This window comes from Gavia stellata, chromosome 6 (assembly GCF_030936135.1).
Source record: "Gavia stellata isolate bGavSte3 chromosome 6, bGavSte3.hap2, whole genome shotgun sequence".
Classification (NCBI taxonomy): Eukaryota; Metazoa; Chordata; class Aves; order Gaviiformes; family Gaviidae; genus Gavia; species Gavia stellata.
This window is the reverse complement of record NC_082599.1, coordinates 62993600-63061117: the sequence shown is the minus strand read 5'-3', so window position 1 is coordinate 63061117 and position 67518 is coordinate 62993600. Positions and strand designations below refer to the sequence as shown.

Here is a 67518-nt window from a genome sequence, read left to right as displayed (position 1 = left end):
CTGCCCTTTAGGCATCTTGTGCTGAGCTTTATTTAATTAACTCCTTGGTGCTGGCTGGGGACAGGTATCGTGCAGAGACTCCTCTAGCACCTGCTTCACTCGCGGGTCCTTGTTGTGCTGCAGTCCCAAGAGAGCTGGAAGGACACAGGCAGTGCTGTGGGGACCTGGTCCTGGCCAGGCGCTCCCCTGTCTGCTCCGCTCCAGGGATCTTCCCACAAAAACAGACGTCCCAAGGAGCCGGATCTCACTAAAACCCTCTGAACCCTTCCTTCCCCACCCCCTGCCTTACCTCAGCAAAGAAGGCTGTAGCTGTCACCCGCAGCTTAACTGAGCAGGAATCCAGCCATGGGAAGAGGGTCTGCTTCAGACAGGGTGACAGAAGCCCAGCATGGACCAGGACGCTGCGCAAGGGAGCACAAGCGAGGGACACACAGTTACCCAGGAAGGCCAGGTTGCCAAAATTCATGTACACCGATGCAGATACTATTCTTCAGCTCAGGACGGCTTCCCAGGCATGCTGGAAGGGTCCTGCAGGCATTTCCCTGGGCACAGCCCCGCAGGAGGCAGCCACGTGCATCCCTGGGGCTCTTACCTGGTCAGGAGACGCACCCCATCAGAATGGGTCAGGGGGTCTTCAAGGAGAGCCCACGCTGCCCGATTCATGAGCAGCCGCATCCACTTCTCTGCCATGCATTTGCCTAGCACCAACTCTAAAGCCATAAGGAAAACCCTGGCAAAAGAAACAAAACACAAACCCAGTCAAAACACAGGCAAACAAAACAAGAAAAAATCAAAACAGCAGCAACACCACAAAACCAAAGAAAGATCAAATCACTGCAGTTTAGGGGAAGATTTCTCTTTAGCAGAGCTAAATACCCCGGGAATGATGCTTCGTAGACTGCAGCTAACGACACTGGCATTTTCATCATGCCCCAAACCCACTGAAGCAGAAGAAACTCCACGCCCCTGGACTGACTCCATGCTAGAGAACAAGGCAACACCTAATACCTCTTCCCACCAGCATTTTGTGAAGAATGATGCCATTGCCCACAAGAGTCACGCTCCCCCCCCCCGGTGGGGGTCCGCTGAGGGAGTGCAAAGCTATTGTGCATGCAAGGGTATGCAGAAGGCAAGATGACAGCTGTCCACAGCACGAGCTGCCTCAGACCTTCCTGCCTGGGAGCTGGAGTTTCCCCATGAAGGAGCAGAAGTAAACCCAACCACGACGAGCAGTTTGCTCATCTAGGAAGCGGGGCAGGCAAAGCCCTCCCTCAACCCCACAAAGGCACGTGCCTTGGCGAGGGGAACCGAAGCCAGCCCCTCCATCTGCCCCTTCGGCTCCTTACCTGCACGGCTTCTCCTCAAGCACCTGGCCCTTGAGGAACAGTTGTCTTTCGCCTTCTCCCAGGGGGGAAAGCAGCCGCTCCTCGCCCAGGGTTTCGCTGGCCCACCTCAGGAGGCTGGGAAGGAGGTGGGGAAGCAGCTGCCTGAGCTCCTCTGTGCTCCTCAGGGCAAGCACCACTTCAGAGATGGCATGGGTGATCTGCAGAGAAACGTGACCAAGAAGCCCCTCTTCAGGCAAGGCCTTTTCCCACCAGCCTGGTTCCCCTGCCTGCCTGGGGCAGGGGGGCTACTGTCCGCAATTGTCACTTCTGCGACAGCCTTGTGGCTCAGGAGCACAACACTGTCCCAGCTCCCCACACTGCTTGAGGCTGGCCCAGCACAGCGCCCTGGGAGTCTCCAGGGGCATCTGCAAAGGGCACCTGACTCCCCCTTTTCCGAAGCAGGAGTTACAAAGCAGATGCAAAGCTACAGAAACGTGTCTGCCATTGAACGTACCATCAAAGTCTCCAGAGCAGTCTCATGGTTGTGCCACTCACAAGCGGAGGAGTTGGTCCCCAGGCAGTTGTTTCGTGCTCTGTTTAGTTTCTCCACTAAGCACCTCAGGACCTGAATCCCAATGGTGCTTCTCCCCAGGCTCCTCCACAGCTCCACCATGTCACTGCAAGGGAACAGATGTTCACCCCTGAGCCCGTATCTTCGCAGTCCTGCAGTGCCCTCAAACCTTCTCCTCCTCTGCAATGGGGCTTACAACGCCCCAGTCACGGCAGAGACACAAGCACACAGTCTTGCAACACTCAAGACAGCTCCGGCAGAAAAAAGACCTGCTTCTTAACTGGACCACCCCAGTGCACGCAAGCTGTGGGGTCTCTGTTTGACTACAGTGGGGAAGTGGCTGGTGCACGTACCTGTCCATGGGCAGACCTTTCCGGAGGAGACTGCTGACGACGGGCTCCTGGTGAAAGTGGGCGAGGAGAAACACGGCCCAGAGCAGGAAGGGCCTGTGGGTGCTCTGCCGCATGTAGGTGCAAAGGGTCTTCAGGATTTTTGGCACCTGAATGGAAATGGAGGAGAAAGAAGGGCTCGGTGCATCCTTTACCCTCTCCTGCGGGGCCCAGACACAGTCATTCAGCACAGGAGCAGTGCCTGCTCCCGTGACACAGAGTCCAGACCTAGCTTGAAACCTCACCCCTTCCACCCTGCCTGGCCCTGGCTCACGTCTGGAGCTGGGTGTGCTCTTGGCAACTGTGCACACGTACGCACACATGCACGCGCTCACATGCACAGACTCAGTCACTGCATGTGCCTGGGCCCAACCGTATGAGCAGCTGCATGCCCTTGTGCACACAGAGGACACGGGCACGTTTCACACCCAACGCTTGAAGAACTCTCCCCACATGTGTGTAGCGATGCAAGAGCAAAACCAAACACGCTCTTTGAGACCCTGAAGTCGCCTTGCAGGGCCTCTGCAAGGGCACCTGACTCCTTCAGCAGCCCCTTGGCTCGACACACAGGTGGCATTTCTTGAGCCTGTGCCAACTGCACAGGGTGTCGTTAAACAGCCAACAGGAGCAAAGACAAAGTCAAATGGGAAAAAGGTCGCCTTTACCTCCTGGACTATTTCCTTCCTGCATTCCACCAGGAAGATGAACACCCACTTCCATAGTGGCTTCACACACGTGGGTGTGACGTGCAGCAAGCTGGGCAGGACCGCAGTCAGAAAGTCCGTAGCCTGCGCTGGAGGGATGCACTTGCAAACAGCCTGGAGAGAAGTCAGGAACAAGAGAGACCACGTCACAGCTCTGCTCCAGCAATTCAGAATGGAAAGGAAACTTGACAGAACTGTTAGTTCGGCAGTCGTGCAGGGGGCAATCACTTTTTCCTCCTGCTATGCATACAGTGCTGTTTACATCTGATGCAGCTACCCGATTGGGAAGTGTCGCCCCCCATGTTGTTTGCTTATTATGTACCAAATTTGTATTCTGACAAGAGCAATCACACACGCACACATATACGGTATATACTCCAGCATGCCTAAAGGACAGTCTTGTCTCAAAGCCTCCTGCTACTTGCTAACAACAGCCATCCTGGACAGCTTGCTCTGGAGACAGCGAGGGACGCTGGAGGGGAGCAGGGAGATGTGCAGGAGCCCAGGAGCTGGGCCCCCACCCTGCTCTTTTGGGGCCAGTTACCTTTGCTATTTTGGCGCAGGTCTGCACGGCGTCTGGGCTGTTCAGCTCCTCACCAAGGCACCTGATCTCATCTGCCTGAGGCACCACCTCCATGGTCCTGGCTGGAACAAACACCAGGAGAAAAGGGGAGTCACGCCCACAGAAACCCAACCTCTGGCCCTAGATACTGCTAAAGGAGAACGCAGGGGGTGGCAGTGAAAGCCACAGGGAAACCCAGGGCCCTCCTGAACTCCGTGCAGCAGGATTTCCCGAGCCCGATAAATGGCTGACAAATCCCGGGCTGGAAAGAGCCCTCTTCCTCCTTGAACCATTTGTTGGGGCTTCAGGGTTTCAGCAGCTACTGGCCTCTGATCCCAGCAGCTGTGTCCCCTGTTCCCACACAGGCCACCATCGTCTCTGGGGGGCAGGAAACCTCCCCGTGACTGCCTCAGCACAGGCAGACCCTGCTGCCTGAAGAGGAAACGGTCCAAACACAACCCTTTGCGGCACGCCCCGGGCCTGCAGTTCAGATCCCTCTTCCCTGCCCAGTTTGCTCTGGGCAGCAAATTGGTTTCCTCTCTTGTGCTCAGCAGGAGAGTTCTTCCCTGGCGGCGATGAGTTTGGATAGTTTGCCTGGGGAGCTGCCTGTCTCTCCAGGCTCAAGGCAGGGAGCAAGGGGGAAGGCACCCTCTGGAATGTCAGGGGCTTCATCCGAGCGAGTTGTCTGACCACCCTCTGTCTCTCCTGGAACATGGAGGGGGGCAGACATGGAGGGGGACAGTCCCCAGCATTGGTGGCAATGTCTTGCTCTCAGACAGCAGTGGGGGATGGCCCTGACCAACCGCACACATGCGCTGCGGAGGTGGGACTCAGCGACCCTCTCCCAGGGATCCTTCCTGACATGTCCAGGGAGGCAGAGGGCTAACAGGGTGGGGGCACAAAACCAGCCAAGCACGTTGCCTCCCGCTTCCCTCCTGGGGACAGGGCCTGGCCCTGCAGGATCCCAGTGGTGCCAGGCCGGGAAGGGAGGGAGGATCAGGCTGAGCAATGCTGGGAAGCGCCCGCTCTCCTTACCTTGCATTTGGAGAAGGTAGCCAAGGCAGACCCATGCCCTCTGGCGGGACGTGGCCAGGCAGTCGCTGGTCAGAGTCGCCAGCAATCCCACCAGGGAGCCGAACCGCTTGCAAGGACGTCCTCTCTGCAGGGGAGAGCAGCAGGAAAAGGGTCGCAGGCAGCCCCAGCACCCGCTCGCCTCTATCGCCCATCCTGCTCCCTGAGCAGCGGGGCAGGCAGAAGGGCTGCCCCGTAATCCCAAACCCCAAAACCCAGCACCCAGTTGGGCAGGGCTCCCTTCTGGGGCCATGAATGATGGGAAAAGGGCGCCAGGGCACGCGGGGGCGCTCTACTCACCATGAGCTCGAATCGCTCCTTGCACACTCCCAGCACGTGGGTGCAAACCTGCAGGGCTCTCTCCCGCTCCCATTCTTTGGCTGAGGTGAGCCAGCCCTTCAGGACCTGAGGCAGGGTGCATCTCTCTCACAACAGGCATCTTTCCCTCCTTCTCTGGCCCCTTCCCAGTGCCCCACCAAGCACTGGCACTGCTGCCTCCACTGCCTCGCTCCCTCCAGCCGCCTCTGCCCTGAGCCTGCTGTTGCTACCCTGCCAGCATCTCCCCACTCCAGCCTTCCTCCAGGCTGCTCTCAGCCAGCTCAGGGCTGGCTCTGGGCTTTCCCTCCAACAGGGCCCACTGCTCTGCCTGGCCTGAGGATGCAGTGGCCGGGCGCTCCCGTCCCCCAGCTCAGCCCCTGGCCCCGGCCAGACGCACAGCCTCAGAGCAAGGAGCCAAAGCCCCACGTTCCCGCAGGAAAGGTATCCACCTCCTAACACCCTCTAAGGCCTCCACTCTCTGCCCCTGCAACACTTTCCCTCTTGCCGCACGGCTACTCACATGGACCACGTCATCAAAGCAGGCAGAGGTCACCTCTGCCTCCAGAAAGGTTTCTAGGAGATGGCCTAGATCTTCCACGCATCTCCTGTGCAGAAGCTGAAAGCAGGAAAGCAGAGCTGAGGTTCTGCATCATGGGGGCTGCCGGGGCGCACTGAGGGGGGATCCTGACCCAGGGGTGGGCAGGCACTGGCCGGTGGGTACCTGCATGTTCACAGCTGCCCTCACTGTCTTCCTGCCCTTTTTCATCCGCTCCTTGGAAGGACAGGACAAGACAGTCTGGCAGCACACTGCCAGCAGCTTGTGATTTTCCTCCCACCTCAGAGGTGGCCTCAGCTTGCTGGCCAGATGAAAAAGGAAGAGAAAACACAAAGGAGATTTACTGTCTCCAGAGTGGCTCAAACCACACCTGGGTTCCTCCTAATCGAGGGCCCCAAATCCAACACCCCCGCCCATGCCAGCGAGCACTGCCTTCAGCGCCAGCAATTCCTGCCTCCTCCCAGGCAGCAGGCAAACCCCTGCCCCCAGGTTAAGGAACCCCGGGGGCTCCCTTCCTGTGGGAGACACCCGACATGGGGGACACCCTCCCACTCCACAGCCCCAGCAGCTCCCGGCCCCATGCTCAAGGCCACTGGGGCTGCCCCAGCCAGCTGGGATGGGGCACACTGGGAGTCCCCACAGCCCGGGGAACAGACCTCACCTCAACTCCTCCAGGGCCTGGAACACTCCATACACCAGGGAGTCCCAGGGCTCCCCCTTGATCCAGTCCTGCAAGTCCCAGAGAGAGAAGCACAGAGTTGGCAGGGGCACGGGACAGCCCTCCCGCCTCCCCTGGGGACACGTTCTGCTGCCAGGCCTGGGCAGACACTGCCCCGGCACCCCCACGCATCCCCAAAGGCACCACAGGAGGGCCCCTGCTCCCCAACCACAGCCACCCAGCACCAGCACTCAAGAGCCCCACCAGCTCCGGACACAGCTCCAGGAGCTCACGTGAAGCCCAGAGACCATCGTGCCTCTGGAGTAACGAGTCCGATGGCACAGCCCAAAACTCCCCCGTGCGACCGCCCCGGCTACAGGCACTCACCAGCAAGGTCCACGTTGCCTCCTGCTTTAAGGACAGCTCAAAGCTGCCGCAGTTGCCCACAGCCTGGATGGCACAGCTGACCTCGGTGATGCTCTGCACCAGGGCGAGCTTGAGCTGCAAGTCCTGAGGTCAAAGACAGCAAAGCACCCCTTCAACTCTTTGAAGGGCTGAGAGGTGGAAGAAGAGCATGGGCAGGGGAAACCCATGGGGGGCTGGATCTGGATGTTGAGGACAAACCCTTCCTTGGGAGATCTTTAGAAAGAGACTGACCATCTCGGTACACCCCAGCCCCAAGGGGCTGGAGCTGGGACACCCAGGCATCCCTGCCCTGTGTGCCCCATGCTCCTACCCTCTGTTTAGCTCTGGAGAGCCGCAGGATGTTGCCCACGATTTCTTTATCCACGCGGGTGAGCAGCTGCTCCTTGGGGGCACGCAGTGCAATGCCGCTGTAGGTGCGCATCAGAGCAGCACGAATGGCCTGGGCGCTCTCCATCTTCTGCCACCGCTGGACCTGTGTCAACAGAGATGCCCTGAGAGGTCAGCCCCGGGACTCTGGCAGGCTCCTGCGGCAGGCCCTGCCCTGCACCCTCACCAGCTCCTTGTTTCCCTGGGCACCTCCCAGCAGCTCCCCAAGCCACTCCTCGAGCTGCGAGTTCCAAGGCCAGAAGTTGTTCCCATCCCACAGCTTGGGATCTCGCATGGGGATGGGGATGAGGGGCAGCCAGCATCGCACACACTGCTGGCTCTTTTACCACTGATTTGAGAGGTCGAGGAGCTGCCTGGAACCTTTCTGTGGAAAGGTATCTGACATAGCCTGTCACGGTCCTGCGCAGACACGCAGCCCGTGCTCGTCAGGGGTGCAGATGAGCCCACTCTGCTCACCTCCCCAGGCCAGGCTGCACCGCTCTCTCTGTAGGGCCCTGCCCTGCCCTGAAAGGCTTCCCCACAGCCCCCAGGTGGGGAGCAGAGCCAGCGAGACTTCACCAGGCTCCTGCTCTTGGCCCTCAGCTTTGGGGAAGGGTCAGAGTGCCACACCGTGCCCACCCCCTTGTCGCCAGCTCCTGCTGAAGTTAAGTCAGGGGCAAGGTGGCTGCAAGCAAGCAACCGCTGCAGCTGCCCCAGCTGGGTGGCTCTGATCCACCCGGTGTCAAACCCCCTCCTCTCCAAAGACACCTCAGGGGCCCCAATGCCAGGACGTCCCCTCTGAAACAGAGGTCTCGGCTAGCTCTTACACGAATGCTTATCTAAAGGCAGCTGCCACAACTTGGCTGCTGCAGGTGTAGAAGTGAAAGAAGGCCATAAAAGGAAAGCCAAACAGGGAAACCCTGGCTCCTTTACCTTCCAGCCCATGGAAGTCTGATAAAACCAGCCTCTGGTGAAAGCGGTGGAGAACATGTTCACCGTGTCCAAGACCAGATGGAAGTGGCTCTCAGCCGTGTGGGACACAACAGAAATCATTCCCTGCAACCACAGAGAAACAGGGAGTTGGCTCCAGCCCAGGCACTCGGCCATGGCCAGCAACAACGGCCAGGCAGGACATTGCGGCAAGGGGGAAATGGCAGCATGGAGGAAATCAAGGTCTGGAGCAGCCCTGCCTCTCCCCCAGGAACAGGCAGGGGATACGCAGGACATGAACATCACCTCACCTGGGCTTCAGACAGCTGCACAGGGTTTGTCTCCTGCAGGAACCTCAGCACCTGCCCTTGGACGTGTCTGAGATCCTGACAAGCTGCCAGCACTGTCCCAAGGGCCTTGTACAGGAAAAGCTGCAAGAGAAGAGGCCACGTCCGAGACGTGGTCACGGCCCGACCTGTCAGGAAAGGTCTGGCCCCAGACAGACCCGACCACCCCTGGTGGTAGCCAGCCACTGGAGTAGCCCAGGGAGGCGCATTTTGGGGGCAAGAGAAGGGGAAGCAATGAAAACCGCCTGCGTGGGCAGAGCCCCAGCCCTGGCGCGGGGCAGGAGACACACCTTCTCCCAGGAGCCAGGGGCAGAGCTGCCCAGCTGCTGGCTCAGCTCCTGGCTCAGGCCCATGGTCCAGGCCCTGTCCTCGATGGGCTCCAGTGACGCTCGCAGGAACTGTGGGGAACAGAGAGGAAGCGAGTGTTCCCCTGCCCTTGGCCAGGATGCTTTCTACGCTCGCATGTCCCGGGACACTGCTGGGGGGAGCTACTGGGAACGGCAGACTCTTCCCCTGCCCCACCCAGCCCTCTTTTCACCAGCCTCCCTCTTCCCCTAACACCTCAGGCGAGACCCTCCCGGCATGCCAGACATAGAGGAGGAGGCAGTGCTAAGGCGTGTGCCACAGCGATAGAGGGCATTAGCCATCAGCCGTGGCACGTGCGCAGACAGCAGCTCCTCTGAGCGGGCAGGCACCTACTGCGGGGGGAGGCACAGGGCACTCAGGAGGTGCCCCCACCTCCTGCTGCCTACACAGGCAGCCCCGAGCTTCCTCCCACAACTTTGTCTGTTCCCTCTTCTCCCCCTCTATTTGTGACACCCCCCAAGGATGCTGTACCTTGAGCACACAATGCTCCCACTCTGCAGAGTCCAGGGACCTCTTGGTTTTCCCTAGAACGCAAGAGGAAGCAAAAGCCCTCGCTGCTATTTAAGCTCACACCAAAGACGAGCCCTGTGGTCTCCTCTGCGGTCAGACCTCCCAACATTCCCAGGCCATCAGGCTAGAAAGGGCCTACAAGCACCTACACCAAAGCCCTTGTGAGGCCAAAGACACAGGAGGGATCCCAGGAACATTTGTCAGGGCCACTGATTTGCAGCTCTTCTCCCAGGCTATTGCCAAGGACAGCTGCTGCAAACCTGGCCTGGCCTGGCAACTTGGTTCTCCAAAGCCAGGGGCTGCACCCCCTCCAGGAGCACCAGTCCTGTCCCTCCCCCAAACACCGTCCCGGCCAGGACATGGGGGTGCCGCCAAGACCTGCCCTCCAAAAGGACATCAACAGCCCCATCCATCCCCTGGGCCAAATCGACACTGGGGGACGGCTGCCCCCAGCCTCAGCTTTGGCTCCCTGGAAGGGGAAAGGCTGCAGAGCAAGTGCTGGGGAACTGGGGACAATTCTCCTCCGTCACGCTGGGAAGCTGCATTTTCCTGACCCCCTTCCCTCCCCCCAGCCTCTCCCTCCCCACCCGCACTTTACCTTCCAAGTACTGCAGCAGGAGGGGGATCTCGGTAGTCCACACCACCCCCAAGGCTCGGTGTATCCTGCCATGCAGGGCCTGCAGCAGCTGCAAGGCAGCGACGGCACGTTCGCCGCTCTTGTGAGGAGCTGCTGCCACCACCTAGGCGAGGGCAGGAGAGAAGGGTCACTCCTGCCACCAGAGCTGCAGTTTTTCCCGGGAGGGAGGGAGGGAGCTCGATGCCGCTCCTGCACCCGGGGTGCTGCTAGCCCCAAGAAAGGAGTGGGATACCGGACAGGCCCAGGCAGTCTCAGGCACACTGCCTCCTCCTTGGGGGATCCCGGCACGGGCCTCAACAGCATCTCTGCCCTGGGCTCCCCCACCACCCCTGGCCAGAAAAGCTCTTTCCCCCGGGCCCCACTACTCACCAGCAATCGAGCCAGCAGGGCCGGGGGAGCCGGCAGCCGGGCTGTGGGGAGGAAGAAAGGCTGGGTGAGCCAACAAGCCCCCTCCGTGCCCTGCCCATCGTGCCTCCGATGCCCCACACAGGGCTGAGGGCTGAGAGCAGCTGTGCTGCCACAGCGCTGACCCGGGAGAAATCCCCAGGGCTGCCCAGCACGGGACGAAGGCAGCTCCAGCATGGCCAGGAATGGGCCCCGGCTCGCCAGGAGAGTGCTGCGAGCAGGAGAGGCAGGCCTCTGCGCTGGGCAAGGGGCAATGCAGGGCAGAGCCCCTCGTGCCCAGCAGCAGAGCCTGGCTCCGCTCTTTGGTTCTCCCAGGCTTCTGCTGAGGGCTGGCAGGGTGCATGTAGACACAGACTGGCCAAGCCCCTGGCTGAACCCATTAGCTTCTACCTCGCTCCTGGGAGTCCACGGCGTCAGGCTCCTCCTCGTCTTCTTCACACCCTGCGCTCTCCCGTCTCTCAACTAGGGCTCGGAGACAGCGGGAGAGCGGGATCAGCATGCCGCTGTACTGGGCTGGCACTACGTACTGCAGCAACCTCGGCCACAGGAGCTGCAGAGAAGAACCAGGCAATTCACCACATCAGCATTTCTATTCAGCTCAAAGACAAAAGTGACAGTCTGCGGTTCCCTGAGCCTTGTGTGCTTCAGCACATGTGAGGGGAGAGGTTCACAGCATGGGGAAGCATGAAGAAAAATGTCCTGAAGGCAAGAAGTGGCCACAGCAGCAGGGCACAGGGTGACTTACTTTGGTCATCCCTCTCAGAGAGACGTCCAGCGAGCCCAGGATATCCACACACAGGGCTCGAAGAGCTCCTTCCTCCGGTGTTACCCAGGCAAAAAGGCCTCCTGCCACCTGTAAGACAGAGTTGGCAAAACCCCTGTTACTCTCAGCTCCCGACCGACAAGGCTCAGGCATGGCCTCACCAGTGCTCCTGCGCCAACCTCCCAGGAGCACTGACCTCCAGGAGGAGGACAAGAATGGCCAGACCCAGCTCAGGAACCACTTCCCAGACCCTGGGAAGGACTAGGAAGCCTGGGAGCAGAAAGAGACACTGCTTGTCTGCACGGTCCCCCAGGGCCCAAATGCTGCTGTCGTGCCATGGTGAGGAACGTGCCCTTCAGCAGGGCTGTGCTCGATGCCAGCCCTGGCAGCAGCACGCCCAGCCCGACAGATGTGGAGGAGAAGCTGGCTCTTTCCTTTGCCCTGCTCCCAAAGCAGAGCCTCCCCGAGCCCTGGAGCAAAGCAACACCCACAGATCCCCTGGTTGGAGGGAGGCTCTAGCCAGAGGGAAGATCCTCAGCAAGTCAGCAAAAGGCTCAGCCATGCCCATCCTTCATCTCCTGGGCACCCAGCTGGAAACACTCACCAAAGGGACTGCCAGACGGCCTGTCCCCTTGCCAGAAGGGATGCGGGTCCCCAGACTGCTATTGGATGGGCAGGGCATGCTTTGGAGGGCCAGAGTATGAGAACACCACAGAAAGATCCTCTAGCCAGGCCCATCTGGCTGCAGTGGCTGTGTTTTGCTGATTGTCTGTGAGCACTTAAGGATGGAGGATGTCCTGTCCCTAGAAGACCCCTCCCTTTGCAAGGCAGCTTTGCTGAAGGTGTCTGTGGGCACAGCTCAGCCTGTGGGGTGCGCAGGCAGACCCACAGTCCCAGGTGGCACGCCTGGGTGCAAACCCTCATCATTCATGGACGTCTCCACCAACATCAGCACACACACACAGGAGGAACAGCCATTTGCAGGTCATTCCAATGGCAGCGCCGGCGCTGATGGCCCTGCAGCGTGGAGCTCTCCATGCTCAAGGATGCCTGCAGAAGCTCTCAGCACAGGCCAGGCACCGCTGGAAGCCCCAGGTGTCCCGCTCTGCCCTTACCAGTCTGCCTGAGGTCCGGCTGAACTCACTGAAGATGTGCCCCACCACATCCCATGCCCAGCAGCTCTGGGAGCCGGAGCTGAGCAGCTCCCGGATGAACTCCAGAACTGCCCTCCGCACCTGCCAGGGGAGAGCGTGGTTACGGTCCTCCTGTTCAAAACCCAAAGGGAAGCCGCCTTTGCTTGGGGGCAGCCTCTGTGGCTCGCGGAGAGATGACAAGCTCACGGCAGAAGCTTTCGCTCTGGCCATCAGGGCTGGGCTTTAGCACCAGGCTGGACGGGCATTTGCTCCACAGAGCACAGCGACCTCCCTGCTCCACTCTGCCAGCTCTCCCCGGGGAGGAGCCATCACCCACTGCCTGGGCAATGCGCTGGCACTTCCCCAGGCACCCCAGCTCTGCCCTGAGGGAAAGGCTTCCTCTGCCTCCCCTGGTGGCACTGTCCCTTCCCAAACCAGCTCACCAGGGCACTGGGGTCGTTGCACACTGACCCCATGGCCTCCATCACCTGGGGCAGCTTCTCTCTCACTGCAGGTGCTGGAAGAGATATGCAGAGGTGTGCATTGAGGCAGAGCCCCAATGGCAGAAGCTTCCAAGTTTTTCGCACACCAACGGGACAGAAAAGGGGGGCCTGACTCTGACTTCACAGGAGGCAGCGGCGTAGCCAGAGCGACTCCATTTCTAGAGGCACAGCTGTTTTATAGGGACTGAAAGCTATGGTAATATGGTAACACAGAGCACGTGAGAAATGACTTGGGTACAAGCAGCTCCTGTGCACAGCAGCCCACCCGCCCACCCACCAGCCTGCCCGTGTTACTGAGCTTGGAGCATCATCCCTGGTGTGCCACCATTTCTAACTGCCGGGGGAGAGCTCGAGCCCTGTCGCAGGGCATCACCTCGGCTGGGGGACCCGCTCTTTGCAGCTCCTTTTGGGTGCAGGTGCACCGCTTTCAGCCTGTTCCTGCTCTCAGCCCAGCAGCCCCAACCCCTGCCTTCTGTCCCTGGCCCATGGCACTGACCGTCAGAGTGGGCCAGCGCTCCCAGCAGGCCCAGGGCTGCCACGCGACCGGCCTTGCTCCCACCGCTCTCCGGGGAGTGCAGAAACATGCCCGTCTCCTCAGGGCATATTCGTGCTGCAGGGAAGAAATCGCATTCTGCACTAGCAGGCAGCTGCCTCTGACTGCCGAGGACAGGGAGAGAGCCGCCACAGCACGACGGGGGATCGCCCAGTCTCCTCTCCTTACCCTGCAGCGCGATGCAGCGGGGAAGTTCTGCCTTAGGGGCCAGGCCGGGCCCTTTGGTCACGTCAGGGAGCTGTGGGAACAAGGTCTGTTTTAAAGAAATCTGCATCAGCATTGAGGGGGACTGAAAAGAAAGGGTGCTCTCTGCCCTCCTCTCCCAGAGTCCTGCTGCGACTTGGCTGAGAGGGAAATCACTGTGGGAACAGGGCTGCCCCTCAGGCCCATTCCGAACAGCCAGGATCAGGCCTCCTGAAGCCTTAAGGAACCTACGTGGCACCTGTCTCACAAATCCTGGCGTGTTCCTGGCCTGCAGGAAGGTCTGTGAGACAACGGGGGAGGAAGAGGAGGCTAAAGCTACCTAAAGGCACATCTGGGAGAAGGGGAGTCCCTAACACCAGCTCCCAGGGAAAACCACAAACCCTCCTGGATGGGGCTTCTTGTTTGCCCTCCCCTCAGAGCAGCATCGGCAGGGTCTCTTTCCTCTGAACAGAGCCCGCTGTTGACAACTCCGTTTCCCGGCACTTCCCACTCATCAGACCTCAGCCCTCACTGGACGGGACTGGACACGGCCCTGGGCATTAGGGCAAAGCTCTTCCCACACACAGAGCCCTACAGAGATGGCAATGCCTCCCTTCCTGAGAAGACAAGCCCCGGGGACTCTTGCCTCCCTTCTGGCCCCTCCCCGCATTTCTTTTCTTGCCCAAAGAGTGCGGGGAAGTCTCAGGCCTCCTCTGCTCTCCCCCTCCCTGTTCCTTCTCTAAGGCCTTCCCAGCTCCTCCTGGCACCCCACAGCTCCCCAGTGCCTCGTGGCACTCGCGCAGACCCACCCCAGCAGCCACGCCGGGCCCTGCGCAACACCTCACCTTGTTGACCCGGGAGGTGTCTCGGACCTCCTGAGATTGGTGCAGCAGCCAGAGGAGCTGCTCCCAGGCATGCTCGCGGTGCTGCTCCTCACGCAGCAGGACCTCCATCATGGCAGCCACCGCCCTGAGCACAGCCTGCTTGTCCTGAAGAGGGAAGGGAGAGGCTCTGCTTGGAGGGCTGAAGGTCTGCCTAGCACTCAGCATCGCCTGCACACCAGTCTGCCCTTCCCACTGGGAGGGGTTTCCCTTTCCCTTCTGCCCTGCAGCAGAAGGGCTCACTCCAGAGGAGAGAGAGCAGTTCCCCACGCTCGCACCCCAGCCCTCCCTGCAGAAAGGCCCCAGGACTCGGCTGCTTCCTGCCAGAGAGCCTCCAGCCCCAGGCACAGTGACAGCAGGCTCCCGGCCTGGGATGCTTTCTCATTCAGACCGCTCCCTCCCCTCACCCCTCTGCTCACACCCCACCAGCCACAGACAGACCCACCAACGTGGACATCCCCGCTGTGGCCCCAGGCGTGGAAAGCAGCACTTCTTACCTCTTCTTCCTCGCAGCCCAGCCAATTTACCAGCGCGTAACGGAAGACTGGGTAAATGTCTTCACAGAGCTGCGCTTCCCCGTTGCGAGGGAAGGGGCATTGCTCCCGGCTGCCGAAGTATGTATTGACCCCTTTTGACCATTGCTCCAGAACTGCACCAGGAGAAAGGGAAGGGCAGCACGTGAGAGTCTGCAGCAGGGACGGTACCTTGCACCCTCACCCAAGCCTGCTCTAAGGACGGTCCCAGGCTCGGCAGGGCTCAGCCCAGGACCAGATCTGCATCTGAGGCCAAGCTGTGCCCTTGAGGTGTCTGGTTTCAAACAGCCCACCGTTTCTCTCCTCCTCCCCATCCTTTTCCTCCTCAATGGCCTGTTCCCCTCCAGTATTTCCCAGGGGAAACAGGGGAACAGAAGCCATGGGAAGGCACTCAGGAGTTCCCCTGTGCAGCACCGTCGCGTCCTACCCACAGAAACCTCCGGGGCTTCTCCCGCTCCTTCTGCACACTCACAGCGGTTTGGGATCGCCAAGGCCTGACCTCACTGTGGGCTGACACCTGCCATGTTCCCTCTGAGATCACAGGGAGGCATCAAAGGCCACCCCAGCCCCTGACCCTGGGACCCCAGCTAAGGAGCCGACACTCACCACTGCAGACGGCACGCAGGATCCGGCCACTCCCCACCCGGCTCAGCATGGCACGCAGGGCAAGCAGCGTCATTCCCACGAAGGGGATGCACCGCAGGGCTGCAGAGAAGGCAGGGACAGAGGGACCGAGAGGGTCAGTGAGAGACACGGGAGACCGGGGTCGATCCCTGGCAAGGCTGGGGCTGCTGGGCCATGTGGGACATGCCAGAGGGTGTGGGGAGGGCTGCCTTCCCCAAGGGGGACACAGGAAAGCCCTTTAGGGAAATGGGGAGGACAGTGCGGGGCAGAGACCCTGTGGGTTTGTCTCCAGTGGGTTCCCACCCTCCAGGAACCAGGACTGGGCTAGTAAGGCAGAGCTGCCGGCCAGCCCTGGCACAGAGCAAGGAGGCATGGCGACTTCATAGCCCCCCAGTTCAACACAGAGCCTTCAGGAAGGGGGAGGGTGCTTTCTCCCCGTTATCACAGACCCCTACCCAAACCAAGAGGCCCAGGGTGCCGTACCGTAGCTGCGGGCCATTTTGCCCAAGGTGAGGAGCACGATCTCATCAGGGACCTTCCCCATGGCCTTCAGGTGGCTCTGGAGCTCAGACATGACAAAGTGGAAGCGGGAGCGGGCCAGAGCCACCAGGACGTCGCTAGCAGCCATCTTCACATCATCTGTCACACCCTGAAAAAGTGCCACAAGTTAAACACTCCCGAGAAAAAGGCTGAGGCACTCGGACAGGCTGAACGCCCCTGCCTCACCTGCAAGACCCCACGGGGCAGTTTGCTCAGGCCGGGCGCCTGCTGCCTCTTGTACCCTGGGGTAGGCGAGCAGCTCCCCAGTGAGACGCGGGAGGCTTTTCCCTAGCACAGCCCTGTGCTGCTGCCTTCTCTCCCTCTCTGCAGAGATGCCAGGAACAAACTGTCACAGACTCAAGGACCCCCTGGGGCCTCTCCACGGGGCTGCTGGGTTCCCAGGGCTGTTCCTCAAGTGAGCTTGAACCCAGCTCTCGCTCAGTTAGAAACAGCCCCGCGTCCACCTCTCTGCACTACTCTCTGCATCTCCTCTTCAAATTCCCTATAAGGAGGAGTCCCCTTCGGACCTCCACTGGGTCTGAATAGTTGAGGAACATCTCTGTGCTGCTCTGGATTTCCCCAAAAACCAGGGCCAGAGGCAGGCTGCTTTGGCGGCCTTGAAAGAGAACAAGCTCACCTGGGCTGCTCGCATGTCACTGGACACCTCTGCTATCAGGCGGTTCACGACACCGCTCTGCAAACTGCCATCGTCTCCTTGCAAGAAGCTCTCCAGCTCCCGGTATGTCTCCACTCGGTCACCCTGGGGACAGACCACACATAGGAGTGATGGGACTTGCTTTGCCCTCGTTGCCAGGGACCCACGAGAGAGACCTACTGCCCCCCAAATCATCTCTCTGCCATGGGCACGAGGTACGAGCTGCAGGCATCGGTCAGGACAGCCATGGGGAACGGCAAGATCTTCCACGGCACCTCTGACACTACCAGAGAGCCAGACAGGGAGGTTGATTCCACCAGGGTAAAGGGCCATGCGGGAGCCTACGAAGTCGTTCCTGAGGATGGGGGACGGTGGAGGTCAGACGGACAGTGCCAGGCGAGGAAGGGGAAGATGTGGGAATGAGACCAGTCCCTGAGGAGGGGGAGCCATGAACTCCCTGCACCTTGGGGCACAGTGTCGCTCCCCTCGCACAGGCAGGAGCCCAGGCACTGGGACAGTTCTGGAACCAAAGCTAAGGTGGGGCCTTGAGCACTTGGGCAAAGGTGCTGGAGAGATGCTGGGATTTATGCCAGAGGCTTTGCCTTGTCCAGGAGAGCACTGCAAGCTCCCAGGGAAAGGAGGGAGGGAGCAGTGGCATTAGTCCAGCTGGAGCAGCAGGATCGGCGCTTGGGGATGAAGCGCCTGCAGGAGGGCAGAGGTGCCATCAGGCGAGATCCCCCTCTGCCACGGCACCTGGGGAAGTCAAGGGCTTGGAGGGGAGCCCTCGAGCCCCCTTGTCTCACCTCACGGTCTTGCAGCCGCTTTAGCAGAGAAGCCCCACTAGCCACAAAGGTAGTGACGGCTTCAGGGACAGCCTTCTTTGCCCTGCCTCCATCCTCAGGATGTGCAGGTCTGGACTGAGAACCAAAGCACGGGCAGAGAGCTGGAAGAAAAGAAAGAAATGGTTTTGCTGGCTGCAGGGCTTTGCACCAGGGAGGGGGGAGGATCTTCCCAGCCCCTCCCAGCACTAACAGCCCATGCTGGGCTGTACTGGCAAGAGGGCAGTCACTGGGACAAGGGAAGGGAGTCTTCCCCTCACTGCGGCACTGGGAAGACCGCACTGGGAATACCACACTGGGGGACTGGATCCATTCTGGGCTCCCAGTGACAGAATGGCAGCAATGCGCTAGAGCGAGTCCAGCACGGGGGCCCCGAGCTGGGCGGGACATGGACATGGGGCCCTGCAAGGAGGTGCTGGGAGGGCTGGGGCTGGGCAGCCCCGACAAGAGTTGGCCGGGCCAGGTCGTCTTTGAGCAGTCCCCAGCTGCCCCATGGAGGGCAGGGAGAGGATGGAGCCAGAGCCCCCTCGGAGGTGCCTGGCAGCAGGATGAGAGGTGATGGGGACGCAGGCCCCAGCAGGCAGCAGCCCCCAGCCCCCCACCACCGCCTCACCTCTGAGTGCTCTCATCCTCCTCAGGGCAGCAGGATCCCCCAGATGGACGCACTGCTCTCTCTGGGTCCTCCTCCTGCAAACGCCATGAGAAACTGGGGCAGCACCAGCCCCTTGGGAAGATATAGAGCCTGGCCATTGTGACACCCGTGCGGGGCGCGGCGCCTCACAGAGGGCTGCTGTGACACAGGGACACGTGCTGGGGACACGCTGCGGGGCGGGGACAAGACACGCAGCACCCTGCGGATCCCCACAGGCCCCGAAATGCAGGATTTCCCCATTCTCCATCACTTGAACTCACTCATGGTCCTCGAACAGTTCTAGCAAGGACTTTCTCCCGAGAGCCCTTCCCAGCCCCGTCCCCGATCCACGTCCCCCTCCAGGGACCCGAGGCCACCGGAGCACTTTGTGCCACCGCTCACAGCCGCACAGCGTTACTCAGCCATCTGGAAAGCCTCACTGGCACCCAGGGCCTGAGAGCATCAGGCCACAAGCCTCCAGTAAACACACACGGCAAAGTTTTTCCCCATTTTCCCATTTTCAGCCCAGAACAGCAGCGCTGATGGGGGGCCCCAGCCCAGCCTGTCTGGGCCCTCGGGGCACAGCTGCTCCTGGCCCATCCCGCCCTGCGGGCCGTGCTGGGCCTTCTCAGGGGAAGGCGCGGGCCCTCGCCCTGAGGCCTCGCAGCACGAACAGGCGGAGGGTGCCCAGCCCAGCCCCAGTCGGGCGCCCTCCTGCTCCCTCCCTCAGTGCCAGTGTCACCGAAATCGGGAATGAAACCCCTTCACACTGGTCTATTAAAGAGCAGGCATTACTTCATTCGGCACCGGGTGCGTGGGGGATCTCTCCAGCCAGCATGCACCCCGGGCTGAAATCATGACAGGGATTTAAAACAGGTGACAAAGTTAGTTACGCCTACTGCTCCTACCCCTTAACTAACTATTGGTTAGTACCTTTCTTACTTCATCTTACAGATACAGTTCCAATTCCCTACGCATGCCCAGAGGGGAGGGGGCTTATTTGGGTTGGGGGCGTTTTCTAGCTAGGAGGTGTGGGTTTCACACGACAATGAGGCAGGTCAGCCTTAAAACAGTTTTGGCACTCTATTCTATTTTCCTAGACTTTGCCTTGTGGTAATCCTCACCGTTAGTTAGTGGAGACAGTTTTTAACTGTAATTTTATGTCTACATACCAGGTGCACGCATTACAAAGTATCTTCTTCACATTATTTCCATTCCTTTTACACTACTTTGACCCTGCGTTTCGGGATGTTCTGTAACACCAGCACCAGGCCGAGCCACTGACTGCGGGGGCCTGGGGTTGCGGCCGTCAGCTCCTGCTGAGGCGTAGGAGCCCCCAGGTGCGGGGGGGCCTGGCTCTCAGCCTGCGGAGAAGTGGCCTCACCCTCAGCCTGCGGAGAAGTGGCCTGTGGAGAGGGTCCAGGTCGGGCCGGTGCCCTCCCCTGCCCCAGCCCTACTTTCAGGGGCGCAGCGCGATGCTGTGTGGTTACGCGCGGGTGGGCCGGGAGCGGCGAGGGGCTTCTGCAAGTCGGTTCCCAAGAGCTCGGTTACTGTGTTGCTCCTCTTCCATACTGCCCCTTCTGCCTTCCGTGCAGCGGATCAGCCTGGGGCTGAGTCAGGTGGGGCGAGACCTTGGCTGTCCCAAACAGGTATTCCCCCCTCGGGGCAAGACGTCTTGGTGCCAGGCCTCTGCAAAGGGAGGACAGACTCTGGGTTGGAAAGGGCAGAGCCAGCCATCAGAGGGGTCCCTCTCTCTCCAGCCAGGTCCCCCACAAAAAGACAATTCAGGTGCCCAGCAAGCCCCTCTCCGGCGTCAGGGAGGTACTTACCAGGGCGGCTGCCTCTGCAGCTCTTGCTGCTGCCTGTTGGTCTCAGTGACGTGCTTGAATATGTCCCAGCCTGCTTGATGCGGCTCCAGCCTTTCCAGGACCCGGACCGCTCCTGGAGAAAGGTGGCTGCAACAGCAGGGAAAAGTCATCCCTCAGCTTCTGCTGGAGACCCCTTCTGCCTCCACGCCCGTCCGGCCTCTGCACCCACCCACTCCTCCGTCCACCCGCACTTTCGCCCCGTGGTGAGTTTTAGGCCTTGGCTGTGGGGGGACCCTGGTCATGCCCATGTTAGGAGGAATTAGGTACACTTGCTTACTCTTTTATTACATGAACAACGAATCACACACACACGTAGTCACAGAATCACCAAGGTTGGAAAAGACCTGTAAGATCATGAAGTCCAACCATCAACAAAAAAAACCCCAAACCAACCAAACAAAAAAACCCAACACACATCACACACCGCCATGCCCATTAAGCCATGTCCCGCAATGCCACGTCCACACGTTCCTTGAACACCTCCAGTGAGGGTGACTCCACCACTTCCCTGGGCAGTTTATTCCAGTGTGTCACCACTCTCTCAGTAAAGACATTTTTCCTAATGTAGATGAACAGCAGAAAAGCTTTGGAGAAAAGCACTTCTTCAAATCTGTTATAAAGCTGTTATCTTCGAAAGCTACATACTTATTGGGAAGAGTTGAAGAGATGATTTAAAGGGAATATGTGAAGGAGAAAAAATAGTCTGTAAAGACTTACGCCTCCTGTGCTTTCCAGTATAAACCTCCCCTGGCGCAGCTTGAGGCCATTTCCTCTCATTCTATCGCTGGTTACATGGGAGAAGAGACCAACACCCACCTCCCCACAACCCCCTTTCAGGTAGTTGTAGAGAGCGATGAGGTCTCCCCTCAGCCTCCTCCTCTCCAGGCGAAACAACCCCAGTTCCCTCAGCCGCTCCTCACAAGACTTGTGCTCCAGACCCCTCACCAGCTCTGTCACCCTTCTCTGGACACGCTCCAGCACCTCAATGTCCTTCTTGGAGTGAGGGGCCCAAAACTGAACACAGTATTTGAGGTGCGGCCTCACCAGTGCTGAGTACAGGGGCACGATCACCTCCCTGCTCCTGCTGGCCACACTATTTCTGATACAAGCCAGGATGGCGTTGGCCTTCTTGGCCACCTGGGCACACTGCCGGCTCATATTCAGCCGGCTGTCGACCAACACCCCCAGGTCCTTTTCTGCCGGGCAGCTTTCCAGCCACTCTTCCCCAAGCCTGGAGCGTTGCATGGGGTTGTTACGACCTGAGTGCAGGACCCGGCACTTGGCCTTGTGGAACCTCATACAATTGGCCAGGAGAAAATGCAAGGAAAGGATGAGGAGAAAGAAAAGGAAATGGATGAGGAGAAAATGCAAGAAAAGTTGAAGGAGAAAGAGAAGGAGGAACACAAGAAGGAAGATGAGGATAAGGAGGAGGAAAAAATAGGATGAGGATGAAAAGGAACAGAACGTGGCGGAGGAGGAGAAAAATGAGAAATGAGCAAGCGGAGGAAGACGAGGTGGTGGAGGAGGAACAGGAGGAGAAGAAATAGGAAAAGGAACAGCAATAAGAAGAGGAGGAGAAGGCGAAGGAAGAAAAAGTAGGAGGGGGGATAGGCGGATGAGGGGGAAGAGAAAGAGGAAGAGAGGAGGAGGAATGAGAGGAAGAAAATGAAGAAAAAGAACAGAAGGAACAGGAGGATGAGGGTAAGGAAGAGGAGTGTTAACAGCATAACTGCATAACAGGAAGAGGAGGAAGAAAAACAGAAGGTAATAGAAGCAGGGAGAAGGATGGAGGAGGAGGGAAGAGGAGGAGGAGGAAGAACAGAAGTAAGAGGAATGGGAGGAGGAGGACAATGATGATGACGAAGAACCAGCAGAGGAGGAGGAAAAGGAAGAGGAGGAGGAGGAGGAAGAAACACCTCCACATTCACACTAGAGTGTCAGCACATCAAAATTCTTGGATGGAGCACCTGCTACATCCCTTTGTCCATGGGGATTCACTAAATCCAAGCCTACTGGTGAAGCCATTACACACAGGAGTTGTTCCATGTCGTGGCCATCACTCCTCTTGGGAACAGACGGGAAAGCTTTGAATGACAATGGCTGTCAGGACGCGATCCAGAAACAGAAGACGAGTGCAAGAAGATTCCCATCACCTAATGGCATAGAAATAATTCTAGCTCAATGCAATGATTACTGAAAATGAAACACACAGAACAGCATTCGCCATCAAAATTCTTTCAGTGAGCTGCAGGCTGATGACCTTACCATCACTGTCACAGGACCCCAAAAGAAATAATAACTGGCAAAGAGTAACTCTACCCATAGCCCATACCTATCTAGCCTTCAAAAGTAGAGTAGAATGGCTCAGCCTACAGCTCTGAAGGTATAGACCAGCCTATACTTCTATCTTGTGTCTGCCTATGCGATGATCTGTCCAGAAAGTCAAATCATAATTACCTTTGAAAGAGGGTGGAACTGAAGGGGGGGAAGGGGGGGAGAGAGAAAGAAATTGCTGAAAAAAAGGGAAGTGTAGGCACCCAATTAAAAAAGAAAGGAGCCGAGTGATCCCAAAGACCATCTCAGCCCAACTCACTTTCGCTGGCGAAAAGCTGTGCAGCTTGGAGGGAGAAAACCTGACTTGGTGCTGGGATGCACACAAATGTCTGAGTTCAGATCTGGAACAGCAGAAAAACCTTGACACAGCTCCTTTTCATTGTCCTCATACACGCGTGCATGCTTTGACTTCTTCGTTTCCCTGAAGTCCTCTCAGACTAACAGGGAAGTGGCTTCTGTCCAGTCCGTGTGCCATGAAGAGAAGCAGTTTTGACCACTAAGGGGGCAGCAAATAACTGCATCTGCAGAAGCAAAGGGGCAGCCGCACCTTGGCTTCGGAGATGCCCAAACCTGCCCTGAGCCCCAGGAGCCCCCAGCGCTCCGGCATTTGCTTGGCCCTGAAGTTCTGTGGGGCCTGCCAGCACGGGGGAGCTTCGGGAACAGAAGCGAAGGACAGCGGCCAGTCCCCGCGGGGAGAGCGACGGGGGCTCTGTCCTTCCCTCTGGCCACAGGAGGATGTCCTGGGCCGCGCCAGGACGGGGTGTCTCTCCTCCTCATTGCCCAGAGGAAGGCGAGGCCTGAGGAAGGCCCTGGGCTCAGCGCAGAGCCCTGCCTCCTGCCAGGTGCCGGCCTGGCCGATGCGAGAGGCTCCCATCACGCAGCTCCTCCTGCCCAGGGCTGTGGCTGGCAGCACAGGCACACCTGCTTTTCTGGAGAGACTGACCACGCCAGAGCAGATCCAAGGGAGCGCCCCTCCTGCCCCGCTCCCTCTCCCCTCCCCGAGCAGGCCCAGAGCCCTGAGAGCACTCAGGGACAGGGAGGGCAGAGCTGTGCACGCGCCTCGTGCTGCGGAGCGAACAGCCCCCGGTGCAAGGGCCCTGCTCGAAGGGCCCTGCTCGAAGGGCCCTGCTCGAAGGCCCTCTCCCCCAGGCCCGGCGTCCCGGCCGGCTGAGCACTGCGCTGCAGCACAGCGGGGCAGCAGGCACGGGGCAGCTCGGCGAGGAGCCCGGGCTGCCTGTGCCCACCCAACAACAGCCACGCCATTGGCCGTGGCTGAGCCAATCAGCGGAGCTGGCGGCAGCCTGTCAGCCCCAGGCAGCCTGAGGCGGGGCCGGAGGGGGCAGAGGCTGAGCAGGCTGAGGAGGAGGAGGGGAGGGCGGGGCCCTCGCCAGCCCTGGGCCCGAGTGCTCAGCCCCACAGCCAGGGTCAGAGCGGTTCCTGCTGCTGCCCCGGGGGTCCCCAGCTGGAGCCCGGACAGCTGGAGGTGAGTGTTGCCTGTCGGCAGGCCAGGGGAGGGCAGAGTTGCCTCCTCGCCGAGGGGCGGCTCCAAGCTGTGGAGCAGGCGTGCTCTGGTGGGGACAGACCGGGTGCCTTTGCTGTCCCCAGGCCTTGAAGCGGGTCTCATGCTCATGGACAACCCCATCGCTGTTGACAGCCTTTCATAAAGGGGGCTTTCCAGACGTGGAAGCTGTTTCTCGCTCCTGGTGAGACCATGCACCGGGGCTTTGTTGTCAGAGAACTCGGTGGGGAGCGGCCCTGGTTGGAGGCAGCTCCCTTTGGCAGATGTTGGTGCCTCTCTCTCAGCCCCAGGTTCTGATATGTGCCTTTCCCCCCACCGACGCTGTGCTGCCGGCTTTTGGGAAATGGGGGTACAGAGGGTGGATGGTTTTACTGGAGCCAGGAGAGGCCGTATTAACTGTATGTGCGAAGTGACGGAAACAACTTGAGGGTTTTAAGGAGTCTGTCAGTTGTGATTAAGGCAGCGAGTGAGATACTCCCTGTAGGAGCTTTCTGAGAGGGCCAGAATGGGGCAAGACTGCATGTAAGGCCAGAAAAGGCTGTGGCAGCAGCTGAGCTGATCAAACTCAAATAGGAGATGATTTGGGCAATATCTGGTGGAGTCATCCTCTTGTACGTGTTGCGCAGACTGCGTAAGGCCTGCCTGCGGGCAGGGAAGGGAGTGTGAAAGGAGTGTTGGAGTGCCAAGGAATGGGGATGGGAATGACTCATTTCTCAGTTTTCATTGGGCTGTCTGTGTAGCCCATGTAACTCATCTTGCATTCAGAAAGAAGTGCCATGCTTCTGGTGAAAAGAAAAAAAGAAAAAGGTAATTTGTGACAGAGCTAGAACTTGGAGTGAGATTCCCATGCTTAGTCTTACCATTCTAGAGTGTTAAAAACATTTCCTTGAAACACTTTCCCAAAATCACAAGGCATGACTTTCTGAAAGAGCTGTTTTCCTAGGAGCTGCATCTCAGGTAAGGCAGATTAGAGATTGTTGCTTGCTGTTAGTCACTGGGGCTGATGACAGGTCACCCAGCAGTTCTGGCAAGGACAGAACAAGATAGATACATCTGGTTCCCTGTGCTGACTGTAATTTCTGGAACGTGTCTTGCCTAAGTTGGTCTTCACATTTTGCAGGTTGTAGGTTTGGCAGGATCTATTGTGTCATTAGCAGGATGGTAATAACAAAATCTGGTGCGATGGGGTTGAGAATCAGAAGGGTAAAAGTGAGAAAGAAACTTGTGAGTTGAGATAAAAAGTTTAATAAATAAAAAGAAATTAAAAAAAAAAACAAACCTAAGGAAAAAAACCCCCAAACAACAGAGAGAGGAAAATAAAACCCAAGAAAAACAAGTGATGAAAAGAATTGCTCCCCACCAACTGACCGATGCTCAGCCAGACCCAGAGCAGTGGCCCCCCTGCCACCCTCCCCCCCAGTTTTATTGCTGAGCATGACATCCTATGGTATGGAAAATCCCTTTGGTCAGTTGGGGTCAGCTGTCCCAACCGTGTGTACCCCCCCAGCTTCTTGTGCACCCCCAGCCTACTCGCTGGCGGGGCACTGTGAAATCTGAATTTACTACCTTATGAACAAGTGCATAACTGCCACTGTGAACTGGCACCTATGCGTGTAGCTTTACTGTTCTCCGCATGTTTACTACTTCCTTGCCCTCTTGAAAGCCAGAATAAAGAGAAGGTAAGTACAGTGACGTGGATTTCTTAATCTCTAATACTTGATACTTTCTACAATAGTGGGAAAAAATAGATGAAGGCACGCCAAACCGTAGAAACGGAAGACCTGAACTCTCAGCTGACAAATAGAGAAAGCTTTTCTGAACACACAGCTGCTAATTCAGCATGGCAAATCTGCAAGAAGCAGGATAGTTAGACTTCAGTTTGTGGTTGGAAGTAATAATGTATATGCAAAGAATCAGAATTCTGTTACGTACAGATTATTTATTGTGGGGTTCTTAAAGAGTAAATTGGGCGGGGAGAAAACATAGAAGACTTTAAAATCTCTAATGTGGAAAGCATATGCAATTTTGGTGTGCCATCCAATCGATCATCTCGTTGTGTCCTATCTGAAACATGTTTTAACTTTGAAGCATGTTCAATTTTATCGTACTGTTTTAACTTTTTCAGACTTCCAGCAGCACCTTTGATATTCCTCTCACTTTGTCTGGAGCAGTATTCTATGGGAAAGACTAAATTACGAAGAAAAGACACATTATTTTGTCATTGTTCAAGCAAATGTAAGTATAGCTCTCTTAACGACCATTTGTGCCACTGATTTGGGGGGGGTTTAGTTTGGAGATTGAGATTTTTCAAAGGAAAGGAAAAGTCTCGCTGAACTACCAGGTCTGATAATACTCTTCTCCTGAAGATCTTATTTAAGATTTATCTCGGTTGCTGAAAGCTTAGACATATTATTACTGGTTAAAAAAGCTTGCTCAGTGTGTGTAACAAGACAACCTTTTTGGCACAAGGAGCAAGTTGCAAATTCATAGTACAGCCCATGCAGAAAAGTGCCTTCTGGTGTCACTAAGTGTTCATTTTCTAACAAATCTAGCGATGCTAATTTGATCTCAAACGAGTTTAATGGATATAATTTAGTTGTATCCTTCAGGTTTGAAATGCATTTTTCTATGAAGGTATGACTTTTCTTTCAAGTTGTCTTGCAAGTGTATGTGGAGGTTTTGATAGAGTGGCTGGCAGTGGATAACGCATACGGAGAAGAGTGATGTTTAAACTGTATCTTATGTATTTGTCATCAGGGAAGTTTTTTGGTGCCCTTGAAGGCTGTGAAAGCTTTTTTCCCTTTTTGTCCTTCCGACAATAGCCGAAACGAAAACTTCTCCTCTGTTGTTTACCTCTGTTGTGACACTACTTTGTTTGTGGGAAAATGAGAATGCTCTGAAGCAACTTTAGATAGCTTGCTCCTGAATTCACACATTTATATTACTGTCATCCTGCTGATACAGAATTGTAGATACATTTTACAGTCCACTTCCCTACATATTTTGTGGCATGTTCAGCATTCCCCCAATAGAAGACAGGCTCCGGGGCTGTCTCAGTGCTTCTCGCACTCAGATATATTTAAAGATGCTCCTGGCCCACACAGTTACGGCTGTTGGAACAAGTCGTTTTACCCGGGTAACGTAACTTGCTGATCTCTTGAAAAGGAATACGTGAAGGCTCAGAACTGATTTGCCTTGTTGTTTTACCAATAATTTATTCTGCATTTATTCTGCTCTTTTCCTTTGATGTCAGAGCTGTGAGTTTCATGAGACACAGCACTCCTAGAAAAGTAACTGGGGTAGTTGAGCAGGTCGTGTTTTTCAAGAGAAGGGCATGGCGTGCAGCAGTGCGAACACCTCGCGTGAGGAGGGAAGCCTGTCACGCTGCGGGAGCAATTGGTGAAGGCACAGCTTGGGATCCATGGTGGCAGTACAACAAAGCAATCTCATCTTAATTTGTTCGTTCCTTTGAATATATGTCCTTAGACAGTAAATTGTCACCTTTGTGGTACTGGGTTTGGGACTAGAGCTGTGCTGATAGCCTCTGTATCGTGTTTTTTTATCATAGGGCAGCTTGCATGATGGAAATGTCTTGCAAGGCCATGTGTTTTCTTATGAAATCAATAACTCTGTATCTGTGCTTTGACCCAGTATTACTCAAGAGCACATACTGGGGGAATGTAGAAAAGATTGGTTGATGATGAAGGCTGCTCCTTGTAGCTGTTACTGTTTTTCATCATTGACCATGAAGAAAACTGAATTCAGAAATTCACGTATTTAGTAACTGTAAAGGTAAAGGGGTTCCAAGAACTGAGTGGACTCCAAAATAGGGAAAAAAATATAAGTACCCAGTCTGATTCAGAGCAATGACCTATTCGTCTTACGCAGATGACGATATTAAACAGCATAAATACTTAAAAAAAATTGCTTTTTTCTGTCAGTGTTATCCTCGGATAGGAGGGCAAGACTTAGCTAATGGCCCATACTCCCTCCACAAGATTTTCTTTTTGTAAAGAAAAGCTATCACAACAGTTGCTTCATGAAAATGGAAATATTTTTGACTATTTAAAAAAAAAGTATTGGAGAGTCATGCTGGTTTTTTGCTATGATAACAAAAGAAGAAAGAAAGGAACGGTGAACTGTTGCTAGTGTGTACATTGTTCAGCGTATAAAAATAATCCGGGTGGTTCCCACAATTCAGGAAAGTATAGTTTTATTCTGTACCACCTGGAAAGAGAAAAAAGAGACAATAAAGAAGTTGCAGTAGTCAATGGTGTCTTGTGTACCCAAAGAGTTAAAAAAACCCCAAACAAACAAACAAACAAAAAAAGTGAAACCATGATAGATTGAAAAGAACCTGTCACGCAGCATGGAGACTTTTTTGGGATGCAGCATTGTAGCTGCTTTATTGTGGACAGAAGTGTTCTTCAACCTTTAAACCATGAGCAGTATAACTCATTCTCTAGACAAATCAGCTTTCCACATGGAGTACAGTTTGGAGATCTTAGATCAATCTCATTGCTGTCCTCTGGCTGGTTATTTTTTTGTGGGGGGGGAGGCGGGGAAGGAGGTGCTAAATCTTTCCTAAAATGTGGCATGCAGAGGTGGATTGAGCATTACAGTCCATGGCCTTCCCACTGCCAATTAGAAAAGTAGCTGTTACTGCTTATGCTTTCCGTTTCTGTAAGTGAAAGTCCTTTTACTTACAGATAGGATCCGGTAGAGTTACACAAGGCAGCATAAGAGTACATTTCAGATTTTAAGTAAGGCACAAGGGACTCTCTATCTCCTATAAATATGCTCCATTTTTATATATATTTAACAAGACATGTATCTTCATCTCACACATTTCCTGAGAATTAATTTCTCAAAACTGTATTATTTCTGAGTAATAGATGTCTCACACCATTTCTTAATTCAAGAGGTAAATTTTTACCTCTTAATTGTATTTCTGAGCCTTTATGAAATTAAAGGCTGTAGCTCGGAGGCGGAAGTTTCTGTAATTAGCTATTTCCTAGAACCTGGATAATTATGGTGCTTATATGTTTTGCCCTTCGCTTTAACTTCAGACTTTTTTGTAGATTCTGAGTTCAGAAAGTCTCACCAGATGTAACTCGTTTGCTCCACAGGACTGAGGACAGAATCTTAATGAGCGAAGGACAAGTACAACCAGCCTGACAGTAGATGTGCTCGATGGGGACGATGTGGGACCAATGTTTCTTCCCTGTGTCTTGGTGAATAATACTCGTGACTGTAGACCTCTCACCTACCAAGCGAGCTTGCCAGAACTGACTGATCCTGTAAGTCCTCTTGATTTTTTGCAAGTTTTATATGTTTATTTTTTATGTTATTTTTATTTTATATATATATTTTAATAGATATAAAAATGTATATAAAATCCATTATTATATTATATATATTGTAAAATGCATATATATAGTTATAAAATACATTTATTTTTATATGTTTATTTTGCAAGCGACTGTCGTCTTTTTCTGTGGACGCAGTTGAGAACTGTAACTAGAAAGGTCACGTACGCTTTATGCCACATTTTATGTGCTAAACAAAAGAAAACCGTGGTAAGAGGTATGTAGGACTAGATGGTGCAGTTCTAGCTTTGATACGGTGGCAAACTGCTTGTTTCCTACAAGGGCTGAGTGTCTCTGAAATTTGGTAAATTGTGGAATTGCTTTTCCTGATGTGTCCGTGTTTTGCTCTCGAAATACCCTGAAGAAGCACCTTTGAGAAGGGACTTGACACATTATTCCATTCAGGCTTGTTACAGACCTTAGGAGAAAGATTTTTTTGGAAGAGGAAGCATTAGTCACTAGTCCCTGAAAAGACTGTGTGTTGCTACGGTCTGGTTTCAATCGAGAGGCACTAAAGAGCAATGTTTTTTCTCATGTAAATGCTTGCACTAAGTAGATCCCTTAATGCATCAGTTAGGGTAGGGATAAAGGTCAACGTAAGGCTCATTTCACACTGGAACATGCGCAATGAATCACAAAAAGGGGCAGCTGAGAGCTTTATAATTTCTTGATGAAAGATGGTGCCAACTCCCCTTCCTTACAGGAGAACTGCTGCTTGGTATAATGGAGATGTGCGTCTCTGTGGTGGGTGAAGCAGAAGAATTAATTTCCTGACTGATATTGATATATGACCTTTGATTCATGTATTTAAGAATAAGAAAAGGGAGAACCAATTGAATCACTAGGTATTACCCCTCCGGATTGACATTGACATTAAGAGAACATTGAGTATTGACATTAAGATCATGACTTCCCTTGTTCATTGCAGGACATGCTCTCTGTTCTGCTTCCTCCGACCAGGAGACGGGGGAGGTTTAGGCTCGTAAGTGTGGAGGTTCTTGCTATCCTCTGCCTTACTCATCCTCTCTGCCTTACTCATCCTCTCTGCCTTACTCATCCTCTCTGCCTTACTCATCCTTGCCATCCTGTGCCTCGCAGTCTTTTGCCAACCTGCACGTTACGGTTTCCTGCTTTGTTTGGCCTCAGGGTCCCGCTGCAAATATGTTTGGGCAGGATCACCAAGCACTGCTGCCACTGTGCTTGGTTGATTCAGATGATACTCTTAGCGAGTTTCAGAATCTCCCACAGTTGTTTTATTCATTTTAGGACCAGCTGAAATTGTGTCTAATATACAGCAGATGATCAATTGCTTCTGCACAGGTTAACAGTACAGGCTCTGGTTTAATAACCAGTGTAATCTCAAGGAGGTAAGACAGGGCTTATTGTAATCAAGGTGTGTGATTAGTGTGCCTTCTGGATAAGGGAGGGCTGGAACAAGCTTCAGGGAGGTGGTGTAAGTCTGTCTGGACCCCTTGGGAAACTTCTGGGAGAAGACTGGGTCTTGCAGGGCACGTGCACCTCCAACAGAGGTGATTTCTCTCTACTGGAGAATCACTTCCTAACAGCTGCAGCCTGATTTGTAAGGTGTAGCAAGACTGGAGCCTTGATAACAGCATGTTATCAACATGTTACATGCTTGTAACAGCAGCAAATCAGGTGTGAAAGGGAAGGGGAGAGATGTTTCATATTTAACCTTGTTATATTGACTTACACTTCTTTTTTTGCACTTCTACATGTTGGCATTTGATAACCCTTTGTAACTGTGTTGTTTGTTTTTGACTTTGTGAATAAATGCTTTTCTTTAAATTTTACATTAATTTGGCTGGGGCTTAGTGTCATTTTAAGGAAACTGGGCAACCACAAGTTACTGTCCAGCTGAGTATGTGGCCTCATCAGGGTTACTAGGGCACCCAAACTATGCAGGATGACAAGAGTATGACCCCATTGTATCTGCACAGATCTGGTGGAGTGCCCAGTACAGAGGCAGTGAGGCAGAAATTATTAATAACCGCTGTTTGGTCGTTACCTTGGTTTTTGTCTGGTTATCTTAAGGTATAATGCAGATCATAGAATTTTCCTGATACAGCTCTCACAGATGAAAGGAATCCAGCTCTGTATCCATTCCTGCCCTTCGTCAGGCACATACGCTGTGCTGGGAGACAAAGCAGTGTCTGCCAAGGAGCATGTCTCAGCTAGGAAAAATCTGACTAGTGATTTAGGTGCTGAGTTGCCAAATGTATTCGTTTAACTTCATAAGCTACAATCTGTTCAGGTGTCGGCTTTTTTTGTTTGCTTTTTGACTTTTTTGTGTCAAACTGCACTTTGAGAAATCTGATCTATGAAATGAGAAACCGGTTCTCTTGATAAACTACTGGCTTTTTGCTGTTTATCTACTTGTAGTGCTGTAGCAGTTTTGATAAACTGAAGTGGAAGAAGGATGTTTGAACTCAAAGTTTTACCTTGGTACCTCAAATCTTTACCTGACTTGTAAATGATAATTCCTTTAGAAGATATGGATGGTACCTAAAAAGATTCAGCTAGTAAATAAATGTATTACATTTGTGCTGCAAAAAGCAGTGTGATAAAGTGCAGAGAAGCCTGAGCGTCTGGACTAGCCAGGGGCTGGCAGTGGACTCCTGCGATGCTCTGATCTGACAAAGCAGCCTGGGCAGAGGACCTCGTTCAGAGATAGGTTGGAGACTTCTGCGTGATGTGAAACGGCTGCATTGCACCACGTAGACGAGACCCATCTGAGTCCGTGATGCTGTAAGACTTTAACTACGATGTCAGGTTATATAGAAGCTGATAGTAGCCAATACGCTCCTCAGAATGATTTGTCTGAAGTTACTCGCACCAGTTGTTTTGGTTTTTTTAAAGATCAAAATTTACTGCACTGTAGGTGTTGAACCTCCAGTGTGTGTAGCAAAATGAACAGAATGCTAATTGCTGAGGGTTTTTTGATGGTAGCCAGTACATAGGCCAAAGGACTATTTTTAGTCCAACACCATCGTTTTTTTTTAGTTTGCTTTTTAATTTTTCAGTGAACATGAGAAGGAATATTAATGACTCTATAACAAAGTTGAAGTATGAATTATTCAGAAGCAGTAGCTTGAAAAAGAAGTCCTGCTTTACAGGGCAAGATGTCTACTCAGCTGACCCCTAAAGTAAAGCATTTCATGTAACTGGTAAGAATAATATTTTTGTTCAGTCTTGCTCAATTACTTACCTTTAGCTGGCATCTATCCATGAATTTACTGAGGTCAGAATCATATTTCCTTTCCAAGCTTCTTTCCCTTCGATGCTCTAAAGCAGTTGGATAGATTGGCAATGAAGAATCCGTAAAGCATGCGCTTTGTTTATGGTCTTTGGTGTGCAGAGATGGAAAAGGCCGGCAAAATTAATGGATCTCTTTGTTACCAGAGAAGCAATTTATTTTCCTGAAGAACAATATCAAGGTTTACACTATGCCCTCTGAGAGTTGGTCTGACTCATGGCAGTATTAATAATATTATTAAATCTGCTCCAGGCTGGGCACAGTGCTGTATAATTACAGTTTATACACTTGTAAAAACCTGTTTTGCAGTTCTGCCATTTGCACAGACAGTGTAAATTCCCCCGAAGCTGCAGGTCTTCCAAGCAGAGCCAAAGGTCATCTCATGGTCCTCTCTGGGTGTGCATATAGGGTGAAATGTTGTGAGAGTCCCTTCTCGGTCAGCTGGGTGCTGCCTGTAACCGACCGAGCTTTGCCACAAGGTGCGACGATCTTCATTGGTGGTTGCCTGGTTTTGTGAGTGTCACTTTTGCAGTGCCACCAATGAGCTACTGTAATTGATTGCTATCATGGCCTTATTAGGTCTAGGATCACAGCTAAGGTCATATAAACATCAGTGCCTCTGGTATCAAATGCTTGTGAGGTGCTTCTGCAACTTTGTAGAGGAGGCAGAAACTCGTAGTTCAGAGTAAACAAACTTTGGATGTTTTTGCAGCACGTGAGCTATTCTGAATGCTTAATCCTGCGGTAGGTGAGTGGTAAGTGTGGGCTAAACTGCCTCACTGCTGCTGAAGTGCAGACACAGAGCTAAGTTAACAGCCTGTGATCCGCACCTTAGATTAGGTATTGCTTCCCTGGGCAGAAATTTGCTTGTGAAGTGCTACCTGTTGAGTCCGATTCAGTGCCCATGACAGTGATGGAGTAAACTGCTTTACAAGTTCCCAGACCAGGAGGGAAAAGAAATAAATCTACTGAGTTTTGAGTCCTCTAATAATCATTGCAAAAATTATTATCTTGCAAAAAAGTCACCAAAGCCCACGATAAGGCAGCGTTCAAAGTCATTGTTCAAAGTTCTGTCTCATAATACATGTGCAAATCCTTTCACTTCATTTCCGTTAGGGGAATGCAAAGCACAGCTTCAGTATTGTCTTCCAATGAGCTAGCATAAACCTTTCAAAAATTCAAGTGTCACAAACCAAATATATTGCCTTATAACAACAGGAAAAACCATGTCCCATGTCTTTGCTAGATGAAAGGATGCATGTATGAACTCCTGTGTCTGGTAATTGCTCCGTATGCTTCTGTGTGCATTCCCTAGTTGTCGCCATCTTACTTTCTCTCTGGGAATGAATTTACTGTTGTTAGATAAATTCCGGTTTCCAAGAAAACCTGTGGTGTTTGTTGTTTGGGTTCTTCTTTTGTTGTTGTTACATAGTTTTATATTTACCTTAGTGTTTCTGTGTCTGATCAAATCTGGTAAGTAATTTTTTTTTTCCCCATTGTCTCAGGAAGCCTTCAATAAATTAGCATTTATTATCAGGATGTGCAAGTCATCAAATGGAGTTAAAAAAAGACATCCTCGTGAATGTCTCATAACATTGGAAAGAAAATTTCTCCTCCCTCTTTCCCCTTCGGTCTGTTCCTGGCACGCTCACTTTGTGAAGGTTTTGTCCATTTCTATACTGAATTTTTTCCATCATCATGCAAAGAAGAAAAGCCAATTAGCAGTAGAATGTAGATTAGGTTTATTTAATCAGTTGCTGGACTAGTTTTGCAACGAACAGATTCATTATCAGGTTCCATGGGGTAATTATCAGTCCACATGAACACTAATATACTCCATGACACCTCAGAGGCTTTCTTTGTACCAATTCAAGATTCAACACTTTAAACACGTAGCTGCATTGTGAGACATCGCTTATTAATGCCCCATTGAAGTATCTTTTTACATGAAAAGCATTTATTTTTGTACTAATTATCCTCAGTATCCTTAGGAGTTGTGTCAGCAGGAACCTGACAAAGTCTGTGGGCTCAGCTGCCCTGTTGAGCAGAGACTCAAGGAGATGGGTAGACAAAAGGCTAAAAAAGAAAAATAAAAAAATTCTGCTCAGAACAGTGTGGTCGAGGGGGGTAAAAAAAGACATTGAGGAGCAGGAAGCGCCCTCGGAAGCCCTCAAGCTGTTGTTAGCAAGAAGGACCTCTTTAGTTAGATGAGTTTGGATTCAGGGGAAGAAAACTGAACTTTTAAGAGGTGGAATTGTAATCCTGCCGGTTAAAAGCCTTGCTCGATCAGTCAGGGAGCAAGTCCTCCCTGAAGAGCACTGCGTGCATCCTGCAACACATAGTTTTGAAACTGTGGAAACTGCTGACTTTTGATGGTAAGGTGAAGTGAACGGTTTGGCTCTACTGTCACGGAAATCAAGAGTTACAGTATTTTTTTATTGCAGAGTTTAGGCCGTTGTATATTCTATATTTAAAACTGAGCAGAGTCTTTTCTGATCACTTCAACAACCTTTTTTATTTTATTTTATTTTTTTTACAAGGAGAAAGGTTTTGACCACTTCATGCAAGGGACAAAAAAGTTCATTGACTTTCACATATGCAAAGCAATATAAACCATCATAATCTGAAGAATTGTGGCTATACAGTAAACTCATCAAATCCTCAATATATCTTGACGGAAGGTACATCTTACTTGGAATCCAGAATCACTTGAAGAGTTTCCAGTTAGCAGTGAAAAATTGTGTTTTGCATCAGACTGATAGTTATGTCAAAAATGGCAGGTGCTTTTTAAAACTCAGCTTTCATCTTTGCATTTCTTGCTGAAGCTCTAGGGGCAATCACAAGAGTTTTTCTCCAAGCCATTTCCCATTCCCTTGCAGTGTTCTAGCTCAGCATCGTACGGTGACGTACTGTAGCGGCTGCAGTAAAATAACTTTCATACCACCTTCCGTGGTGTATTGCTGTCCAGCAGTTATTTGCATTTATTGTTTGGGGAATTGGGAACTGCCCCTTTATGGTACCTTCTGGGCCCCAGCACCTATTGCAGTAGGGAGACCACGGCGTATGGAGGGAAACGGGTTATTCTCTGGGTGGGAGAAATGGATGTGCCGTAAGGGGGAACTAAGGTTACAGCAGTACAGGAAAGGCTAGTTTTATTGCGGTGGAGAAGAAAAAAGGAGTTTGGTGGAGGACTGAAGTCAGTGGCGGGGCCGCTGTTGGGAGCACAGCACGCTTCTGTACGCAGCCAGGTTTAATCACCTCTGTACAAATGAGTTTTATGCTTATTATTGATAGCTAATTAACATTGCAGAGGATGTGCTGGTTTTTCAGTACCTCCAGGCCTGAGGATGACAACCACTTACCAATTATTTCTGAAGTAATTTCATTGCAGTTCCTTCCTATGCGACTGTACAAATCCCAATTCCTTCCAAACAGAAAACCTGGAAATTTTCTTAAAGACACACATTAGTATAAAACCTGCTGCAAAACAAATAAACAAATCTCAGATTAATGAAACTTAGCTAACTGTACTGAAAAATGTCTGAAAGTTTTGGAAACAACATCTCCCGATCTTAGTTATAGCAACAGCTATTAGTCAAAGAATAAAGTTCATCAAATGTTCTGGGTATTTTTTAGATTTTTTTTTTGTTGTTGTTTTTCTTTTTCCTTTTTAATTTCTATTTTTTTCTGCGGGAAATACCCACCCATAGAAGACTTTTTATACAGGTATCTACTATGCAAACTAAAAGCAAACAACCTTCCCTGAGTTTTGAGAGTAACTTGCTAGTTCAGCCTGAGCTTCCATACAGATGCTAAGTAAGATTTTTGTGGCACCGAAATCCTCAGTCTTTATAATTTGGCAAATGAAGACGTTAGTCTGAGTTGAAATAAATGTGTGTGGTTAAAATCAAGTGCAATAAAGACCTTACAATGTATAAGGAAGGGGTCTTTTTTTTACCTGTCTGAAGGATAAAATTTCACAGAAAGGCAGGAATGCTTCCCCCTGATGAAGGTGATTTCTTTCTTGGCTTTTCTTGTAAGCATGACTGCTTAAATGTGCGTGGGGGTGAATTTACCCCTGCAGACAGTCAAACTGCATGCAGCTAAAAAACCAAGTTAGATTGCCAGTTTTTATTGCCAAATCAATTTTTTTTCCACTCTCCAGGCCACCCAAGACGGTCTTGAATCGCTCCACTCCATCCATTTCTGCTCTTCCAGTAAAAGGCTCCAGCACCTGCTCACAGCTGCAATGAGAGAGGATCAGCAGCTACCCCACAAGCCAGGACAGGAGTGTGCAAGTGCAGACCCGTTGTAAAACAAAGAGTGGGACTCAGAAGAAAGACTCCACTGAGAGGCCACTAACAGTCAAAAGCTCAAGAGCAGCAAAAGGCAGGACTTCTACCACCGTGTACACGGGTTGAGGCAGGACACAGGGAGTACACAGACCCTTCACAGCATCTATCATCATGCAAGGGACTTTGATACCAACAGCTCTTGCCGGGAGCAGCATCCTCTCTTTTGTACCCAGCGGTGTTTTGCACCCAAACTAAGGAGCAAAGAAAGTTGCAATCAATGTCTGAGACCAGGCCAGCTCTGAAGAAGAGGGTGATGGGAATGCCTCGTGACTGAGGGCGCTCTGAGGAATAACCATGAGAAAACACTTGCTCCAGAACCTTGTCCAAACATCTATGTGACCCTTCTTTCTGATGGGACAGAGGAGTGACAAGAAAGGGAAAGATGCATCTGAAAGCACACGCTGCCAGCAAGAGAAAGGCTTTCGGTGAAACTTAAGGCCCCAAGAGCCACCAAAGGAACGTGAGGACTTGGGAGGCCACAGAGACTCCGTTTACCCAAGGAGAGCGGGGAATGGCACAGACAGGGACAAGGAAGTGCCCCAGCTCATTCAGAGGGAAGGGAAGAAAGGTGTCCACTGCACAGGAGTGTAAAATAATAAAAATAAAAAAACCCCACAGATGCAGAGAAAGACAAAGAGGAAAAAATACGGAAGCGCATCAAGCCCTCAGAGATAAGTTAAGAGGCACGATCAGAGAGAAGCAAAATAAGCCGTGCAACAGGGCAGAGCAGCTGAAGTCTCACAGGCGTGGACAAACAGAAGGAAAGTATTTTGTAAGTCCCAGAAAAAGTGTATGATGGTGGTGGTACCAGGAAACGTACAGTAGGGGAAAAAGCAAAACAAGCAATGTGACGATAACAAGGATTTACTAGAGAGCAGGAAACTTCCACCACCATTTTCCCTCCCCATTCCAGCAACTGTCCCGAGATATCTGGGCAGGCGTCACGCGGCCGGAGCTGTGGCTGTGTGAAGTTGTCTCCGGACACTGGACAAGGCTTTCACCTGGTCGTGCATAAAAGCCTTGAGGCATCAGATGGTCTCCTGCCTGCCCTGTGTACCATATAAACTGTGAGGAAGCAAATCAGTAAGCTGCCAAACTTTTGGAAGAAGACACCTCCCCTGTCTCCTCCAGAGCTCTCCGACTAGGCTATGATGAGAACTTCAGCACCAACAGTCACAGTGAGATTCCACCTCAATTGGCTCTTACCTCCAGAAGACAGCAGAAAAGGTTGTTGATGCAGGAAACCACCAGACTCAATTCCAATGCAGCCAAGATTCACACTGCGATCAGTTGCCCCCCCTACTCACAGGAATCCCTCAGCTCAGTCTCCAGCACACACAGCCCCATCTCCATCTCAGAAGAGATCTTTAAGCCCCCAAACAAACCACTGCCTCATCCCCACATGAGCGACCTGCCCTGATCCTCGTTCCTTTTCCCTCCCTCCCTGGCTGTACCACACTGAACCGGTATTTCTTTCCCTCCTCACATAACCATATCCAAACACAGTAATAATCCTGCATAGGAAAACCGTCTGCAGTGCCCAGGGACTGCTCTTCCCCAGTTGCAGCACAGTGCACCACAGTGTCATGGTGTCATCACTGATGTAGTGCTGCACACTATACAACAATCAGCAGAAAGCACAGGAGGTGTAAGTCTTGACAGACTATTTTTTCTCCTTCACATATTCCCTTTAAATCATCTCTTCAACTCTTCCCAATAAGTATGTAGCTTTTAAAGATAACAGCTTTATAACAGATTTGAAGAAGTGCTTTTCTCCACAGCGTTTCTGCTGTTCATCTACATTAGGAAAAATGTCTTTACTGTGAGAATGGTGACACACTGGAATAAACTGCCCAGGGAAGTGGTGGAGTCACCCTCACTGGAGGTGTTCAAGGAACGTGTGGACGTGGCATTGCGGGACATGGCTTAATGGGCATGGCGGTGTGTGATGTGTGTTGGGTTTTTTTGTTTGGTTGGTTTGGGGTTTTTTTTGTTGATGGTTGGACTTCATGATCTTACAGGTCTTTTCCAACCTTGGTGATTCTGTGACTACGTGTGTGTGTGATTCGTTGTTCATGTAATAAAAGAGTAAGCAAGTGTACCTAATTCCTCCTAACATGGGCATGACCAGGGTCCCCCCACAGCCAAGGCCTAAAACTCACCACGGGGCGAAAGTGCGGGTGGACGGAGGAGTGGGTGGGTGCAGAGGCCGGACGGGCGTGGAGGCAGAAGGGGTCTCCAGCAGAAGCTGAGGGATGACTTTTCCCTGCTGTTGCAGCCACCTTTCTCCAGGAGCGGTCCGGGTCCTGGAAAGGCTGGAGCCGCATCAAGCAGGCTGGGACATATTCAAGCACGTCACTGAGACCAACAGGCAGCAGCAAGAGCTGCAGAGGCAGCCGCCCTGGTAAGTACCTCCAAACAGGGAAGGTGCTTCCCCCGGCTGCAGGGCCAGCCCGGGGCGGGGAAGAGGGGACTTCTCTGACACTCCACGAGAGACAGAAGCAGGTTTTAGAGCCTGGCGTTGGACTGGAGCTCCCTGACGAGGGAGAGGGGCTTGCTGGGCACCTGAATTGGCTTTTTGTGGGGGACTTGGCTGGAGAGAGAGGGATCCCTCTGATGGCTGGCTCTGCCCTTTCCAACCCAGAGTGAAGAAGATACTTTGTAATGCGTGCACCTGGTATTTAGACATAAAATTACAGTTAAAAACTGTCTCCACTAACTTACGGTGAGGATTACCACAAGGTCGAAATCTAGGAAAATAGAAGAGAGTGCCAAAACTGTTTTAAGGCTGACCTGCCTCATTGTCGTGTGAAACCCACACCTCCTAGCTAGAAAACGCCCCCAACCCAAATAAGCCCCCTCCCCTCTGGGCATGCGTAGGGAATTGGAACTGTATCTGTAAGATGAAGTAAGAAAGGTACTAACCAATAGTTAGTTAAGGGGTAGGAGCAGTAGGCGTAACTAACATTGTTACCTGTTTTAAATCCCTGTCATGATTTCAGCCCGGGGTGCATGCTGGCTGGAGAGATCCCCCACGCACCCGGCACCGAATGCAGTAATGCCTGCTCTTTAAGAGACCAGTGTGAAGGGGTTTCATTCCTGATTTCGGTGACACTGGCACTGAGGGAGGGAGCAGGAGGGCGCCCGACTGGGGCTGGGCTGGGCACCTTCCGCCTGTTCGTGCTGCGAGGCCTCAGGGCGAGGGCCCGCGCCTTCCCCTGAGAAGGCCCAGCACGGCCCGCAGGGCGGGATGGGCCAGGAGCAGCTGTGCCCCGAGGGCCCAGACAGGCTGGGCTGGGGCCCCCCATCAGCGCTGCTGTTCTGGGCTGAAAATGGGAAAATGGGGAAAAACTTTGCCGTGCATGTTTACTGGAGGCTTGTGGCCTGATGCTCTCAGGCCCTGGGTGCCAGCGAGGCTTTCCAGATGGCTGAGTAACGCTGTGCGGCTGTGAGCGGTAGCACAAACTGCTCCGGTGGCCTCGGGTCCCTGGAGGGGGACGTGGATCGGGGACGGGGCTGGGAAGGGCTCTCGGGAGAAAGTCCTTGCTAGAACTGTTTGAGGACCATGAGTGAGTTCAAGTGATGGAGAATGGGGAAATCCTGCATTTCGGGGCCTGTGGGGATCCGCAGGGTGCTGCGTGTCTGGTCCCCGCCCCGCGGCGTGTCCCCAGCACGTGTCCCTGTGTCACAGCAGCCCTCTGTGAGGCGCCGCGCCCCGCACGGGTGTCACAGTGGGCAGGCTCTATATCTTCCCAAGGGGCTGGTGCTGCCCCAGTTTCTCATGGCGTTCGCAGGAGGAGGACCCAGAGAGAGCAGTGCGTCCATCTGGAGGATCCTGCTGCCCTGAGGAGGATGAGAGCACTCAGAGGTGAGGGGGTGGTGGGGGGCTGGGGGCTGCTGCCTGCTGGGGGCTGCGTCCCCGTCACCTCTCATCCTGCTGCCAGGCACCTCCGAGGGGGCTCTGGCTCCATCCTCTCCCTGCCCTCCGTGGGGCATCTGGGGACTGCTCAAAGACGACCTGGCCCGGCCGACTCTTGTCGGGGCTGCCCAGCCCTCCCAGCGCCTCCTTGCAGGGCCCCATGTCCATGTCCCGCCCAGCTCAGGGCCCCCGTGCTGGACTCGCTCTAGCGCATTGCTGCCATTCTGTCACTGGGGAGCCCAGAATGGATCCAGTCCCCCAGTGTGGTATTCCCAGTGCGGTCTTCCCAGTGCCGCAGTGAGGGGAAGACTCCCTTCCCTCATCCCACTGACTGCCCTCTTGCCAGTACAGCCCAGCACAGGCTGTTAGTGCTGGGAGGGGCTGGGAAGATCCTCCCCCCTCCCTGGTGCAAAGCCCTGCAGCCAGCAAAACCATTTCTTTCTTTTCTTCCAGCTCTCTGCCCGTGCTTTGGTTCTCAGTCCAGACCTGCACATCCTGAGGATGGAGGCAGGGCAAAGAAGGCTGTCCCTGAAGCCGTCACTACCTTTGTGGCTAGTGGGGCTTCTCTGCTAAAGCGGCTGCAAGACCATGAGGTGAGACAAGGGGGCTCGAGGGCTCCCCTCCAAGCCCTTGACTTCCCCAGGTGCCGTGGCAGAGGGGGATCTCGCCTGATGGCACCTCTGCCCTCCTGCAGGCGCTTCGTCCCCAAGCGCCGATCCTGCCGCTCCAGCTGGACTAATGCCACTGCTCCCTCCCTCCTTTCCCTGGGAGCTTGCAGTGCTCTCCTGGACAAGGCAAAGCCTCTGGCATAAATCCCAGCATCTCTCCAGCACCTTTGCCCAAGTGCTCAAGGCCCCACCTTAGCTTTGGTTCCAGAACTGTCCCAGTGCCTGGGCTCCTGCCTGTGCGAGGGGAGCGACACTGTGCCCCAAGGTGCAGGGAGTTCATGGCTCCCCCTCCTCAGGGACTGGTCTCATTCCCACATCTTCCCCTTCCTCGCCTGGCACTGTCCGTCTGACCTCCACCGTCCCCCATCCTCAGGAACGACTTCGTAGGCTCCCGCATGGCCTTTTACCCTGGTGGAATCAACCTCCCTGTCTGGCTCTCTGGTAGTGTCAGAGGTGCCGTGGAAGATCTTGCCGTTCCCCATGGCTGTCCTGACCGATGCCTGCAGCTCGTACCTCGTGCCCATGGCAGAGAGATGATTTGGGGGGCAGTAGGTCTCTCTCGTGGGTCCCTGGCAACGAGGGCAAAGCAAGTCCCATCACTCCCATGTGTGGTCTGTCCCCAGGGTGACCGAGTGGAGACATACCGGGAGCTGGAGAGCTTCTTGCAAGGAGACGATGGCAGTTTGCAGAGCGGTGTCGTGAACCGCCTGATAGCAGAGGTGTCCAGTGACATGCGAGCAGCCCAGGTGAGCTTGTTCTCTTTCAAGGCCGCCAAAGCAGCCTGCCTCTGGCCCTGGTTTTTGGGGAAATCCAGAGCAGCACAGAGATGTTCCTCAACTATTCAGACCCAGTGGAGGTCCGAAGGGGACTCCTCCTTATAGGGAATTTGAAGAGGAGATGCAGAGAGTAGTGCAGAGAGGTGGACGCGGGGCTGTTTCTAACTGAGCGAGAGCTGGGTTCAAGCTCACTTGAGGAACAGCCCTGGGAACCCAGCAGCCCCGTGGAGAGGCCCCAGGGGGTCCTTGAGTCTGTGACAGTTTGTTCCTGGCATCTCTGCAGAGAGAGAGAGAAGGCAGCAGCACAGGGCTGTGCTAGGGAAAAGCCTCCCTGGTCTCACCAGGGAGCTGCTCGCCTACCCCAGGGTACAAGAGGCAGCAGGCGCCCGGCCTGAGCAAACTGCCCCGTGGGGTCTTGCAGGGGAGACAGGGGCGTTCAGCCTGTCCAAGTGCCTCAGCCTTTTTCTCGGGAGTGTTTAACTTGTGGCACTTTTTCAGGGTGTGACAGATGATGTGAAGATGGCTGCTAGCGACGTCCTGGTGGCTCTGGCCCGCTCCCGCTTCCACTTTGTCATGTCTGAGCTCCAGAGCCACCTGAAGGCCATGGGGAAGGTCCCTGATGAGATCGTGCTCCTCACCTTGGGCAAAATGGCCCGCAGCTACGGTACGGCACCCTGGGCCTCTTGGTTTGGGTAGGGGTCTGAGATAACGGGGAGAAAGCACCCTCCCCCTTCCTGAAGGCTCTGTGTTGAACTGGGGGGCTATGAAGTCGCCATGCCTCCTTGCTCTGTGCCAGGGCTGGCCGGCAGCTCTGCCTTACTAGCCCAGTCCTGGTTCCTGGAGGGTGGGAACCCACTGGAGACAAACCCGCAGGGTCTCTGTCCCGCACTGTCCTCCCCATTTCCCTAAAGGGCTTTCCTGTGTCCCCCTTGGGGAAGGCAGCCCTCCCCACACCCTCTGGCATGTCCCACATGGCCCAGCAGCCCCAGCCTTGCCAGGGATCGACCCCGGTCTCCCGTGTCTCTCACTGACCCTCTCGGTCCCTCTGTCCCTGCCTTCTCTGCAGCCCTGCGGTGCATCCCCTTCGTGGGAATGACGCTGCTTGCCCTGCGTGCCATGCTGAGCCGGGTGGGGAGTGGCCGGATCCTGCGCGCCGTCTGCAGTGGTGAGTGTCGGCTCCTTAGCTGGGGTCCCAGGGTCAGGGGCTGGGGTGGCCGTTGATGCCTCCATGTGATCTCAGAGGGAACATGGCAGGTGTCAGCCCACAGTGAGGTCAGGCCTTGGCGATCCCAAACCGCTGTGAGTGTGCAGAAGGAGCGGGAGAAGCCCCGGAGGTTTCTGTGGGTAGGACGCGACGGTGCTGCACAGGGGAACTCCTGGGTCTCTTCCCATGGCTTCTGTTCCCCTGTTTCCCCTGGGAAATACTGGAGGGGAACAGGCCATTGAGGAGGAAAAGGATGGGGAGGAGGAGAGAAACAGTGGGCTGTTTGAAACCAGACACCTCAAGGGCAGAGCTTGGCCTCAGATGCAGATCTGGTCCTGGGCTGAGCCCTGCCGAGCCTGGGACCGTCCTTAGAGCAGGCTTGGGTGAGGGTGCAAGGTACCGTCCCTGCTGCAGACTCTCACGTGCTGCCCTTCCCTTTCTCCTGGTGCAGTTCTGGAGCAATGGTCAAAAGGGGTCAATACATACTTCAGCAGCCGGGAGCAATGCCCCTTCCCTCGCAACGGGGAAGCGCAGCTCTGTGAAGACATTTACCCAGTCTTCCGTTACGCGCTGGTAAATTGGCTGGGCTGCGAGGAAGAAGAGGTAAGAAGTGCTGCTTTCCACGCCTGGGGCCACAGCGGGGATGTCCACGTTGGTGGGTCTGTCTGTGGCTGGTGGGGTGTGAGCAGAGGGGTGAGGGGAGGGAGCGGTCTGAATGAGAAAGCATCCCAGGCCGGGAGCCTGCTGTCACTGTGCCTGGGGCTGGAGGCTCTCTGGCAGGAAGCAGCCGAGTCCTGGGGCCTTTCTGCAGGGAGGGCTGGGGTGCGAGCGTGGGGAACTGCTCTCTCTCCTCTGGAGTGAGCCCTTCTGCTGCAGGGCAGAAGGGAAAGGGAAACCCCTCCCAGTGGGAAGGGCAGACTGGTGTGCAGGCGATGCTGAGTGCTAGGCAGACCTTCAGCCCTCCAAGCAGAGCCTCTCCCTTCCCTCTTCAGGACAAGCAGGCTGTGCTCAGGGCGGTGGCTGCCATGATGGAGGTCCTGCTGCGTGAGGAGCAGCACCGCGAGCATGCCTGGGAGCAGCTCCTCTGGCTGCTGCACCAATCTCAGGAGGTCCGAGACACCTCCCGGGTCAACAAGGTGAGGTGTTGCGCAGGGCCCGGCGTGGCTGCTGGGGTGGGTCTGCGCGAGTGCCACGAGGCACTGGGGAGCTGTGGGGTGCCAGGAGGAGCTGGGAAGGCCTTAGAGAAGGAACAGGGAGGGGGAGAGCAGAGGAGGCCTGAGACTTCCCCACACTCTTTGGGCAAGAAAAGAGAAATGTGGGGAGGGGCCAGAAGGGAGGCAAGAGTCCCCGGGGCTCGTCTTCTCAGGAAGGGAGGCATTGCCATCTCTGTAGGGCTCTGTGTGTGGGAAGAGCTTTGCCCTAATGCCCAGGGCCGTGTCCAGTCCCGTCCAGTGAGGGCTGAGGTCTGATGAGTGGGAAGTGCCAGGAAACGGAGTTGTCAACAGCGGGCTCTGTTCAGAGGAAAGAGACCCTGCCGATGCTGCTCTGAGGGGAGGGCAAACAAGAAGCCCCATCCAGGAGGGTTTGTGGTTTTCCCTGGGAGCTGGTGTTAGGGACTCCCCTTCTCCCAGATGTGCCTTTAGGTAGCTTTAGCCTCCTCTTCCTCCCCCGTTGTCTCACAGACCTTCCTGCAGGCCAGGAACACGCCAGGATTTGTGAGACAGGTGCCACGTAGGTTCCTTAAGGCTTCAGGAGGCCTGATCCTGGCTGTTCGGAATGGGCCTGAGGGGCAGCCCTGTTCCCACAGTGATTTCCCTCTCAGCCAAGTCGCAGCAGGACTCTGGGAGAGGAGGGCAGAGAGCACCCTTTCTTTTCAGTCCCCCTCAATGCTGATGCAGATTTCTTTAAAACAGACCTTGTTCCCACAGCTCCCTGACGTGACCAAAGGGCCCGGCCTGGCCCCTAAGGCAGAACTTCCCCGCTGCATCGCGCTGCAGGGTAAGGAGAGGAGACTGGGCGATCCCCCGTCGTGCTGTGGCGGCTCTCTCCCTGTCCTCGGCAGTCAGAGGCAGCTGCCTGCTAGTGCAGAATGCGATTTCTTCCCTGCAGCACGAATATGCCCTGAGGAGACGGGCATGTTTCTGCACTCCCCGGAGAGCGGTGGGAGCAAGGCCGGTCGCGTGGCAGCCCTGGGCCTGCTGGGAGCGCTGGCCCACTCTGACGGTCAGTGCCATGGGCCAGGGACAGAAGGCAGGGGTTGGGGCTGCTGGGCTGAGAGCAGGAACGGGCTGAAAGCGGTGCACCTGCACCCAAAAGGAGCTGCAAAGAGCGGGTCCCCCAGCCGAGGTGACGCCCTGCGACAGGGCTCGAGCTCTCCTCCGGCAGTTAGAAATGGTGGCACACCAGGGATGATGCTCCAAGCTCAGTAACACGGGCAGGCTGGTGGGTGGGCGGGTGGGCTGGTGCACAGGAGCTGCTTGTACCCAAGTCATTTCTCACGTGCTCTGTGTTACCATATTACCATAGCTTTCAGTCCCTATAAAACAGCTGTGCCTCTAGAAATGGAGTCGCTCTGGCTACACTGCTGCCTCCTGTGAAGTCAGAGTCAGGCCCCGCTTTTCTGTCCCGTTGGTGTGCGAAAAACTTGGAAGCTTCTGCCATTGGGGCTCTACCTCAATGCACACCTCTCCATATCTCTTCCAGAACCTGCAGTGAGAGAGAAGCTGCCCCAGGTGATGGAGGCCATGGGGTCAGTGTGCAACGACCCCAGTGCCCAGGTGAGCTGGTTTGGGAAGGGACAGTGCCACCAGGGGAGGCAGAGGAAGCCTTTCCCTCAGGGCAGAGCTGGGGTGCCTGGGGAGGTGCCGGCGCATTGCCCAGGCAGTGGGTGATGGCTCCTCCCTGGGGAGAGCTGGCAGAGTGGAGCGGGGAGGTCGCTGTGCTCTGTGGGGCAAATGCCCGTCCAGCCTGGTGCTAAAGCCCAGCCCTGATGGCAGGAGCGAAAGCTTCTGCCATGCGCTTGTCATCTCTCCGCGAGCCACAGAGGCTGCCCCCAAGCAAAGGCGGCTTCCCTTTGGATTTTGAACAGGAGGACCGTAACCACGCTCTCCCCTGGCAGGTGCGGAGGGCAGTTCTGGAGTTCATCCGGGAGCTGCTCAGCTCCGGCTCCCAGAGCTGCTGGGCATGGGATGTGGTGGGGCACATCTTCAGCGAGTTCAGCCGGACCTCAGGCAGACTGGTAAGGGCAGAGCGGGACACCTGGGGCTTCCAGCAGTGCCTGGCCTGTGCTGAGAGCTTCTGCAGGCATCCTTGAGCATGGAGAGCTCCACGCTGCAGGGCCATCAGCGCCGGCGCTGCCATTGGAATGACCTGCAAATGGCTGTTCCTCATGTGTGTGTGTGTGTGTGCTGATGTTGGTGGAGACGTCCATGAATGATGAGGGTTTGCACCCGGGCGTGCCACCTGGGACTGTGGGGCTGCCTGCGCACCCCACAGGCTAAGCTGTGCCCACAGACACCTTCAGCAAAGCTGCCTTGCAAAGGGAGGGGTCTTCTAGGGACAGGACATCCTCCATCCTTAAGTGCTCACAGACAATCAGCAAAACACAGCCACTGCAGCCAGATGGGCCTGGCTAGAGGATCTTTCTGTGGTGTTCTCATACTCTGGCCCTCCAAAGCATGCCCTGCCCATCCAATAGCAGTCTGGGGACCCGCATCCCTTCTGGCAAGGGGACAGGCCGTCTGGCAGTCCCTTTGGTGAGTGTTTCCAGCTGGGTGCCCAGGAGATGAAGGATGGGCATGGCTGAGCCTTTTGCTGACTTGCTGAGGATCTTCCCTCTGGCTAGAGCCTCCCTCCAACCAGGGGATCTGTGGGTGTTGCTTTGCTCCAGGGCTCGGGGAGGCTCTGCTTTGGGAGCAGGGCAAAGGAAAGAGCCAGGTTCTCCTCCACATCTGTCGGGCTGGGCGTGCTGCTGCCAGGGCTGGCATCGAGCACAGCCCTGCTGAAGGGCACGTTCCTCACCATGGCACGACAGCAGCATTTGGGCCCTGGGGGACCGTGCAGACAAGCAGTGTCTCTTTCTGCTCCCAGGCTTCCTAGTCCTTCCCAGGGTCTGGGAAGTGGTTCCCGAGCTGGGTCTGGCCATTCTTGTCCTCCTTCTGGAGGTCAGTGGTCCTGGGAGGTTGGCGCAGGAGCACTGGTGAGGCCATGCCTGAGCCTTGTCGGTCAGGAGCTGAGAGTAACATGGGTTTTGCCAACTCTGTCTTACAGGTGGCAGGAGGCCTTTTTGCCTGGGTAACACCGGAGGAAGGAGCTCTTCGAGCCCTGTGTGTGGACATCCTGGGCTCGCTGGACGTCTCTCTGAGAGGGATGACCAAAGTAAGTCGCCCTGTGCCCTGCTGCTGTGGCCACTTCTTGCCTTCAGGGCATTTTTCCTCGTGCTTCCCCATGCTGTGAACCTCTCCCCTCACATGTGCTGAAGCACACAAGGCTCAGGGAACCGCAGACTGTCACTTTTGTCTTTGAGCTGAATAGAAATGCTGATGTGGTGAATTGCCCGGTTCTTCTCTGCAGCTCCTGTGGCCGAGGTTGCTGCAGTACATAGTGCCAGCCCAGTACAGCGGCATGCTGATCCCGCTCTCCCGCTGTCTCCGAGCCCTAGTTGAGAGACGGGAGAGTGCAGGGTGTGAAGAAGACGAGGAGGAGCCTGACGCCGTGGACTCCCAGGAGCGAGGTAGAAGCTAATGGGTTCAGCCAGGGGCTTGGCCAGTCTGTGTCTACATGCACCCTGCCAGCCCTCAGCAGAAGCCTGGGAGAACCAAAGGGCGGAGCCAGGCTCTGCTGCTGGGCACGAGGGGCTCTGCCCTGCATTGCCCCTTGCCCAGCGCAGAGGCCTGCCTCTCCTGCTCGCAGCACTCTCCTGGCGAGCCGGGGCCCATTCCTGGCCATGCTGGAGCTGCCTTCGTCCCGTGCTGGGCAGCCCTGGGGATTTCTCCCGGGTCAGCGCCGTGGCAGCACAGCTGCTCTCAGCCCTCAGCCCTGTGTGGGGCATCGGAGGCGCGATGGGCAGGGCACGGAGGGGGCTTGTTGGCTCACCTAGCCTTTCTTCCTCCCCACAGCCCGGCTGCCGGCTCCCCAGGCCCTGCTGGCTCGACTGCTGGTGAGTAGTGGGGCCCGGGGGAAAGAGCTTTTCTGGCCAGGGGTGGTGGGGGAGCCCAGGGCAGAGATGCTGTTGAGGCCCGTGCCGGGATCCCCCAAGGAGGAGGCAGTGTGCCTGAGACTGCCTGGGCCTGTCCGGTATCCCACTCCTTTCTTGGGGCTAGCAGCACCCCGGGTGCAGGAGCGGCATCGAGCTCCCTCCCTCCCTCCCGGGAAAAACTGCAGCTCTGGTGGCAGGAGTGACCCTTCTCTCCTGCCCTCGCCTAGGTGGTGGCAGCAGCTCCTCACAAGAGCAGTGAACGTGCCGTCGCTGCCTTGCAGCTGCTGCAGGCCCTGCATGGCAGGATACACCGAGCCTTGGGGGTGGTGTGGACTACCGAGATCCCCCTCCTGCTGCAGTACTTGGAAGGTAAAGTGCGGGTGGGGAGGGAGAGGCTGGGGGGAGGGAAGGGGGTCAGGAAAATGCAGCTTCCCAGCGTGACGGAGGAGAATTGTCCCCAGTTCCCCAGCACTTGCTCTGCAGCCTTTCCCCTTCCAGGGAGCCAAAGCTGAGGCTGGGGGCAGCTGTCCCCCAGTGTCGATTTGGCCCAGGGGATGGATGGGGCTGTTGATGTCCTTTTGGAGGGCAGGTCTTGGCGGCACCCCCATGTCCTGGCCGGGACGGTGTTTGGGGGAGGGACAGGACTGGTGCTCCTGGAGGGGGTGCAGCCCCTGGCTTTGGAGAACCAAGTTGCCAGGCCAGGCCAGGTTTGCAGCAGCTGTCCTTGGCAATAGCCTGGGAGAAGAGCTGCAAATCAGTGGCCCTGACAAATGTTCCTGGGATCCCTCCTGTGTCTTTGGCCTCACAAGGGCTTTGGTGTAGGTGCTTGTAGGCCCTTTCTAGCCTGATGGCCTGGGAATGTTGGGAGGTCTGACCGCAGAGGAGACCACAGGGCTCGTCTTTGGTGTGAGCTTAAATAGCAGCGAGGGCTTTTGCTTCCTCTTGCTTTCTAGGGAAAACCAAGAGGTCCCTGGACTCTGCAGAGTGGGAGCATTGTGTGCTCAAGGTACAGCATCCTTGGGGGGTGTCACAAATAGAGGGGGAGAAGAGGGAACAGACAAAGTTGTGGGAGGAAGCTCGGGGCTGCCTGTGTAGGCAGCAGGAGTTGGGGGCACCTCCTGAGTGCCCTGTGCCTCCCCCCGCAGTAGGTGCCTGCCCGCTCAGAGGAGCTGCTGTCTGCGCACGTGCCACGGCTGATGGCTAATGCCCTCTATCGCTGTGGCACACGCCTTAGCACTGCCTCCTCCTCTATGTCTGGCATGCCGGGAGGGTCTCGCCTGAGGTGTTAGGGGAAGAGGGAGGCTGGTGAAAAGAGGGCTGGGTGGGGCAGGGGAAGAGTCTGCCGTTCCCAGTAGCTCCCCCCAGCAGTGTCCCGGGACATGCGAGCGTAGAAAGCATCCTGGCCAAGGGCAGGGGAACACTCGCTTCCTCTCTGTTCCCCACAGTTCCTGCGAGCGTCGCTGGAGCCCATCGAGGACAGGGCCTGGACCATGGGCCTGAGCCAGGAGCTGAGCCAGCAGCTGGGCAGCTCTGCCCCCGGCTCCTGGGAGAAGGTGTGTCTCCTGCCCCGCGCCAGGGCTGGGGCTCTGCCCACGCAGGCGGTTTTCATTGCTTCCCCTTCTCTTGCCCCCAAAATGCGCCTCCCTGGGCTACTGCAGTGGCTGGCTACCACCAGGGGTGGTCGGGTCTGTCTGGGGCCAGACCTTTCCTGACAGGTCGGGCCGTGACCACATCTCGGACGTGGCCTCTTCTCTTTCAGCTTTTCCTGTACAAGGCCCTTGGGACAGTGCTGGCAGCTTGTCGGGATCTCAGACACGTCCAAGGGCAGGTGCTGAGGTTCCTGCAGGAGACAAACCCTGTGCAGCTGTCTGAAGCCCAGGTGAGGTGATGTTCATGTCCTGTGCATCCCCTGCCTGTTCCTGGGGGAGAGGGAGGGCTGCTCCAGACCTCAGTTTCCCCCTTGCTGCCATTTTCCCCTTGCTGCAACGTCCTGCCTGGCTGTTGTTGCTGGCCATGGCCGAGTGCCTGGGCTGGAGCCAACTCCCTGTTTCTCTGTGGTTGCAGGGAATGGTTTCTGTTGTGTCCCACACGGCTGAGAGCCACTTCCATCTGGTCTTGGACACGGTGAACATGTTCTCCACCGCTTTCACCAGAGGCTGGTTTTATCAGACTTCCATGGGCTGGAAGGTAAAGGAGCCAGGGTTTCCCTGTTTGGCTTTCCTTTTTTGGCCTTCTTTCACTTCTACACCTGCAGCAGCCAAGTTGTGGCAGCTGCCTTGAGATAAGCATTCGTGTAAGAGCTAGCCGAGACCTCTGTTTCAGAGGGGACGTCCTGACATTGGGGCCCCTGAGGTGTCTTTGGAGAGGAGGGGGTTTGACACCGGGTGGATCAGAGCCACCCAGCTGGGGCAGCTGCAGCGGTTGCTTGCCTGCAGCCACCTTGCCCCTGACTTAACTTCAGCAGGAGCTGGCGACAAGGGGGTGGGCACGGTGTGACACTCTGACCCTTCCCCAAAGCTGAGGGCCAAGAGCAGGAGCCTGGTGAAGTCTCGCTGGCTCTGCTCCCCACCTGGGGGCTGTGGGGAAGCCTTTCAGGGCAGGGCAGGGCCCTACAGAGAGAGCGGTGCAGCCTGGCCTGGGGAGGTGAGCAGAGTGGGCTCATCTGCACCCCTGACGAGCACGGGCTGCGTGTCTGAGCAGGACCGTGACAGGCTCTGTCAGATACCTTTCCACAGAAAGGTTCCAGGCAGCTCCTCGACCTCTCAAATCAGTGGTAAAAGAGCCAGCAGTGTGTGCGATGCTGGCTGCATCTCATCCCCATCCCCATGCGAGATCCCAAGCTGTGGGATGGGAACAACCTCTGGCCTTGGAACTCGCAGCTTGAGGAGTGGCTTGGGGAGCTGCTGGGAGGTGCCCAGGGAAACAAGGAGCTGGTGAGGGTGCAGGGCAGGGCCTGCCGCAGGAGCCTGCCAGAGTCCCGGGGCTGACCTCTCAGGGCATCTCTGTTGACACAGGTCCAGCGGTGGCAGAAGATGGAGAGCGCCCAGGCCATTCGTGCTGCTCTGATGCGCACCTACAGCGGCATTGCGCTGCGTGCCCCCAAGGAGCAGCTGCTCACCCGCGTGGATAAAGAAATCGTGGGCAACATCCTGCGGCTCTCCAGAGCTAAACAGAGGGTAGGAGCATGGGGCACACAGGGCAGGGATGCCTGGGTGTCCCAGCTCCAGCCCCTTGGGGCTGGGGTGCACTGAGGTGGACGGTCCCTTTCTAAAGATCTCCCAAGGAAGGGTTTGTCCTCAACATCCAGATCCAGCCCCCCATGGGTTTCCCCTGCCCATGCTCTTCTTCCACCTCTCAGCCCTTCAAAGAGTTGAAGGGGTGCTTTGCTCTCTTTGGCCTCAGGACTTGCAGCTCAAGCTCGCCCTGGTGCAGAGCATCACCGAGGTCAGCTGTGCCATCCAGGCTGTGGGCAACTGCGGCAGCTTTGAGCTGTCCTTAAAGCAGGAGGCAACGTGGACCTTGCTGGTGAGTGCCTGTAGCCGGGGCGGTCGCACGGGGGAGTTTTGGGCTGTGCCATTGGACTCCTTACCCCAGAGGCACGATGCTCTCTGGGCTTCACATGAGCTCCTGGAGCTGTGTCCGGAGCTGGTGGGGCTCTTGAGTGCTGGTGCTGGGTGGCTGTGGTTGGGGAGCAGGGGCCCTCCTGTGGTGCCTTTGGGGATGCGTGGGGGTGCCGGGGCAGTGTCTGCCCAGGCCTGGCAGCAGAACGTGTCCCCAGGGGAGGCGGGAGGGCTGTCCCGTGCCCCTGCCAACTCTGTGCTTCTCTCTCTGGGACTTGCAGGACTGGATCAAGGGGGAGCCCTGGGACTCCCTGGTGTATGGAGTGTTCCAGGCCCTGGAGGAGTTGAGGTGAGGTCTGTTCCCCGGGCTGTGGGGACTCCCAGTGTGCCCCATCCCAGCTGGCTGGGGCAGCCCCAGTGGCCTTGAGCATGGGGCCGGGAGCTGCTGGGGCTGTGGAGTGGGAGGGTGTCCCCCATGTCGGGTGTCTCCCACAGGAAGGGAGCCCCCGGGGTTCCTTAACCTGGGAGCAGGGGTTTGCCTGCTGCCTGGGAGGAGGCAGGAATTGCTGGCGCTGAAGGCAGTGCTCGCTGGCGTGGGCGGGGGTGTTGGATTTGGGGTCCTCGATTAGGAGGAACCCAGGTGTGGTTTGAGCCACTCTGGAGACAGTAAATCTCCTTTGTGTTTTCTCTTCCTTTTTCCTCTGGCCAGCAAGCTGAGGCCACCTCTGAGGCGGGAGGAAAATCACAAGCTGCTGGCAGTGTGCTGCCAGACTGTCTTGTCCTGTCCTTCCAAGGAGCGGATGAAAAAGGGCAGGAAGACAGTGAGGGCAGCTGTGAACATGCAGGTACCCGCCGGCCAGTGCCTGCCCACCCCTGGGTCAGGATCCCCCCTCAGTGCGCCCCGGCAGCCCCCATGATGCAGAACCTCAGCTCTGCTTTCCTGCTTTCAGCTTCTGCACAGGAGATGCGTGGAAGATCTGGGCCATCTCCTAGAGACCTTTCTGGAGGCAGAGGTGACCTCTGCCTGCTTTGATGACGTGATCCATGTGAGTAGCCATGAGGCAAGAGGGAAAGTGTTGCAGGGGCAGAGAGTGGAGGCCTTAGAGGGTGTTAGGAGGTGGATACCTTTCCTGCGGGAACGTGGGGCTTTGGCTCCTCACTCTGAGGCTGTGCGTCTGGCCGGGGCCAGGGGCTGAGCTGGGGGACGGGAGCGCCCGGCCACTGCAGCCTCTGGCCAGGCAGAGCAGTGGGCCCTGATGGAGGGAAAGCCCAGAGCCAGCCCTGAGCTGGCTGAGAGCAGCCTGGAGGAAGGCTGGAGTGGGGAGACGCCGGCAGGGTAGCAACAGCAGGCTCAGGGCAGAGGCGGCTGGAGGGAGCGAGGCAGTGGAGGCAGCAGTGCCAGTGCTCGGTGGGGCACTGGGAAGGGGCCAGAGAAGGAGGGAGTTGGAGAGGGATCTCAGGGAGAGAAAGATGCCTGTTGTGAGAGAGATGCACCCTGCCTCAGGTCCTGAAGGGCTGGCTCACCTCAGCCAAAGAATGGGAGCGGGAGAGAGCCCTGCAGGTTTGCACCCACGTGCTGGGAGCTTGCAAGGAGCGATTCGAGCTCATGGTGAGTAGAGCCCCCCCGCGTGCCCTGGCGCCCTTTTCCCATCATTCATGGCCCCAGAAGGGAGCCCTGCCCAACTGGGTGCTGGGTTTTGGGGCTCCAGGGATTACGGGGCAGCCCTTCTGCCTGCCCCTCTGCCCGGTCGCTGCTCAGGGAGCAGGATGGGCGATAGAGGCGAGCGGGTGCTGGGGCTGCCTGCGACCCTTTTCCTGCTGCTCTCCCCTGCAGAGAGGACGTCCTTGCAAGCGGTTCGGCTCCCTGGTGGGATTGCTGGCGACTCTGACCAGCGACTGCCTGGCCACGTCCCGCCAGAGGGCATGGGTCTGCCTTGGCTACCTTCTCCAAATGCAAGGTAAGGAGAGTGGGCGCTTCCCAGCCTTGCTCAGCCTGATCCTCCCTCCCTTCCTGGCCTGGCACCACTGGGATCCTGCAGGGCCAGGCCCTGTCCCCAGGAGGGAAGCGGGAGGCAACGTGCTTGGCTGGTTTTGTGCCCCCACCCTGTTAGCCCTCTGCCTCCCTGGACATGTCAGGAAGGATCCCTGGGAGAGGGTCGCTGAGTCCCACCTCCGCAGCGCATGTGTGCGGTTGGTCAGGGCCATCCCCCACTGCTGTCTGAGAGCAGGACATTGCCACCAATGCTGGGGACTGTCCCCCTCCATGTCTGCCCCCCTCCACGTTCCAGGAGAGACAGAGGGTGGTCAGACAACTCGCTCGGATGAAGCCCCTGACATTCCAGAGGGTGCCTTCCCCCTTGCTCCCTGCCTTGAGCCTGGAGAGACAGGCAGCTCCCCAGGCAAACTATCCAAACTCATCGCCGCCAGGGAAGAAATCTCCTGCCGAGCACAAGAGAGGAAACGAATTTGCTGCCCAGAGCAAACTGGGCAGGGAAGAGGGATCTGAACTGCAGGCCCGGGGCGTGCCGCAAAGGGTTGTGTTTGAACCGTTTCCTCTTCAGGCAGCAGGGTCTGCCTGTGCTGAGGCAGTCACGGGGAGGTTTCCTGCCTCCCAGAGACGATGGTGGCCTGTGTGGGAACAGGGGACACAGCTGCTGGGATCAGAGGCCAGTAGCTGCTGAAACCCTGAAGCCCCAACAAATGGTTCAAGGAGGAAGAGGGCTCTTTCCAGCCTGGGATTTGTCAGCCATTTATCGGGCTCGGGAAATCCTGCTGCACTGAGTTCAGGAGGGCCCTGGGTTTCCCTGTGGCTTTCACTGCCACCCCCTGGGTTCTCCTTTAGCAGTATCTAGGGCCAGAGGTTGGGTTTCTGTGGGCGTGACTCCCCTTTTCTTCTGGTGTTTGTTCCAGCCAGGACCATGGAGGTGGTGCCTCAGGCAGATGAGATCAGGTGCCTTGGTGAGGAGCTGAACAGCCCAGACGCCGTGCAGACCTGCGCCAAAATAGCAAAGGTAACTGGCCCCAAAAGAGCGGTGTGGGGGCCCAGCTCCTGGGCTCCTGCACATCTCCCTGCTCCCCTCCAGCGTCCCTCGCTGTCTCCAGAGCAAGCTGTCCAGGATGGCTGTTGTTAGCAAGTAGCAGGAGGCTTTGAGACAAGACTGTCCTTTAGGCATGCTGGAGCAGATACCGTATATGTGTGCGTGTGTGATTGCTCTTGTCAGAATACAAATTTGGTACATAATAAGCAAACAACATGGGGGGCGACACTTCCCAATCGGGTAGCTGCATCAGATGTGAAGAGCACTGTATGCATAGCAGGAGGAAAAAGTGATTGCCCCCTGCACGACTGCCGAACTAACAGTTCTGTCAAGTTTCCTTTCCATTCTGAATTGCTGGAGCAGAGCTGTGACATGGTCTCTCTTGTTCCTGACTTCTCTCCAGGCTGTTTGCAAGTGCATCCCTCCAGCGCAGGCTACGGACTTTCTGACTGCGGTCCTGCCCAGCTTGCTGCACGTCACACCCATGTGTGTGAAGCCACTATGGAAGTGGGTGTTCATCTTCCTGGTGGAATGCAGGAAGGAAATAGTCCAGGAGGTAAAGGCGACCTTTTTCCCATTTGACTTTGTCTTTGCTCCTGTTGGCTGTTTAACGACACCCTGTGCAGTTGGCACAGGCTCAAGAAATGCCACCTGTGTGTCGAGCCAAGGGGCTGCTGAAGGAGTCAGGTGCCCTTGCAGAGGCCCTGCAAGGCGTCTTCAGGGTCTCAAAGAGCGTGTTTGGTTTTGCTCTTGCATCGCTACACACATATGTGGGGAGAGTTCTTCAAGCGTTGGGTGTAAAACGTGCCCGTGTCCTCTGTGTGCACAAGGGCACGCAGCTGCTCGTACGGTTGGGCCCAGGCACATGCAGTGACTGAGTCTGTGCGTGTGAGCACGTGCATGTGTGCGTACGTGTGCACAGTTGCCAAGAGCACACCCAGCTCCAGACGTGAGCCAGGGCCAGGCAGGGTGGAAGGGGTGAGGTTTCAAGCTAGGTCTGGACTCTGTGTCACGGGAGCAGGCACTGCTCCTGTGCTGAATGACTGTGTCTGGGCCCCGCAGGAGGGGGTAAAGGATGCACCGAGCCCTTCTTTCTCCTCCATTTCCATTCAGGTGCCAAAAATCCTGAAGACCCTTTGCACCTACATGCGGCAGAGCACCCACAGGCCCTTCCTGCTCTGGGCCGTGTTTCTCCTCGCCCACTTTCACCTGGAGCCCGTCATCAGCAGTCTCCTCCGGAAAGGTCTGCCCATGGACAGGTACGTGCACCAGCCACTTCCCCACTGTAGTCAAACAGAGACCCCACAGCTTGCGTGCACTGGGGTGGCCCAGTTGAGAAGCAGGTCTTTTTTCTGCCTGAGCTGTCTTGAGTGTTGCAAGACTGCGTGCTTGTGTCTCTGCCGTGACTGGGGCATTGTAAGCCCCATTGCAGAGGAGGAGAAGGTTTGAGGGCACTGCAGGACTGCAAAGATACGGGCTCAGGGGTGAACATCTGTTCCCTTTCAGTGACATGGTGGAGCTGTGGAGGAGCCTGGGGAGAAGCACCATTGGGATTCAGGTCCTGAGGTGCTTAGTGGAGAAACTAAACAGAGCACGAAACAACTGCCTGGGGACCAACTCCTCCGCTTGTGAGTGGCACAACCATGAGACTGCTCTGGAGACTTTGATGGTACGTTCAATGGCAGACACGTTTCTGTAGCTTTGCATCTGCTTTGTAACTCCTGCTTCGGAAAAGGGGGAGTCAGGTGCCCTTTGCAGATGCCCCTGGAGACTCCCAGGGCGCTGTGCTGGGCCAGCCTCAAGCAGTGTGGGGAGCTGGGACAGTGTTGTGCTCCTGAGCCACAAGGCTGTCGCAGAAGTGACAATTGCGGACAGTAACCCCCCTGCCCCAGGCAGGCAGGGGAACCAGGCTGGTGGGAAAAGGCCTTGCCTGAAGAGGGGCTTCTTGGTCACGTTTCTCTGCAGATCACCCGTGCCATCTCCGAAGTGGTGCTTGCCCTGAGGAGCACGGAGGAGCTCAGGCAGCTGCTTCCCCACCTCCTTCCCAGCCTCCTGAGGTGGGCCAGCGAAACCCTGGGCGAGGAGCGGCTGCTTTCCCCCCTGGGAGAAGGTGGAAGACAACTGTTCCTCAAGGGCCAGGTGCTTGAGGAGAAGCCGTGCAGGTAAGGAGCCGAAGGGGCAGATGGAGGGGCTGGCTTCGGTTCCCCTCGCCAAGGCACGTGCCTTTGTGCGGTTGAGGGAGGGCTTTGCCTGCCCCGCTTCCTAGATGAGCAAACTGCTCGTCATGGTTGGGTTTACTTCTGCTCCTTCATGGGGAAACCCCAGCTCCCAGGCAGGAAGGTCTGAGGCAGCTCGTGCTGTGGACGGCTGTCATCTTGCCTTCTGCATACCCTTGCATGCACAATAGCGTTGCACTCCCTCAGCGGACCCCCACCGGGGGGGAGCGTGACTCTTGCGGGCAATGGCATCATTCTTCACAAAATGCTGGTGGGAAGAGGTATTAGGTGTTGCCTTGGTTCTCCAGCATGGAGTCAGTCCAGGGGCGTGGAGTTTCTTCTGCTTCAGTGGGTTTGGGGCATGATGAAAATGCCAGTGTCGTTAGCTGCAGTCTACGAAGCATCATTCCCGGGGTATTTAGCTCTGCTAAAGAGAAATCTTCCCCTAAGCTGCAGTGATTTGATCTTTCTTTGGTTTTGTGGTGCTGCTGCTGTTTTGATTTTTTTCTTGTTTTGTTTGACTGTGTTTTGACTGGGTTTGTGTTTTGTTTCTTTTGCCAGGGTTTTCCTTATGGCTTTAGAGTTGGTGCTAGGCAAATGCATGGCAGAGAAGTGGATGCGGCTGCTCATGAATCGGGCAGCGTGGGCTCTCCTTGAAGACCCCCTGACCCATTCTGATGGGGTGCGTCTCCTGACCAGGTAAGAGTCGCAGGGATGCACATGGCTGCCTCCTGCGGGGCTGTGCCCAGGGAAATGCCTGCAGGACCCTTCCAGCATGCCTGGGAAGCCGTCCTGAGCTGAAGAATAGTATCTGCATTGGTGTACATGAATTTTGGCAACCTGGCCTTCCTGGGTAACTGTGTGTCCCTCGCTTGTGCTCCCTTGCGCAGCGTCCTGGTCCATGCTGGGCTTCTGTCACCCTGTCTGAAGCAGACCCTCTTCCCATGGCTGGATTCCTGCTCAGTTAAGCTGCGGGTGACAGCTACAGCCTTCTTTGCTGAGGTAAGGCAGGGGGTGGGGAAGGAAGGGTTCAGAGGGTTTTAGTGAGATCCGGCTCCTTGGGACGTCTGTTTTTGTGGGAAGATCCCTGGAGCGGAGCAGACAGGGGAGCGCCTGGCCAGGACCAGGTCCCCACAGCACTGCCTGTGTCCTTCCAGCTCTCTTGGGACTGCAGCACAACAAGGACCCGCGAGTGAAGCAGGCGCTAGAGGAGTCTCTCCACGATACCTGTCTCCAGCCAGCACCAAGGAGTTAATTAAATAAAGCTCAGCACAAGATGCCTAAAGGGCAGTGTATCTTTTTTCCACCGATGGCACCCTTGTGCTTGGCGGGACCACATGTGGGTGACACCGAGGCTGGGGGCTGCCAGCTGCATGGCCCCTCCCGGATCTTCGTGGGCTGGGCACAACGCAGTCATGCCGGGACAGACCCCAGAGCAGGGGTCTCCCCATGGGGTCCTGGGGCCGTGCCCTCCCACTGCCCATGGGGATCCCCTTGCCACCCCTCCCACCACGGCACGACCACCCCTGGCACCAGCAAGGGCTGGCGCAGGGAACAGCCCAGGGAACACCCTGACCATACCACCACAGCAGGCTTTGCCCTCCCCGGTGTCCTGCCATGCTGGGCCCCCCCACAGCACTTGCCCAGGGACAGAGTGGGGGGGTATCAGGGGAAAAGGGGGGCACTGGGGGGAGTAGGGGGCACTGGAGGATGGGTGGGGAGAACCAAGGGAGGCACAGCAGTTTAGAGGGCTGTGGTCAGGGGGCAGAAGGGTGGCACTGGGGGACAAGTAGGGAATGTCGGGGGATCTTAAAGGGTCAGCTATGGCTCAGGGGCTGAGCAGAGGGACAGAGTGTAGCAGAGGGCTCTGGCTGGCCCATCGGACCCCTGCCCACTAACACAGGCCCCACTGGTGCTGCTCCCCAGCCCCGGCGGGCCTGGGCACATCTGCGTGGGGCAGGGGCAGCTCCACACAGGGAGCCCACCAGCAGAGATGCAGTTTCATCCCTCAGGCTGCTGGGCACCCTGGCCCCGCTGTGAGCCCATGTAAGCCTCTGGTCCCCTGTCCCGGGGGTCCCACCATCCGTGTGTTCCTAACTGAAGACCCTGCAAAGATTGCTCAAACACGTGCTCCTGCCTTGCACAGTCACGTTCCTTGACAGAGGTGGGGCTGGAGCTGGAAGAGGGAGTCAAGCCCCTGACTGGGTGGAACACCAGGCCTGGGGACAGTCCTGCTGTGGAGGGGGCACCAGCAAGGGCCGAGGTGCTGGGGGTTTCCCTGGGCACCAGCACTGCTGAGGGCTCTGGTAGTCCTGGGAGGTGAGTGTGCCAGGCACGGGGCAAGCGACTGAGCTGGACCTTCTCCAGCAGCAGGCATTTGTATGAGGGGGGCTCAGAGGGACCCCTGTCCTGCCCCACTGCTGCAGGTCAGTCTGAGGCACGTGTGAGCCCTGGCTCCCTGCACATCGGGCTTTGCGCTGCCCTCAAATGGTCTGAGCCTCCTCCCAACCCCACAGAGCTGCTCAGCCCTGCCGGTAACTCCTATTTCCCCCTGACTTGCCGCTCGCACGGACCAGACGCCTTGGTTCAGCTGCATCTCCTGAAAGAAAGCAAAGGACCAAGAAGCCAGAGACATGGGGAGAGAGGTCCCTGCAGAGTGGAGTCCCTGGAGATCATCCCTGGGCATAACCAGAGAGGAGCAGACTAAGCCATGGAAGAGGCTTCTCACTTTATTAAAGTAACCTTCCTCCACACTGCAAGAGGACAGGCGAGGAGAGCAGAGTCCAGATGCACGGACCTGCACACGTTTGCTCTTGAACGGGGCTGGCTCGTGGGGGTGCAGCCTCCAAGACACTAAAACAGAGTGGCTGAAACCGACGGCACAGCACGTCTCACCCAAAGCCAGGACAGAAAGCCTGCACCCAGCTGCCCAAACCCCCCAGATGTGAACTGAGGCTCCTGCCCCAGACCAGGACATGGCCAGACAGACCGGGCAGGAGGTAGAGCTGCATTTACAGCACGGCTGCTCAGCTGCAAAGACCCGCTCCACCTGGGATCGTAACAGAGGCAGGCTGGCTGCTGCTCACACTTTGAGCAGAGGAGGTATTGATTGCCAACGACAACAACTCCACATCTGTCAAAGGCCACGACCCTGCCGTCAGCTGGGGAAAGACGGCCCAGACGGCCGGACAGGCTCCTCGGCTGGGTCTCTTACTGACCTTGCTGCACCTCCAGAACAAGAACCTTGTGCCGCATTGTTGCTGCGACCGGAATTGCCATCTCTAAGGTAGGAACTCAGCTGCAGGGCTTAGAAATGAAGAAGTAAACAAAGCTTGCCACCATTTCCACCATGCACCACTCCTGTTCTGAAGCAGGGTGTCTGCCATCTCAAATGACATCTCCCTGCAAACAGGCCCATCTGCCAGCAATAGGGCCAAGACAGGGTTATTTGCTGTCACAAATGTGATACTGTCACTTACACTTATCTTACAAACGCACGCTCAATTACTCTTGGACAGAGATTGTAACGCTCAACTAGCAGATGCAGAATGATAGAATAAACCGATCTGTGCTACGAGGGTGTATACGCACAGTGCGGGAGCAGATTACCAACCGGTAAGATCTTCCTGACAGAGATTTTATATTCTGCAAAGCTTAAGCTTTTTGTGGGAAAGTTTTGTATTTGCGAGAAAATCATTAGACTTTCACCAATCAGAAATACTTGACACAGTAGCTCCAACTCAAATTACTTCCTTTCCTGAAACACCTGGAAAAATTTCATATCAAGTCTCATGAAAAAGTGGAGTTTTTTTCCCAAATCACCTCCATCGCCTTACGATAAATAGACTTTTGGCTCAGACCCACCGCTGTGGGCCAGGCCAGCCGCAGGGCTTGCAACACACAAACCCGCACAGCCTTTCCCTCGGACACTGCCGCAGGGACCCTCACGCAGGTGGTAACAGGGAGGAAAGTACAGCCCGGGGTCAGGAGGGGAAAGCCTGAGAGGGAAGCAAGTGTGCCACAAACCAAAATATGTCTTTAACGTTGTAGTGACTCACCAACGTTGAAAAACATCAAAACTGAGGCATAACACAGAGCACTTGATTTCAGGAGAACCAGATTATTTGTAAATTAATTTCCACCATGAAAATTTTCAACCTTAACATGTGGGGTTTGGGAAACCTTCCCCAGGAAAACTCCAGGACAGGAATCATAATTTTCCCCCCCTTCTACTCCATCCAGAACAGCCCTGAATGAGGAAGCTGGACATCACTTCAACAATTTCTGCAACCACTTGCAAGAACACTGGGTATTCTTCAAACCACAGTTACGGCAACACGGTCTTCGGGATGGGTCTTAAACTTCAGGAAACAAGGTGGGAAGTCTGAACCAAAAAGGTAAATAAGGAAAAGCCTTGGGGATGAAGTCACTAGGCTGCCTCAGCATTGCCTGGAGCAGCTCCACACGGGGACCAGCCCCACTTTGGTTTCACATGGGCAGGATAGGACAAATTGATTTTAATACATACTAACTAATTAGTATGAAAGCAGATTCTCCCACACGCTGGGAGCCCAACTGTGCCTCCCCAATGCCGCACCTTAGGAAGACGGACGAGCACTTCCCTGTTTCTCATCCTCTCAAGAACAACCTTCTGCAAGATGCTAAAGCCCACGACATCCCATCACCAGAAGACAGGAATAACAAGTTCCCTGTCCATGGACTGAGACGTTGCCTGTTCGCACTGCCCGCCGTTCACGTTGCTGCCCCTGTGCACTCGCACCTCTAACACACATTCTTAAGAGAGAGGCTGTAGCCCTGGCTTCCAAGGGAATTATGAAGTCAGGGGCGAGGAGCGACAGCTCCAGTGTCACTGGCAAGTCATCCCTTCTGACACTAGAGGAGCGGCACATTACAGCTCCGGGAGCAGTGGGGAGGATCTCTTGCTGAATGGATTAATGCAGCACGAGATGTTGCAAATCCCCTGAGCCCTTCCTCGCTCCCTCCACTCCTTTGTCTCTCCCCTCCTCTCTTCATTCACAATCACCTCCACATTAGTAACAAGCGAGTTGGAAGGCCAGTACGAAAATTTCGGAGCAGACCAACATCCAAACGCACTTTTGCCCATGATATTCTACCACTCCTCCGACTTACCTAGTCCTGTCCCAGCTTCTGCTCTTTTACTTGCTTTTCTCCAAAACAGGGGCATATCACATCCTGGAGAGGGGGGAAACACCCCAAACAACAACAACAAAAAAGGTTTATTAAAGAAAGATCAAAAATTAGGTGGGAGGTACAGTGCATAACAGACCTTTCAGGAGGAGGACTTCCAGGGAGAGTTTTCTGCCCACAAAGCACCAGCGCCCCTGGGAAGAAAACTGATCAAAACTGCAGCCACTGAAGACCCTCTATCCCCTCCTCTGTTCTTACTCTATTTGATAATCGGTTGATTACTGGTCAGATTCCTTCCCTACCTTCAGTTCTGAGGGGATATTGCTTAATTCTTACAGGCCGCGCCCCTGATTTGAGCCTGACCATTACTGGGGAGGCATTTTTCGCTTTTCCTGGTATTTCTGAGGCCCATACCCCTGGATATACTTGGTTCTGGATTTCCTCAGGTACTTCTGAGCTAACAGGAGTATCTCTGAGGGCCAGACTCAGAAGTTCAATTAGCTGGTCATCCCCACTCGAAGTTCTACTTTTCCTTTCTCAAATTTTATCTCCACTTTTAGTTGTTCCAATAAGTCTCGCCCCAACAGAGGTTTTGGTGAGTTAGGCACAGATAAGAATTTGTGTATTCCCAATTGTTTTCCCAATCTAAATTAAAGAGGGTTTTTAAAAATACCCCTTTTCACTTTGGCCAGTAGCTCCCTTTGCCGTTACAAAACCATCATCCGTAGGTGTTAAAGCTTGGTTGATAGGTTTCATCTTGAGAAAATAAAATCAAGGACGGGGTCTGCCCTTTCTCTGCCATTCTGAGCAGCGGGGCTGCTGCCTCCGAGAAGCACCGTTGAGGCGGGAGGGGCCCCCTTGGGCGCTGGTTGGGGCACACACCACGCAGCACCGCGCTCGGGCCTCGTCACAGCAGTTTTTTTGGGCTCCAGCTCCATCCCCAGCCGGGGGAGGCCACGGGGACGTTTCCCTGCTTCCCCCCATCCGGGAAACGTGGTACCGGCTCCCCCTCAAAAACAACATCAATTGCAACAAGGTATAATTCAAGGTTGCATTAAAGGGCCATTTCTCCTCATCATCCAATTTATACAAAGGCCACCACTGATGACCCAATAATGACAAAAATGGCTCTTCACATCAGTTTTCTGTATGTTCAGGTTAGTTCTTTCAGTCAGACACAGAAATCAGAAGTGATTTCTTCTTCTTTCGCTGAAGTAGTCAGTCTTTTAAGTAGTCCTTGCTAAACAATGCAGAAGCTACCAAAAGAAGTTGAAGCAGGTACTTTCCTCCTCACAAGCAGCATATCACTGAAGTGCTTCCCCTATTAAATTCTCTTCTCTACTCTAAAGGGTCCCTATTTTCCCTGCCCCCAAGGTAAACTCCAGAGCTATTCATGGGGTTTCAAAGAAAGGCACATGTAGTTTACCTGCCTTTAAGAAAAAAAAAAAAAAAAAAAAAGGGGGACTCAGAGCTCTGAATGGAGAATGTTTACTAAACACTGTACAGACAAATTAACCAAAGAGCAAACATTAATGGGAAAAGCTGGGAGCAGAATGAGAAGCACCACACAACTAAAGCTATCCCAAGCACTTAGGCCTCCATCAAGGACCACAAGCCCTGAGGCTGATGATGGCTGTTGGATGAGTTTCCCTCCCCCAGGTGGAAACACCTCTCAGAAACACTGTGCTCAGACCAAGGAAGGAAAAAGCACTACACACCCCACCCCCACATCTAAAGGCATGCCACTCCATTCAAAGGTAAATTTTGATTTATTTAGATAAACTGCCTGGCCAGTTTTAGCACCTCCCTCTAGAGTATATTGACTTCATCCACCCCTACCCACAAAAACTTCTGACTGAGTGCTGAGTAATGTGGAGAGTGAGGTGGACTTAGACACGCTGCTACCAGGGGACTGGATTTTTAACCTATTTACAAGTATTCGTTGCTTTGAAGCTGCCCGAGGGTCAGCATGCCCTCGCTTCTGGAGGTTCTTGCTCTGCGCAGGCACTAAGGAAGACATTTCTGGCGACAGGTTATTTTAAAGCACAGCAGAACATACCGTTTATGACCTCCTGAGAATTATCTCCCAGACAGATCAGCAACAAGGGCAAAACTTGTACATTTAACATGCATTTGGGTTACGTCACTGTTAAACATGTTACAAATCTGTAATAGAAAAACTCACCTACACAATGTACGAGGGTGAGCAGACACTTCTTTATTGCAGCGCTGGACGCACAGGGGATCGCTCCACCTCGTGTGCGTGCTTAGTTTCTCTGCTACAAAAGTTATAGACAATCAAAGTATACATATTCATCACATTTCCAAGAAACAATTAACATACTCATACCATTTCCGAGAACTCATTAATATATGTAAATGCTCGTGACGCATGCGCCTCCAGGGACACAGGTGGTCGTCCAAGGTCCTCTGGTGGTCGGCCATAGTCTTCCTCATGGTGTCCTTTAGTCGAACCCCATCTTTGCGCAGGCTCAGGTTGGTTGCAAAATTCCATTCTTGGAATCTTCCTAAGTTTTCCTCGGTTTACCGACAAGGCCTACAATTTGTCATTCTCTTGACAAGCAAATCCTACCTATTCACAATGCTACATTGTTCAGCAGTTAGTTTATGATTAAATCACAGATAAATCATATCTAGTTACCTTCATACAGAATATATGTAATTTAATTTTTATTAATCGCTCTCTGGATTATACTGTTCTATCAATAGCCATCCTTAAAACAATCAATGGTTGTTTCTATTAATATTGATTGATTGGCATTCTTGATATTCGAATCAAGGTGGGAAAGGTAAGGAACTTTCCAAGCAGCATCACTGGCCAGGTCACATTGTTACGGGACCCAGACAAAACTGCTCTATTCGATTCTTCATCGTTCCATCTCGCTACAAGTAGGTCCTTAATACGGAACAGCGACTCCCTGGTGAGGTTCCTATGGTTATTGTTTCAAACTTAACAATCCTAACTTATACCTTTGTATTTTATTCTTTTATTTATTAATCAAACTTAACCTTTCTATATGATCAAATCTTGATTATTTAAAAATCAGAGTATTTGCAACAAACATACACCACGACCAGCTATTTCACTAGACTGAAGGCTGGCAGCAGCGTACCAGGACAGTCCTTTCTGGTCACTTCCCTCCTGGGCAGAAATCCTACAGACTTCCTTTAGTTCAGCCCATAAAACACCACCTAATTTAATGCCAGAAATCCAATGAGCTACAGTAAGGGTCTGGGTTTGGGGTTTTGTTTTTTTTTTTAACAGAGCATGGCAGATAAAAAGCAAGCAAACAAACAAAACCCCCGGTAAACCCCTGACGCACTAATGAGGAACAAAAGGTTGAGCCCAAGCTCAGTCCCAGGGCAAGCAGGCTGGCAGAGGGGAGAGGACGCTGCTGGGGGACCGGGCTGCGGGGCAGGAGGCAGCCAGGGAGCAGAGCTCTGCCGGCACTGCGGTGCTGCTCCAGCCCGGCACGGCGGCTCACCCAGCGGGACCCGGCAGCTCTTCCCTCCGCAGACCCGTTCTGCTCTGAACCCGAGCTGCAGCTGCTGAATATTCATGAGCCGCCGCTCAGGCCGGCTCCGCCCCCGCCGCGGGGAGCCCCGGCAGCGCGGCCCGGCGGGGAGCGGGGCCGGGGGAGAACGGGGCGGCGGGGGGACGGGGACGGGGACGGGGACGGGGACGGAGCCGGGCCGGGCCGCGGGGCGGAGGGGCGGAGGGGCGGGGAGCTGCGGGGCGGGGGCTCCCGCAGGGACACGCTCCAGCGGGGCTGCTGCCCGCCGCCACGGAGCGAAGTGCGCCGGGAGGAGGGGCCGTGTGCGGCAGCGGGACCGGCACCGAGACACGGCCTCTGCCGCGGCTCTGCCGCTGCCACCCGTCACTGGAGGAGCGCTGGGTAACGACTGCATCATCGACGGCGTGACTATCCAGAGTCCTCCCCCTCCGCAGGATGCCTCCTGCCCCCTCTCCTCCTCCTCTTCCACTTCTCCTCCTCCTCCTCCTCCTCCTCCTCCTCCTCCTCCTCACAAGCCCTTGTGCTCAGGAGTCCTCCTCTTCCTCCTCCTCTTCAGGAGTCCTCATCTTCCTCAGGAGTCCTGCTCCTCCTCCTCCTTTATAGCAGTCCTCCTCCTCAGGAGTCCTCCTATGTCCTCCTCAGAAGTTCTCTTCCCATTCAGGAGTTCTCCACCTCTTCATCAGGACTTCCCCTCCTCCACCTCCTCAGGACTTCTCCTCAGGACTTCAACAGAGTTCCTCTCAGGAGTCCTTCTCTTCCACCTACAGGAGTCCTCCTCAGGAGTCCTCCTCTTCCTCAGGAGTCCATCTCTTCCTCCTCCTCAGGATTCCTCCTTCAACTCCTCAGGAGTCCTCCTTCTCTTCCTCCTCCTCCCCCTTCTCAGGTGTCCTCCTCTTCAGGACTTCTCCTCCTACACAGGATGCCTCCTTCCTCAGAGTTCTCCTCCTCAGGAGTGCTGCTCTTCCTCAGGAGTACTCCTCCTCAGAACTCCTCCTTATCTTCCTCCCCCTCAGGAGTCCTCTTCCTCCTCCACCTCCTCCTCCTCAGAAGTCCTCCTTCACCTCCTCCTCTGGACTTTACCTCTTCCCCCTAAGGAATTCTCCTCCCCGCCCTCCTCAGGTGTCCACTCCCTCTTTCTCCTCAAGAGTTCTCCTCCTCCTCCGAAGACCTTATCCTCCTCAGGAGTCCTCCCGCTTGTCCTCATGAGTGCTCCTTCTGCTCTATACGAGTCGTCCTCCTCAGGACCCTTTTCTCCTCCTCCTACTCAGGACTTCTCTTTGTCTAGGTTCTCCTCCTCAGGAGTCCTCCTCCTTCTCCTCCTCTTCCTCTTTCTTCTCCTACGGAATATTCTTATTCCTCCTCCTCTTCCTCAGGAATCCTCATCCTTCTCCTACTCAGGTCTCCTTCTTGTACAGAATTCTCCTCAGGAGTCCTCGTCCTCCTCAGGAGTCCTCGTCCTCTTCCTCCTTCTTCTCCTAAGGAGTCGTCTTCTTCCTCATCATCATCAGGAATCCCCCTTCTCCTACTCAAGACTCCT

At 55.0% G+C, this 67518-nt stretch overlaps 3 protein-coding genes and 2 long non-coding RNA genes across 5 annotated transcripts; 4 read left to right on the top strand and 1 right to left on the bottom strand.

Moving 5' to 3' along the window:
• Window positions 1–82: 82 nt before the first annotated feature.
• Window positions 83–19960, bottom strand: LOC132317249 (maestro heat-like repeat-containing protein family member 2B). Its single transcript, XM_059819094.1, has 35 exons — window positions 19809–19960; window positions 17962–18035; window positions 17313–17452; window positions 16492–16614; window positions 15798–15963; window positions 15297–15395; window positions 14655–14806; window positions 14122–14265; window positions 13262–13331; window positions 13037–13150; window positions 12481–12554; window positions 12020–12139; window positions 10887–10994; window positions 10532–10691; window positions 10106–10146; window positions 9698–9839; window positions 9061–9113; window positions 8514–8621; window positions 8188–8307; window positions 7880–8002; window positions 6891–7052; window positions 6542–6664; window positions 6158–6225; window positions 5662–5797; window positions 5461–5556; window positions 4923–5027; window positions 4587–4710; window positions 3534–3634; window positions 2951–3103; window positions 2250–2395; window positions 1840–2002; window positions 1347–1543; window positions 593–730; window positions 290–401; window positions 83–134 (listed from the first exon to the last, which is right to left on the bottom strand). The coding sequence occupies exons 1-35, from the start codon at window positions 19955–19957 to the stop codon at window positions 96–98; spliced, it is 4143 nt and encodes a 1380-aa protein (XP_059675077.1). The 5' UTR covers window positions 19958–19960; the 3' UTR covers window positions 83–95.
• A 5926-nt stretch (window positions 19961–25886) lies between these two features.
• Window positions 25887–37084, top strand: LOC132317190 (uncharacterized). Its single transcript, XR_009484032.1, has 3 exons — window positions 25887–25935; window positions 28830–29000; window positions 36509–37084. It is a non-coding gene; the product is annotated as an uncharacterized LOC132317190 (long non-coding RNA).
• A 565-nt stretch (window positions 37085–37649) lies between these two features.
• Window positions 37650–40522, top strand: LOC132317191 (uncharacterized). The gene is made up of 3 exons (XR_009484033.1): window positions 37650–38346; window positions 38977–39102; window positions 40493–40522. It is a non-coding gene; the product is annotated as an uncharacterized LOC132317191 (long non-coding RNA).
• A 14-nt stretch (window positions 40523–40536) lies between these two features.
• On the top strand, window positions 40537–53307 carry LOC132317248 (maestro heat-like repeat-containing protein family member 2B). Its single transcript, XM_059819093.1, has 25 exons — window positions 40537–40566; window positions 41071–41210; window positions 41909–42031; window positions 42560–42725; window positions 43128–43226; window positions 43717–43868; window positions 44258–44401; window positions 45194–45263; window positions 45375–45488; window positions 45969–46042; window positions 46384–46503; window positions 47535–47642; window positions 47838–47997; window positions 48383–48423; window positions 48690–48831; window positions 49416–49468; window positions 49908–50015; window positions 50222–50341; window positions 50527–50649; window positions 51477–51638; window positions 51865–51987; window positions 52304–52371; window positions 52732–52867; window positions 52973–52998; window positions 53265–53307. Exons 1-25 carry the CDS (start codon window positions 40551–40553, stop codon window positions 53305–53307), a joined length of 2631 nt encoding a protein of 876 aa, XP_059675076.1. The 5' UTR covers window positions 40537–40550.
• A 226-nt stretch (window positions 53308–53533) lies between these two features.
• LOC132317189 (maestro heat-like repeat-containing protein family member 2B) lies at window positions 53534–58551 on the top strand. The gene is made up of 10 exons (XM_059818656.1): window positions 53534–53631; window positions 53857–53980; window positions 54933–55033; window positions 55464–55616; window positions 56174–56319; window positions 56567–56729; window positions 57026–57222; window positions 57838–57975; window positions 58167–58278; window positions 58434–58551. Exons 1-10 carry the CDS (start codon window positions 53629–53631, stop codon window positions 58470–58472), a joined length of 1176 nt encoding a protein of 391 aa, XP_059674639.1. The 5' UTR covers window positions 53534–53628; the 3' UTR covers window positions 58473–58551.
• The last annotated feature ends 8967 nt before the right edge of the window (window positions 58552–67518 follow it).

Bases quoted from the DNA above. Each gene is read 5' to 3' on its own strand.
- LOC132317249 (XM_059819094.1), bottom strand. From the start codon at position 19,957: ATGACTTTTCCCTGCTGTTGCAGCCACCTTTCTCCAGGAGCGGTCCGG. The intron at 9,840-10,105 runs GTGAGTAGTGGG...GCCCTCGCCTAG, and splicing joins CCCTGCTGGCTCGATTGCTG to GTGGTGGCAGCAGCTCCTCA. The intron at 1,544-1,839 runs GTACGTTCAATG...GTTTCTCTGCAG, and splicing joins CTGCTCTGGAGACTTTGATG to ATCACCCATGCCATCTCTGA.
- LOC132317248 (XM_059819093.1), top strand. The intron at 45,264-45,374 runs GTAAGGAGAGGA...TCTTCCCTGCAG, and splicing joins CCGCTGCATCGCGCTGCAGG to CACGAATATGCCCTGAGGAG. The intron at 50,650-51,476 runs GTAAAGGAGCCA...CTGTTGACACAG, and splicing joins AGACTTCCATGGGCTGGAAG to GTCCAGCGGTGGCAGAAGAT.
- LOC132317189 (XM_059818656.1), top strand. The intron at 53,981-54,932 runs GTAAGGAGAGTG...TGTTTGTTCCAG, and splicing joins CTACCTTCTCCAAATGCAAG to CCAGGACCATGGAGGTGGTG. The intron at 55,617-56,173 runs GTAAAGGCGACC...ATTTCCATTCAG, and splicing joins GGAAGGAAATAGTCCAGGAG to GTGCCAAAAATCCTGAAGAC.